This window comes from Adiantum capillus-veneris, chromosome 12, assembly GCF_014529385.1.
Source record: "Adiantum capillus-veneris isolate H3 chromosome 12, ASM1452938v2, whole genome shotgun sequence".
Lineage (NCBI taxonomy): Eukaryota > Viridiplantae > Streptophyta > Polypodiopsida > Polypodiales > Pteridaceae > Adiantum > Adiantum capillus-veneris.
In genome coordinates, this window is record NC_140942.1 from 20,425,614 (window position 1) to 20,497,702 (window position 72,089).

At 42.2% G+C, this 72,089-nt stretch overlaps 1 protein-coding gene and 2 pseudogenes across 1 annotated transcript; 2 read left to right on the forward strand and 1 right to left on the reverse strand.

The window, feature by feature from the left end:
• Window positions 1–15,987: 15,987 nt before the first annotated feature.
• On the reverse strand, window positions 15,988–36,157 carry TCP-1 (T-complex protein 1 alpha subunit). The gene is made up of 17 exons (XM_086524944.1): window positions 36,001–36,157; window positions 35,847–35,911; window positions 25,313–25,402; window positions 25,152–25,238; window positions 24,993–25,052; window positions 18,660–18,710; window positions 18,466–18,561; window positions 18,324–18,389; window positions 17,924–18,141; window positions 17,732–17,828; window positions 17,548–17,634; window positions 17,320–17,454; window positions 17,118–17,222; window positions 16,917–17,045; window positions 16,743–16,846; window positions 16,569–16,659; window positions 15,988–16,480 (listed from the first exon to the last, which is right to left on the reverse strand). The coding sequence occupies exons 1-17, from the start codon at window positions 36,065–36,067 to the stop codon at window positions 16,397–16,399; spliced, it is 1,632 nt and encodes a 543-aa protein (XP_086381070.1). The 5' UTR covers window positions 36,068–36,157; the 3' UTR covers window positions 15,988–16,396.
• Window positions 36,158–42,491: 6,334 nt separating this feature from the next.
• Window positions 42,492–45,640, forward strand: LOC147445426 (uncharacterized; annotated as a pseudogene).
• A 126-nt stretch (window positions 45,641–45,766) lies between these two features.
• LOC147445427 (tubulin beta-2 chain-like) lies at window positions 45,767–46,486 on the forward strand (annotated as a pseudogene).
• Window positions 46,487–72,089: the final 25,603 nt, after the last annotated feature.

The window sequence follows — 72,089 nt, forward strand, 5'->3', positions numbered from 1 at the left end:
GACCTAGCAAGCCTCCACCAAGCCTCTGTCGAGCCTTTGTTTTGACATTGCTCGCCTTTGTACCGTGCCTATTTTGTCATCATCTTTCCTTATGTATGGCGGGGCTGGACCATGCTTCGATGTTGTGATACTCTGTCCTGTGGGGTTGTGTTGTTATGTTTCATCATTTCCTTCGTGGATCTATGGCGTATCTTGGACATCTTTTGCTATTGTGCGTGGCTTGCCTCTGTGTGGTCTTGTAGTGCTCTATTTAAAAAGAGCAACCAGGTAAGTTCTCTCCGCATTTTCATTTTGGGTTTTGGAAAATCTTCTCAGAAACACAAGTAATTGTACACTAATAGCACTCTCTTAGATACTCATAGTGCTACACATATTTCTTAATACCATTCCACAGAGAACAACAACTTCAACACATCTAGCTTACTTATCAGCTTGATTATGATTTATTTCTTGAAAGAAGGCATGGCTCTTTTCATTACCTACATTCTCTAACATTGTGCCAATACTTGTATTAAACGAAATTGCTATTGCGGTCATTTCACATTGAGATATGCACCTACTCACGTGAGTCGCGGTGCTTTTCGGTTAAATACCAATTTGTCAGTACTTTGTTACTCAATTTTACTCCAATATGGTATGAAATAGGTAGTATATTTTTTTTATGTTTTTAGGCCTTGCCTCGTCCATTGGTCACATGCACACAGATCCGCCGATTTAGGCAGTGTGTAAATGCTCATCTTGGTGTAGATTCGCCGATTTAGGCAACACCAATTATCTGTGCCGATCCGCCGATTTACGCAGCACATTAACAATTTGCAGATCTATTCACAATGGTAAATGCAGATCCGCCGATATAGGCAGCATTAGTGCAGATTTGCCGATCTAGACATCATGTCTTATTGGTGTAGACTCGCCGGTTGAGGCAACACCGATCACGAAATCATGCTGCAGTGGCTGGCCACCACTGCAACTGGTATGATTTTGTTACCCTGGTACATAATGACAGTGATTTGGATTTGAACTTATATTGTGAAATTGGAATTGGATTGGGATTTGGTATCTGGTGATTATTATGACAGTGTTTATTTGATGAGACTTGACATAATGAGATTAATGATGAGTGTGACCAATGATATCCTGATTCATCAGGGTATGACATATACTGCTTATTCTAGTGGTATGGGACACTAGAATAGGTAGTATGTGGATGACGGCAGGCATAAGCAATATTGTCTAAATTTATGAATTTTGTTACTATTTGATACAGATTTCTAATCATTGTGTTTTACCAGTATTATTTGCAGATTTCTATCTTCGTAACTGAGGACAGTTGCTTTCCAACGAAGAGGTATGTTATGGAATTGATATTTTATTATTTATTGCAGCTGACAGGTGGAAAATACTGGGACCGAGCTAGGCCTATGCGAATGAAAGTATATACATTGTACATTTTATTATTCAAGTGCTCTTTTATGAGCTTTGGCCATTTATGACCGGCCGGCCAGTTTGTACTCAATTTGACCATTCAAGAAATCTATAAAACAAATACGTGCAAGAGGCAAAAGGTCACACTTGCATGGGGGGAGATTGCACCTAGTGCTCGTGTCTGTTCTTCTCTTCTCTTCTCTTATCTCTCGCCGTGCCGGTGTAGCACTCCACTCTAGGAGGTGCGCCTACACGTGCGCTGTCTTGCTCTTTGTCTCTCCCTGTTTGTGTACAGCTTGGATTATGCGTTGTGTGATTCGAGGTATGCATATTTGTTCGTTTCATGGCTTGTAGTATATTGTTTTTGCTATATTGCAGGGCTCGCGACGCTTCCGTCTGTAGCAGAAAATGAGGAACAAAAACTCTCAAGGACCCAATATATAGGTGTCCAAAGAGGTATGCTTTATATGTAAAAGGGTTTCCATTTGGACAAGTGGTGCCCTTAAGGCTAATATAGTAGTATTTAAACATATAGACTCAAGCTGTAAATCAAGTGTATCAAGTCCAGTATTGAGTAAGACAAGATCTCTTACCGTTTTCCTCCAGGGTAAAGTGATTTGTGTTTGAAAAAATAGATCAAGTCGCTTGTGTATGAGCATTACCCAATATCCTATAGAAGCATAGCATATTAAGTTAATATTGTCAAAAGCTCTTAATGATAAAAACAAAGTTTTCAAAGTCTTTTATCTACTTGACCAGATGAGGAACTCAAGGAGTCCAGATCCATCCCTTTGGTGGAGTTAGCACCATATAATGGAACATACTAACTAGGTAGGCTAAGTCTAGATAGTTAGTATGTTCTATTATATGGTGCTAACTCGACCAAAGGCTAGCTAGAAAGAGGTTTGTGTGTGTTTGAATTGATTATCCAACAATAGTTTGGATAGTACAAACTATTGAACCAAATAATGGACCAGACTTAATAGAGACTTTATATCAACAAAACTAAAATTTTATTATATTAATGAGCAAAAAAATAAGGCATATGTAAATGCCATTGAATTAGGTTTATCATATAACAAAAAATATTTACTTCTCTAATAAAATAGAATAGATGTAGGTCCTTGTATGTCGATCAACTACTAATGTTATAATTCCAAGGAAGAAACCTGTTATCTCCCACCATCCAAAAAATGCATGTCCATCAGTACTGGCATTTATTGGGAAGACGAGTGTCAATGACTCCCTCCCCTTGTTATCGGTGTCAAAAACTACAACAAAAACTAACAACCTAGAATAGATCAAGTACTATGTTTCGAGATTGATTCATTTATACCTTTTAATTGAAGAAAAAATCAAACAGCATGTCCTTTGTAATTTGGATCAATTTTCAAAAGTCCACTCAAGATCCTCACATGAGGATTAAGGCTCTTTAGAAACATTGGAATGATTTCAAAGTAAAATACTAACACTTACTTCAAGAATTTTGCATTTATTGCAAAAAGGATAGCATTAAAAAGGAGTTTATAGTTTTGAATTTACCAATGTATACTTACCTTGACCAAAAATGAGTTCCTACAAAATAGTTCATCGGTTTTGCTTTAAGTACTGATGGTACAAACAACAGAAGTACAATAGCCAAATTTTAGTAATTTTTTTGCTACGTGAGTTACAATGGTACTAACCTGCCAATATAGATATTAGTGTATTGTAAATAGCATAAACAACTCCCTATGAGTTGTATAGGAAACCTTAATCTTGTAAAAGAACAAAGTAAAGGAATCCCAAAATAGGAGCCAGATCTAGAAACCATTCCATAGATTTGATATTTGTGTGTAGGCAAGCAAAGTTTCGCCAGCATTTTGTTTGCATTCATATCATGTCTTCAAAAAAAATGCTACAAAAAAATTTGCCATCTCTCAAGAGATCCTTTTTTTTTAAATTACTCAATGCTAACAAAATCCCAATTAGGTCTCTCAAAACCTTGTTGAGAGACAGATGTCAAATTCCATCTGGTAAGGTCAATCATAAAAATCATTTGTAAGCCATTTCTATTTCATCGAGACACAATCCTGCTACAAGGGCTTTCAAGAGAATCTAAAAGACAAATAAGGTGAAATTGATATTTTTTGTTAAGCTGATGTGTCATAACAATGTGTTGCAATAGATCCCCCCATGCATCATGCTTAATGTTGAGCTTCCTCCAAATATACCATCTAGTTTATCATGAGATTGCAAGCAGACTGATATCCATACAGAATTAGAATCAATTTGCCAATATATAGAGCATAACTAGTATTACTTTACCAACGAGGATGACATTAAGTGTGATGTTTAGCCTATAAAACCCAAATGCACCACCACATATGTGCATCCTCTATATACATTGCTCTGCAACCCGAATTCCAACAGATCAAACATACTTAGTATGAATCAAATCCACAAGAGGAAAACTCTAAACTTAGTAAATTTTGGACTATCCTATTTAAAGAAAACTTACAAGTTGTGACAATGTTGTTCTAACTCTTCTTAATGACTCAAAGTAAAATGCTAGCTTTTACATAGTACATAATTTTCTACTTTTGACATCATTGATGCGTCCGAAACGCCCAAAAACCCCGGAAACGATTGGCTACATGCCCCGTTTGGACACCTGGAGAGGCCGTTAGGCCCAAAAAAGGCCTCTGGAGGCTCTGTCCCGCACCCCCCATTTTCACGCCGAGCAGGACAAGGCCTCCAAAGGCCTTTTTTGGGCCTGACGGCCTCTCTAGGTGTCCCAATGGAGCATGTCGCCAATCGTTCCCGGAATTTTTTGCCATTTTAGACGCATCGGTGATGTCAAAAACATCAAATTTTGGTGTATTTGAAAGTTATAGTTTTATATATTGTGAGATAATCGAGTTTTCATGTTTATGAACTAAACAGTCATGACTTTTGAGGTAAAACTTTTATTTTGCTTGTTAGCAGATAAAAATGCTTCTCACTTATCCTTTTGTTACTACATAAATAAGAAAGTTCTCGGGTTTATATTTCTAGCTTGTCTAATAGCACCTTCCCATATGTCCTATAATGGTTCAATCAGCGGGTCCTCAAATTTAATAAGAGGAACCTCATCTTGATGCCCCTCTCCATCACATGGCCTTGCAAAAGGCTCCTCTCGCGTGGTGCAGGCAATGTAAGCGATGTGGTGAGGGATCCCCAATGAAGCGATATAAGGGTGTTGGAAAATGTAAGATCGCGTGGTACGGGCAATGTAAACGACGTGGTGAGGGAGCCCAAATGAAGTGATATAAGGGAAACTCATCACATGTTCCTCATTCAGGTTTCTCCCCCCTCCCCGTACAACACGATAGCAAGTGTTGGTGGATCCAAGAAACTCCCCCCTTGTGTAGTTCAAGCTATTAAACTCTTCCCGGTGACACGGTCCCTCTATTCCACTCGCCACTAAAATTCAAATTTCAGAAGTGTCACTCTTCTAAGAAAGTAAGGGGGCCAAGCTTGGCTTCCCTTTCAATTTTCCATTCATGTCTACCAAGATGGTTGTCAAGTCTCCAAGCCAACTCCTCAGAAGCCCAACTCACCACCCCCTAGGGAACCCATTGCCAAGTCTCACAATCCAACCCCTCAGGAGCCCAACTCACCACCCCCAAGTCTCCCATGCCAACTCCTCAGGAGCTCAAGTCACCAAAACCCCCTCCTGAATCTCTTTCAACAACATTTGATCACAAAAAAACAAAAAAGGCAAAGGGTCTCTGAAGATCTTGAATCATCCCATGCAAAAGGAAAAGTTGATTTGGTTGGCTGACTACATTATTCCACAAGAGTTGTAAATAGTTTTATTCATTTTGCCCATATGAGCAGACACCCTTTTTTAGATTATATTTTTGTACTTCAGTATTTAATATCAAAAATTCAATTCTTTAAATGTGTATCATGGTGTCAATTACATTTAAATGTACATGAAATACTAGTCACATCAACAAAGTAGAAAAGACATGTATTTTTGCAAAATATAGTGATCACAATATTGGAGAAATACATTGAAGCTTATCAAGTCCTTGCAAGTGGCTCAAATGCAACTCTTTTTGGGGGAAGACATGGGATGCATGAGGTTGCATTGTCCATCCTTGTGCTCATAACAGTGTCAACTTTGAATCTACACTCAAGGGATATTTTTGGATGTTTCATACAAAAACTTGAGAGATTCTTTGACATCTTGTAGTTTCTAGTTTGATGTTACTATAAGGTTTATAGGCTCATTGAATGGATGGACTATGATTTTATAATCAAACTTTGGACAATTCTCCTCAAAGTTTAGAAGGATCCAACTACCTAGCTTGCTTCTCATTTGTAGTCATTGCCCAAAAGTAATGACTGACTGCATAGATCGTATGAGATAGACATAGAGTTTGGGCTTACTCTACAACTGATATTGTTGCCAATATGGAAAGTCTCCTTGGTACCCCAGCTTTCTCCAAGTACAGTGTCCAATTCAGTCATATATACAGTCTTTTATTAAGCCACATCATTCTTGTCCTCTACAAATCCATTGTTTTAAAGCATGCCACAAAGACAGGTATAGGCAAGAACCATTGAATCTTAATCCTTCTTGAAATCATGCTCGGAGACACAGCTTTGAGGATATTTTCTTTGATTTTGGATTTGAAGGTACTTGGATCAGGGGCTTCCCATTCTAGTGATTGTATGGTGGGAGCAGGAAACTCGTGTAGTTCTTCATGTGCATCTTCTCTTTATGGAACCCTATATTAAGCAAAATACATAAACATACCAATTGTTTTTGTAAAAGAAGGTGGCTTGTCAGCATATATAACATCTACAATCCCTTTGTGAATAGCTTTGAATGCCACTTAAGCTCTCAATAGGCTTCCACTCCATAGCTATTGATGGAAAGAGTAAGTGAAATTAAAGAAAATAAATAAATAAAATGAGAGAACAATTAGATAAAGATTGGTTGTGTCAAATATATAAGTGTTTGAGAATGGAATGTTCATCCAAGTTTAGCACCATATATTTGGCCATGGCCACTGTCGGTCACTTTGAAGGCAAGAACACAACCTTGCAATGGTTTTTCACTTCATCTCACTTGGTTCTTTTCATTCTGTGGGCATCTTTGCATGAAGGGGGCATTGTTACCCGGTCATTCACACAAAAAGACATGGGTTTTCAAAGACCATTTCTCTCATGTTATGAAAATCACAAGAAGCTACGTTATGAGAAGGACAAGTTGTAATGGATGCCATGGAAGCTTAGAGACTAGAGAGAAAGAGTGTGCGACTTGAAAATGCAATGGAAAGAGGGAAAACCTTCACAAAATGGTCATCTCACTTGGTTCTTTTCACTCTGTGGGCACCTTTACATAAAGAGGGCATTGTTACCCAGTCATTCACACAAAAAGACATGGGTTTTCAAAGACCATTTCTTTGATGTTATGAAAATCACAAGAAGTTACTTTATGAGAAGGACGAGTTGTAATGGATGCCATGGAAGCTCAGAGACTGGAGAAAAAGAGTGTGCGACTTGAAAATGCAGCAAAAAGAGGAAAAACCCTCACAAAATGGAGGGAAGGTGAAAAAAGTAGACGTTTGAAAAGACTAAGTGATTTGTTATTAATGGCGTTGTTTTCAGAACCTGAAAAGAAAGATTTTGTATCTTCTAGCTTGAAACTATGAAATATAAAATGGAACAAAAGGCCAGTACTTTGGACCCAAACTTTAATGTTAGCCACCGAAAACACCTGGATATAACGGTTTTAGCCAAAAGATCGGAACATTTAGCCGTTTTCCACCAAAATAGAACAATAAAGACCCAATGTAAAGGAGACAGGAGTGCCATACTTTTGTATACATGTCAATTGACAATTGGACTGTTTCCTAATCTTTAGATTAACAAATAGCCCCTTTTTAGGCCCTAATGAATTTCCCAAAAAATGTTCAAAAAGTTAACCATGTTGACCATCCTCGGTAAGAATGAGCTATCTATATTATTCATGGACACAACACAACATGTCCTCATATGTCGACATGATTGAATACATATCAAAATCAAAAATTATACAAAAAACTTAGTTTTACTTATCCATTTTAACGGGGAGTGTTACATTTTAGATGCTTCATTATCTTTCTTTCAATATAGGTGAGCAAGAATTGCATCAGCAAAGCAATGTTTTGTAGCCTAGCTTTTTGCTTGTATTATTAATAGAATCAAACACACATATGCATTGAGTAGGCGTCTAAGCCATGTATGCAGATCCAGACACACAGCAAAGGATTGACTTGGAGAGTAGATGCAATTCTTGTCATCCGAATGTTGAGGATCAAAGAGGGGGCAAGGTGGCCAAGTGAGAAGAACGCCTTCATGTATTGCTTTGAAGCTTTTCAACCGAATGTCGTTGATCTCGTAGGGCAGAGCTACCCTCTTCTGAAGAAACAAATGCTATGACAGATGGGTTCAAGCGACAAGTTGGTGTGTGGGTGTGTGTGTGGGTGTGTGTGTGTGTGTATAGACACATGAAATCACAGAGAAGGAGGGTAAGAAAAGCGAGCATATTACAAGAGCATGAAGTGTGAGATAGAGGAGCTAATGCTCCAAACTGGTCAGCGCAAAAGCTGTGGAATGGAAGACCTAATGCTCCAAACTGCCACAAAGGAAAAGAATGAGGGGATGGCACACGTAGGCAAAGGGGGTCAGCACAGTGCATAGGTTGTGCAAGGTGGGAAGGAGCCTCAGAGAAGGCTTAATCTTTGTGAGCGAACAAGGGTCTGCCTCTGTAATGTGTAGATCCAATAGAAGTATGGATCTGTGGATGTTGAGGTGTGCAAAGGGAAAAGCTAAGCTTCAAGGATCCATTATAGCATTCTGTGGTAACGTGTTGTATGATATACCCGTCAATTGCACCCACTCTCACTCTAAAAATGGCCCCATATCTACTAATGTACCATGTGACATATTTTTGGTGTTGAGCCTACTAAAAAACATGGTGGGCATTAACTATATCCCATCTAGAATTTTAACGCATCATAGAACAATTGAAAGCGCCATAAAGCAGCTAGTAACTACTCCTTGAGTTATGGAGTATGGAGACCTTGAGGGATGGAAACCACTACTCCAAAGGAGTTTTCCTTAAGTAGTCAATTTCTTGTTGGCGGATAGAGCCTCAAGTGATTGGATGTGCAAGAGTGAGTAGAGAGCTATAGTTTTCCAAGGGCTAGCATCTGCATTCTCTTGTTTAAATAAGTGTGTGTGTGTGTGTGTGTGTGTGTGTGTGTGTGTGTTGGGGGGGGGGGGGTTGGTTATTTTAATAAATAAAAACAATGGAATATACAAGTTCAAAAGACAGTTGGCTTTAGACCAGTGACCAGGGGCAGCAAAATACAGCACGACATACGCAAACACCAAGGCTAAGTGAGGGGCATAGAGCCACCCTCACATGGTTCTCACCTGGTTTATATAGTGATACCCCTCGAGTAAAATCTCTGAGTAGCCCCAAGCTTGGAGAATCAACCCCGATTTGCTCATCATTGTGTTAACATCCGAAGGTATATGCTATCCAGCGACAGCCGCCATGGTTAATTATGTGTGTGTGTGTGTGTGTGTGGTGGGGGGGGGGGGGGGGGGGGGGGGGGGGGGGGGGGGGGCACACATAGTCGGTGTGCAGGTTTAAAGAGTCATCACAGCTAATGGTTAAGGGGGTAGACAGTGAGGCACAGAGTGAGAGAGTGGGGCGTGGAGCCAAAGTGAAAACCGCATCCCCGCCATAATGTAGTTAAATAATTGTCACATTGCCAAAGTAAAAGAGCCACGCATCTAACTGGGGGAAGTTCATGCGTGGATCAAACCAAAAGGTGAAGCCTGATGCCTTGCCTAGGAACATTCTAATGAGAGTAAGCATTATAAGCTTAAGTAACGGTATTTTTTTTTTTAATGATTTAATCAATCCAAATTCGTGCTAGTACTTAAGTGTGTGTGTGTGTGTGTGTGTGTGTGTGTGTTTTAACTTAATTTATAAGACATAATTGAAGTTTAACATTCAAAAAACAGTTGGCTTGAGAGAGAGAGTAATGATAAGTACAAAAATAACTCAGTCTTGGAATTATCTTTGTACAAAACCTATAAGAATGAAGCTTCATTCCAATATACAGATATCATAAGTACTTCCCCAGCAGCAGGTGTAAGTGTAATCATGTGTAGACAATTACTTTAAACCAAAAAACTTTCAAGGTAAGATAGAGTCCTTGCCTGCATCCATCCAAACAAGACAACATATATGTTAGCTTTGGATGTGTTTTACAGGTATCAATGGACTATACGAGTAGTTATTTATGTCCATCTTATAACTTTTTTAATTTAAAGCCACTGTCCAAAGTGTTTATGTATTCCAAATTTTATGTAAAAACGTTTTATTATCCCAAAGTTATATTTATAATTATCCTCATTATCATAATAGCATACATATTATTATGATCAGAAGGCCACTACCCTTTCTGATCCAAGTGTCTTAACCCCTATAACAACTCATCAGTCATTGGAGTATTACTTTGCCAGATTTGTCAAGCTCCACTTCCTCTTGGATTTTAAGTATATGAAGCCATAAAGTAACCAAAACAAAAAAAAAATTAGATATCTAGAAAATTCCATTAATAGTTTAAGAGTATCAAACTCGTCTCTCTTATCAAGACAGATTTTGAATAATATATGCCCATTAGGGTTTATTGAATCCAACCTACCTTAGCTTGCTACCTTAGCTTGTATGCCAAATGGGAAGAAAAAATACTCTAATTTCATTCCTCTTAGTTTCAAAAAATTCTTGTGCCTTACTGATTAGCATACAAAGTGGCAACCCCCCTAATATAAACACGGTGTCAGCCAGAACGGCAGTCAAACCATGAAGTATAAGAACAGTCTCCCTATGGGGCCTCATAGACTATACCCTAACTTGTGAATGCCAAAAGGTGTAATGTAACACCCCTCAAAACAACATATACAGGCAGTGTAGAGCTTTATTGGCAAAGTTCTATAAGAAACACAGTAATAACAAGCATCATAATGCGCCTTAGTTGCTGACATAAAGCAGGCTTTATCAGAAAATTGTTAACGCATGGGTCCTTAATATATTAAACCAAGGAGTAATATATTTTTACCACCATGACTTGTTAGCCATAAAAACTTCCTGATATGGTACTCAATTTTGGGAGAGCCAGTTTAACACGCCTCTGTGCGACCTGTATCATGTCAGAGGAAACAACACTATGTAGATAACTAGTACCATAAAAAAATTTCAAAACAGTATGCTTTTGGGGTAGAACCCCCTTTTTAATGAACAGTGTGCGTTTGCGGCAGGACATCTCATCCATTTATGAATCATCAGAGTAATGTTTTAATAGGCCAGGTGGCATCCTTTGTAAAGCAAACCAATCAACAAATATCCCATACCCTCAATACCTAAGGTGCCACCTCATTTAAAAAAAACAGTGAATTGTTTAAGCAAAGCTCTCAGAACCGAAAACACTAGCGGGATCAATAAACCATAGCCTAACCATACCAAGTGTTATACCATTCAACCATTTAATGCCACACACTGTCAAGCTTAGCCACCCACACAGTGGGCCTCACCAGGCTAAGCCACAAGGTATACCTACCTATAAGCACCGGTGCTTATATCACCTTTAGACGAATATGTACAAAGGAGAGAAAACCAAAATACCAAGCCCAGTATACAGTAGATCATGATCACTCATGGCGTGTAGCGAGCAGTATCCACATCATACCAAGCAATGAGTAGGCGAGGTGCCATTCCTACTGGGGAAACAAAACGAGCCGCCTCTGATGAGGTCCGTTTCTGTAGAGCAGAGCACCCCGCACGCCATTAGCATTGTGGGGTAAGTGAGGCATTTAGGTTTACGCAAATAAAACACACACAAGGCTAAGTGAGAGGCGGAATGCACCCTCACCTCTTTAAATAGAATAAGGTAGATCACGATCATTCATGGCGTGTAGCGAGCAGTATCCATATCATACCAAGCAATGAGTAGGCCAGGTGCCATTCCTACTGGGGAAACAAAATGAGCCGCCTCTGATGAGGTCCGGTTCTGTAGAGCAGAGCAGTCAGCACGCCATTAGCATGGTGGGGTAAGTGAGGCATAGTTGTAGAGTAAAAGTTAAGCCAAGTTAATAGCTGCCAACTAAAAAACTGCCCACGTTAGCAAAGATGATAGCACTAAGGGGTAGTATAGTTGTTTTAGGAAATAAACAGAAAGATAAGTACTAGTGTGTGTGTGTGTGTGTGTGTGTGTGTGTGTGTGTGTGTGTGTGTGTGTGTGTGTGTGTGTGTGTGTGTGTGTGTGTGTGTGTGTGTTGTGTGTGTGTGTGTGTGTGTCTGTGTTGTGTGTGTGTGTGTGAGAGAGAGAGAGAGAGAGAGAGAGAGAGAGAGTAGGATTATAAAGTGTGTGTGTGTGTGTGTGTGTGTGTGTGTGTGTGTGTGTGTGTGTGTGTGTGTGTGTGTGTGTGTGAGAGAGAGAGAGAGACAGAGAGAGTAGGATTATAAAGTGAAGAGAGAAGAGAGTGAGAGATAGTGGAGGACAGAGAGAGAGAGAGAGAGAGAGAGAGAGAGAGAGAGAGAAAATCTTTTAGAAATCCAGAATCTATTCGTAGTACTTTAGAGCATTTTTTTGTGACATGCACGCCAAAAACACTCCCCTGAGTGTTGCAAGCTTGTTGGTCAAAGAAGCATTAGAGATGGGGCAGCATTAATACTCTTCTTTTTAGCAACCATAAAAGTTTTTTCAAAGAACCATTTGCGGTGGCAGCAGTATTTTCTTTTGAGCAGTCGTAAAAGATTTTCCAATAGCACGCTGCTTAGCCCTATTTTTTCTAGTTTGAGCCTCTTGCAACAATAGAGAAACAAGACCATCAAACTTCACAGGATTAGGTTTATTCTCTGTCACGAGTCTTACAATGGAGGAAAAAGTTTGATAAGAATTTTGCAATGTATCAAGAACGCTCTGCACATTATGTTTTTTTCTTGCGCCGGGGAGGGGGGAAGGGGGGGGGGGGGGGGGGGGGGGGGGGGGGGGGGGGGGGGGGGGCAATTTCATTTTAGATAGTTTAGCATGGCAAGATGAATTAACAATCAAAGAGGGTTCTTCCCAAGGTGGTTAGGGGAGCAATGCTACAAACACTCCAAGCCACCACAAGGGGGCATTGAAGGCCCAAAAGTAGCTTTCACACCGTTCTAGTCCCTCCTCTTTGGGACAAGGATATCGTGGGGATAAGCTTTATATTCCCCACTCCCCCAACCACCAATAGAAACAAAAGAAAAAGGATGTAGAGGGTGGAGCTCGTGACATGATTTTCTTTGGAACGGTTCGTTTTCTAATGCTAATGGTCCTCTTTGGGATTCATAATTTAGTGTTGTCACAAACTAAAAATATGGATTTATGTTCTTTAAGCAAAACAAGAAGTCCTTGATTTTTTGTAAAAATTCAAAATTCAGATTGGCAATGAAACAAGGATGCACAACACAAGTTTTTCATTAGATGACAAGGCGAACACTTCACTCATGGGTTTAAGAAGCTTTTGGATGCTGCAAGGAAGAACAAAAATCTTGTAGAAGTTTCTTAGGCCTCAATAAGAAAGAAGGATATGAAACAATTATTGGTGAGATGTTGTACTACATAAGTTTTTCTCTATCATGAACAAGCACCACTACTACAATAGCTCATCATCTAAGTCCAAAGGAGAAGTTCACATGCAAAATATTTGATCTTTCACACTTGAAAGTGTTTGAATGTATAGTGTATAGATGCACTACATGATTTAAGGACCAAGTTGGATTAAATATTAAAATGTGTGTTAGTTTGGGTACTTAGATGAGCATCCACATTGCAAGATTTCAAACCTTATCACAAATAAAACCAAAATAAGCAATGATATAGTGTTTGATGTGTAAGCTCTAGTGTAGTGCACAAAAATGCATTGATATGGATGGTGAAAATGAGGATGCAATATGCAAACAGGTGTAGTTAAGATTCCTTTGTAGTGAGTGGACTTGAACGCCACTGCAAATCTCCAATGAGCCCATCGTTAGGCAACTAGAGATCAAACAAATGATTCTCCAAAGTGTTGAATGGGGTGTGTGAAAAGGAATAAGGAACAAAAAAGTGGATCATCCCTTGGCTTGCTAGGAGGTGTATATAGGTATACCTAATGGCTTCAAAATAGTATATTCACTACTTACACAGTGCAAGGACACTCTAAAGAGACGAAAACGCTAAAGGAAAATTAAGCAAAGAAAAACACAAATGTAGGAATGTGCATTCGACCATCTCTCTTTATATCAACACAAAGAGTCTTTTGACTTTCCACTTCCATGGGTCTTTTCATTTTCTAAACTCACCCTTCACTTAGCCCCTTTTGATGTTTTGAAAAGCTTTTTAATTTTCCGAGATTGGGGCGACCTAATAGGTTATTAAAGCTTGATGACAGTTTTAGAATACAAGAAATTGTAGTGTACAAAAGACACACAAAGCTGATCAAGGTATGTGCAAGTGTATTATGACCTACGTGATTAGTAGTACAAAGCTATGTGCAAACACATATCACTAATTTGAGGGAACATTTAGATTGTTGCTAAGATAATAAGCATGAGAGGAGTGACTTCTTAGTATGTAATAAAAGGTTGAAAGTTGCATCAAATGGAGATGAAAATTGGTTTTTGTTTTACTGCATTGCAAGAAGAATTGTACGGGGCAGCTTCATGGTTATGTTCATTTCAAGCTTCCACATTATGTATGTCAATTAAAGGAAACATTGTTTGGAATGAAACCAACATCAAAGGATGCCACACTTAGTACACATACCTATTAAATATTGGATTTGAGGTTAGCAAGACTAATCATCCATCATACATGAAGATTGAGATGGCCAAGACACTACTCAGGGCTAAATTAGTTAACGTACTTATAAGGACGCGTGTACCTTCTTTTGCATTGATGTGACAAGAATGCAAGAAGATACTTTGTAATGGAAGTCTGGGCAAGATATGTTAGAAACCTTCGGGACTAAGACTTGTATATGCTATATGTTTATGAGGTCAGATATGTTGCAGAATGTTCGATAAGTATGTTTATGCGCATACTGTGGAAGTCTCACCTTAACTCTCAGGTTTTCTGGCAAGAAGCAACCAACAATATGTTGTAAAGAGGAGCAGCAATGGGTACATGTGAGCGATTTGGCTTCACAAGCTACTACATGATTGGGATAGGATGTGCTAAAGCTACTACATGACTGGTATGTAAAAAGTATGTCACATTGTTTCTTTTACAACTCAAGCAATATACACCTGATAAATAACACAATGTTTCAAGGACCAGCCCTATTGCCTTGCATTATCACTATATGGAAGAGTGTTCTTGTCCACAAGATTAACTTGTGCATGATACCACATGGACGACCAAGAGGCCAACATTTTCGCAAGCAATATGGGACTTGGGTATGTGGCCACCATTGTCACTACAAATTGTACACACTAGACAAAAAAATAACTTCGTATGTTGTGTCCGAAGAGGGAACAAGAAGATGAAAGCTTTGCCACCTCCATCTTTGCCCATAAGTGAAGAGGCTGGCTGACAAGGCTTCTGGTGTGTGCATGTGAGGCAAAGGCTTTGTATACGACTGTGGCATACCCCCTCCAGACCTTTTTTTAAAATACCTAGACATTCCGAACCATGCTGAAAACCATGTGAGAGAGCTTTACAAAACTCTTTTACTGAGCCCATGTGTTATGCTTGCTACTATTCTGCTTACTAACAAGCACACAGATCTACCTATGCAGGTGCAAGAATATCCTCCTGACCAAGTGAAAGTTATCAAGTTCTCAATGAAATTGCTTCAACCACCTAGTGAATACCAAAGATATGAGGTGATAAAAACTATTATTCCAATGCAATTGCTATCTTTCAATAAATATCCCACCAAATTCAGAAAAATTACTTGAATTCACAAGAAGTGCGTTGGACAGCCTTCCTGCTCCCAACCGTTTATTCCCTCCCGATTTGCTTGTGTCAAACAGAGAGGATGGCCTCGCTGTCACACAGAGGTCGAGACAATGACAATACACAATCCCTAGTCCAAAGGCCCCTTACACATATCCACCCAGACCTGTGCCGCTAAGCGCAAGGTTGTCATAACCCCAGATCTAGGCCAGGTGGACTATGTGAGTCTCTATCTCTTTACAGGTCCATCTCACAAGTGCTCCTTGACATCGTCTGCACCCATCCACGAATAGCATGCGCGCAAACATTTCTTAGTGTCAAACAATGCATATCAAGAAGATTAGCAGCAAACCGCAGGAATTACAGATCAAGATGCAGTTGAAGTGTACTAATACATGGAGCTGCACAAAATATTTAATCTAACGAAGATGCTGTACATGACAGGCAATACCACTCCTAACGCCACCAGCATGCACGATACACACGTGCAGGCAGAAACAGATAAAGCCAAACAGTAAATAGGCATAGCAGTGTCAGCATGTAAAGAGTGTCAAAAATATAAAAAACGTTTACTCATTAGATTCTGACTAACCAACAATATGTCCAGGTCTGCTGATCAACTTGAGATTCTTACTATTAACTTACAAAGCCAAATCTAATGTACCATTCCGTAGTGTGATTATCTCAGCCTTAGCCAATCTCCAAGCATCAAAATCTGAGCTACTTCATGCCCGAAAAGAGCTGGGAGTCCTAACTAAACGCTATGCTCATTTCTTGTGGCAAAAACTTACAAAAAAGACGCCCCCACAACAAATTGGAGGACCCCCACCTATGGCCACAGCGCACATTCTGGTATAGTGCCACAGGCTTGACAACAGACCAAAACCAGACTGAGCTCGAAAGCATTATGTAGCCTTCATTGCCCGAACATGATCAAGCAGGAAAGCTGCCGTTTCTGTATTTCAATCATCCTCATTCTGAGGTTCTTTCTCCAATCTGATCATATCATCAATTCGAAGAATAGTGATGGCCGCCTCAGTGGCAAACTGTGATGGAAAATAAGAAAAGTCTTTAGCATTCATAGGATTAAAACCCAACACCATACACTAACTACAGCTCAATGAACTCATCTACCTGAATAATTTTGACTTTGCTCATAGCAGGCTCCAAAACTCCTGCCTCCACATTGTTCCTGACCGTCCCTTTGACAAGGTCTAACCCAGTTCTGCAACCAGACAAACAGCGAGCATCCCATGTTCTTACTTCAATTCATCTGAAAGAGATCAAGATCTGTGGACAGTATAGTACCCTGAAAGATGCTGTTTATCAGCTTTTGTTTGAGCATTGTGGTGATACGCCCTGAGCTTCGCTACAAGCTCTATCGAGTCTTTGGCAGCATTAACAGCAAGAACCTACCACAAAAAGGTATTGAAGTGGGCATGCAGTTTGTGGTATTTTGATAAAATCAACATTGATGTTTACCCTGGGAATGATAAGAAGAGCTTCAGCAAACTCCGCAATCGCGAGCTGCTCTCGAGATCCCAATGTTGTGGCCAGATTTTCCAAGTAAACAGAAAGAGCAGCCTCCACTGCACCACCACCCGCGACCACCTGGCAAAGCTTCTTCCTTACAATTTGCCCTTTAATGAGAGGCTATTACCAAGTGCTAGAAAAGAGATTTACCGTGTTTGATTCAAGGGTCCTCTTGACTATGCTGAGAGCATCATGTAGTGAGCGTTCCATCTCATCCAGAAAGTAATCATTTGCACCTCTGAGAATAATGGAGACCTAGAAAAAGCCTCTTTGAGCACCTCTGATAACGATATCCTACGCAAACCTGCCCACCTCTCTACATAGAGCCTATAGAGTGAACAAACATTCTTACCGCCCTTGAACTTTTTGCTCCCTTTATCATTATAACTTCATCATCTGCCACACGCTCTTCAACAACCTCGTCAGCTGATCCGAGAAAAGATGGATCAAAAGACTCCCCCCCTTCCATATCAGCAAAGGTCAATACCTGCAAATTGAATCAACTTCAGTGCTAGCATACATCCAAAGTCGTCAACTGTCCTACAAAATTGATAACGAGCTCTATATTCAAGTTTCTTACGGGAGTTGCACCGGTTGCTTTGGCTACATGCCGTAAATCTTCTTTCTTTACGCGTCGGACAGCTATAGCTCCAGCCTCTACAAAATACTGGTAGCAAATTGAGGGCATCAGACTAAAAACGAAATAACCATATGCTGGCAAGTCACCAAAGAAGTTATACAAAAAAACACAACACCGCAATGACCTTCAGAGACATGTCATCTATGCCTTTACTTGTGAGAATCACATTCGCTCCAGCCTTCAGGATTTTCTCAATCCTTTCCTTTGTTATATCTGATTCCCTATTATTAAGCACTGAATTACTTTCAACAGCTTGAAAGACGACCAATAGAATACGTAGCATAAAAGATCTAGCAGTCAACAAACCACTGCATACCTCTCTCGAATCTTGTCCAACTCTTTTGGATCAGAAACGAGTACTTGAACACCCATTTGCATCTTTGACTTTTGCAGGTTGACATCTAAGCATGCTATTCGGGCAGGAGCAATGCGCATTGGCATACCTTGAGCAGCACGGCCCATATTCAACGCATAACCATTCAAAAGGTAGCTATCACGAGCACTTTGCCCATGAGCCTTCAGTATGTTAATTGCCTGGAGAATTCAGAATTAACCACACAGAATACAAGTAGCATTCCAAGTTGACACAACACAGACAGACAATGGGCATTATGTCGATAGATGTTGAAGACATTTCTCCACGCCTGCATTGGCCCCGCAAATATGCACACTCTAATACCGAGATACCACAGAAGCAATGTAGTTGATTGATTTACCTTGACAGGATATTTCACTTCTCCTTTTTCATTCACTGTTTTGACAGCTTGTACTGCATCCACAGCCTGAAAAAAACCGATTACTTCTTAATAAAACCACAGACTAATGTATTCATACAAAAATAAAAGCATTTCCACTCACCATTTTGGAAAAGAAGTCACTGTCCGTGCCAATTATCTTAGATGACATGCTAGTCTTTGCACAATTAATTAATGAGTCTTTTCCAAGCTTATCAACCTGCCAATTTGTATCGGTCCCAGGTTCTTACTTCTTGATCTCCAACTATATATAGTCATACTTCTACACTTTCTCCAAAAGAAGAAGGAAAGAATTACCTTGATTGAAAGTTTCTCCTCAATATATTTGCAGGCTTCTCGCATCGCAAGCTGCAAATTGATCTCTCTCTCTCTCTCTCTCTCTCTCTCTCTCTCTCTCTCTCTCTCTCTCTCTCTCTCTCTCTCTCTCTCTCTCTCTCTCTCTCTCTCTCTCTCTCTCTCTCTCTCTCTCTCTCTCTCTCTCTCTCTCTCTCTCTCTCTCTCTCTCTCTCTCTCTCTCTCTCTCTCTCTCTCTCTCTCTCTCGCGCGCGCGCCAGGTAGTGTTCTATGATACTTCAGAGGAGATGCTAAGAGAGATAGATGTGGCAGATACGGGCCTTTCCAGACTATCACACGATATGGAATATACCGAGTATGGGCGACACCTGATAGACATGGGCACTGCACATGGATTGGCCATTTGAACGGCCTACAGAGATTCCCTGCTGCGGGAGGTTTCACATGCTTCCCACACAGACATGGAGCCAGCACGGTGGACTATGTCATGGCACAACCGAATCTCATCTCTAGTATCCAGGATCTCACAGTTGGGCCCAGACCGGTCGGGGTGGCAGTGGATCATGCTCTGGTGTCAATGACTCTCTTTCCAATTCAGTGTAGCACACAGGCCACGAGTAGCAGCCCCTACTCGCTACACATTCACAAGGGAGACGGACTCTGTATACATGGACGGAATCTACAAACGCCTATGCACTGAGGACCCGGGGCGACCTCTGGAGGAGCTAACTACTATACTGACACAGACATTACATGAGGCAGCAGCAGAAGCATACCCACACCCCCAGCCTGAGCAGAGCCGCCAATCTGGGAGCAGGCCTCAGAACAGCTGGTACGATGAGGAGTGCCGCCAGACTAGAGCCAGACTTCAGAGGGAGGTGCTACTGGGGGACTTCACTCACGGACAGTCACAGATGGACTTTCGACGCCTGGTGCGACGGAAGAAGAGGGCTTTTTTGGCCCGACTCGAGCAGGATCTCTATCAGCTATTCATGAGTCAAGACTCGCGTGAGGCGTGGCGGCTCTTTCATGAGCAGTCCCCCCCCCCGCTATTTCCTCCACAGAGACCTGGGGTCAGTACGCATCATCTCTGTACACAGTACCTGAGCAGCCGCCCCTCCCCAACCCCCCCGACCCATGCCCACATACATGTGTCTTTTTCACCGCTGAGATGGTGAAGAAAGCTATTGACAGGATGAAGACTGGGAGAGCATATGATCATGAGGGCCTAGTAGCTGAGCATTTCATGCATGCCAAAGACCTACTAGCAGAGCTTCTAGCAGTTATGTTTAACCGTGCCATGTGTGAGGGCTTACTGGACACTTGGAGCCTATCTACGATCGTACCTATCTTCAAATCAGGAGACCCCATGGAGCCTGGGAATTATCGCACTATTATGATCGGGCACACACTGGCACGGTTGTATACATCCATTCTTGAGCAACAGCTGAGTAGATGGGCAAAGAGGGAAGGAATGCGTGCAACTGGGCAGGCAGGATTCAGGAGAGGCTTCTCTACTCTTGACCATATCCTAACACTCAGGGCCATCATCGAGGAAGGCAAATCTCATGGGAGACAGATCTATTGTAGCTTTGTGGACTTCCACAAAGCTTTCGACACGGTACCCAGAGCTAGACTGATGCGCAGATTACAGGAAATGGGAGTACCCACAGAGCTCATTTGGGGGATCATGGCATTATACAGATCAGTAGTAGGGCATGTACGCACCCCGGAGGGACTCTCAATACCGGTTCACTCCACTATTGGGGTGAAGCAGGGTTGCCCGCTCTCTCCTACTCTTTTCAGTATGTATGTGGATGAGGTTTCCGACTACATTGACAGGGACGGGGATAAAGGTGCACAGTTGGCAGGGACATGGATTCCACTTTTGTTATATGCAGACGATATTGTGTTGATCTCCGAATCCCCAGAGGGAATGCAACGCCAATTGGATGCTTTGCATACGTTTGCCCACGAAAGTGGTTTGTCTGTCAACCTTGGTAAAACCAAGGTTATGGTGTTTAATACCACCCCACAATGGATCAGGAGATCGGCACCTACATTCACATACGGCCAGGAGATTGTGGAGTACACAGACGCTTACACTTACCTTGGAGTGGATTTTACTGGACCCACATTCTCACTCAGAAGAGCAGCAGAGACCAGACTGACTAGAGCCCACGCAGCATTGGGTAGATTGGAGAGGATGTGTTCACAGGTTCAGTTTCAGGAACCCCGGACAAAGCTCTGGCTCTTTGACACCTTGGTGGCCTCAACATTGCTCTATGGGGCTGAGATATAGGGACCTTCATTGGATCACCACGGGAGGTCGGGTCGCACAGACGGATGGGGGAACATGGAGAAGCCTCTCGTCTCTATGATCTCGCGGCTCATTAGAGCCAAGGCATCAGTACCACGGGCCATTATCCGAGCAGAGCTGGCGGCCCCCCCACTAGTGGTAGAGGCGCTCACCAGATCAGTCTCCTTCATAAACCGCACATGGGAACTTCCTAGAGACAGATACGCTCGCATTGCACTTGAGTCCTCCCGACAGTTAGCCATACAAGGAGATGCAACATGCTGGTATGGGGAGATGACATCATGGTTTCAAGCGCATGGGTTCAGCATAGACAGGCTGCCACCATTCCAGTACTCATTAGACGCACCATCTCTCATTCTTACACAGTCGGGGGTCACCAAGCTCATCCGCCAAGACCTGACCCAGCTAGACACCAGGAGGACATGGATACAACCAGCACAAGAACTGGGCACGAAGATGGCTTTCTACAGAGACCACCTTCTCCAGCTTACGGAAGATGGTTTTGTGATGAGACCCAGATACATGGATACCCACCTGTCTCATGGGATACGGTGTGCTATTGGCCAGTTACGCACATCGTCTCACCAGCTGCGGATTGAAACCGGGAGATATAGCGGAGTACCAGCAGAGGCCAGGACATGCCCCTTGTGTGACATGGAACCTAAGACAGAGCTGCATTATACATGCCGCTGCCCCGTCTACTACGCGATACGAGGCCGCTTCCATTGCTTGTTCAAAGAGGGTTTTGGACCACACTCAAGAGTAGTGAGATACGAAGATCAAAGATGCCTAGGTTTGTTCTTGCCCGAGCTGCGCAGACACAGAGAGAGCCTGATGAATGGCGAGGCTAACCAGTCTCAAAGACGGATTACAGACTTCTTCAGAGCAGACACGGGACAGCCGCAAGAGCCACTCCCACAGCAGAGCTCCCCCCCGTCTCACACCAGAGGCACATTGATTGACCGAGCGATTGAACTGGGGAAATCCAGGCGCCCACGACTGCACAGGACTACACAGCATCGACGGAGGCTACGTCAAAAGATTCAGAGCACGCTGGCCAGGCATGCACGACGCCCGGTCAAACTACTAACCATGGAGGAAATTGATGAGATCTGCCAACGATCGATGCTTAGTTTTTCGGCTTAGCTCACATCGACCTATCTAGAATCCCATAATATATATCTTTGTTTTGTACTGTTGATTAGGTTATTTTGTTACTCTGACTTTGTATCAGATCCACCACCTTGTAACTTTCTGGTCTCATAGGTCACTATGGCTTTTTGAAGACGTTAATATAACATTTCATTTCATTTCTCTCTCTCTCCTCAATATATATTTGCAGGCTTCTCGCATCGCAAGCTGCAAATTGATCTCTCTCTCTCTCTCTCTCTCTCTCTCTCTCTCTCTCTCTCTCTCTCTCTCTCTCTCTCTCTCTCTCTCTCTCTCTCTCTCTCTCTCTCTCTCTCTCTGGAAAATGGATTGAGGTCGCCAAGAAAGAGAAAGGTAAGGAAGCTCCTTGTACACCCACTCTTATTAACATGACCCTCGAAGAGGAACAGAGGAGGATGAGGGCTCTACATGTGAGGGTAACCGGCCTCAAGGACAAACAATGTGGAAAAAGAGGTCACATCCTCACATCCATAATGGGGGTAGACAAGCCTTCACACACAAAGGCATGGCGAGTGGGTAAGAAGAGTGATGGTCCAGGAGAATCTTCAAAAGAGAGAGCTCTCATACTACGCTTCCCCTCCTTGGAAGAGAAGAAGAAATTCATGAAAAAGAGGCCTTATCTCAAGAAAACAAGTATTTTCCTTGGTGATGATCTCACTCTCACAGCTTGCGCATATAAGAGAGGTAATGCCAGAGATTACGGCGACAAGGGAGAAGGGAAAACGGCCTTTTATAGAAATGGTCAGGTGGTGAATGTAGAGCAGCACTCTACACGACGGTGTGAGACCTATGGGACCTTACTGAAGATGGCTACTTGGAATTGTAATGGATCTATTAGGTTGGACGTTGGTGCCTTTGAGGACATTTTCAAAGACAGGGACATTGTTTTCTTCTCAGAGACTCATCAGGCCTCCGGACAACTTATGCCACATGTGGTGGACCGTGGGATACAGCTGGGAGACAGCCCACAGGACAGTCGCGAGGTCTGAGCATGAGAGTAAAGGTTCAGGAGGAATAGCTCTGCTATTTAGGGAGGAGTAACAACCACTACTACATATTGTACAGAGAGATGATCATGCTAATACATGTGGGTGAGGCTGAGAGCTAACACATGCCGATTTCTATACATTGCCATATGTTACTCCCCCCCCCCTACGTCAATATATGCTGCACCTAGAGGACATTCGCCTTTGTCTATACTAGATGATATATTTTCTAGGGATGGTGATATCATCCTCCTAGGGGACTTCAATGCCCGAACGGGCAACTCGGACAATCTTCTACGACACTTCAGATGAGATGCTTAGAGAGCTAGATGTGAGTGAGATGCTCACATGACAAAGAGCAAACGGAGTATGGGAGATACCTCACGAAGATGACGACCACACAATGCACATGGGTTAGCCATACTCAATGGCTTACAGCGATTTCCTGGAGCAGTCGGTTTCACGTGCTTTCCACACAAACACGAGGCCGATACAGTGGACTATGTTATGGGACAGCCGAGCTTTATGCCTTGTATTCAAGATTTCATAGTGGGAGCCAGACAAGTGGGCGTAGCAGTTGATCATGCTCTTTTGACATTGTCCATTTCATTTCAGTATACTACAGCCCAGACATCAGGAGGGAGGACACCATACCCGATATACATTTACACCAAAGACTGACTCGGTTTATACAGAGGAGATCTATAGCCGTCTATGCACCATAGACACCTGGTCCTGGCCTCTCAGTGGAGAGTACACCACTTTACTGCCTGAGGCACTGCATGGTGCAACATCAGAGGCATACCCACACACTCACCCGGGTCGGAGGCGACCTTCTAGGAGCATGCCCCATAATAGTTGGTATGATGAGCAGTGCAGAGAGATGAGAGCCCAACTCCAGAGAGATCTTCTTTTAGGAGTCGTCACTTACAAACAGTCTCGGATTGCTTCCCGGGGCCTTGTGCGACAGAAGAAACGAGCTTACTTGGCCCAGATGGAGCGAGACTTGTATCAGTTGTTCTTGAGTAGAGACTCTGGAGAGGCATGGCGATTCTTTCATGAGCACTCCCCTCCCCCAGTGATTACTTCTCCTGATGTGTGGGGCCAGTATGCGACATTGTTATATACGGTTCTTGGACAGAACCCCCTTCCAGATCCTACAGAGCCATGCCCACCTACCAGCATCTTCTTTACCACAGATGGTAAAGAGAGCCATTGACAGGATGAGAACCAGCAAGGCATATGATCATGACGTTCTAGCCATAGTCACAAGGGACGCCCATTTTTGGGCTTCCCGTCCCCACTTTTCCATCCCCACTTGCCTTCCCACCCTCTTTTTTACACTTAAAATCCATTTGAGCCCCGTCCCCCGTTCCCCGTCCCCAAACGCGTCCCTTGTGACTATGCTCTAGACGCTTCTGCTTCCACAAAGCGCGACTAAAATGACAGCCAAACTGGGCATTCCGATTAAGAATTCTAAATTATGCACCTAATTTCATGACCAAAAAAGCCTTCAACAAAGAAAGTCGCTTCCCAGCATTGAGCTCACATGAGTGCGGTGAAGTCCTGATCCTACCACATTCAGAACTTCAAAGTACCCACAAAAACTTCTAGCTCGGCCATCCCTAGCCTACTCTGCAATCTGTGCTTGAACTCTGCAATCTGTGCTCGAGCTAAAACCTAACAGCATGAACATGAGAAAAGTCCTAACCCTCCATACACAACCTCAACCCACTTTCAGCACATGGACCAACATGACTCCTAAACTAAAAAGCGTGGCAATCAGCAGTACAAAGTGAGACGATTCCAGTCACAATCATAGAATGCACATTTACTTCATTGTAGAGTAGTCACCCTTACTCTGTATCCACCAATAATAGAGGTTGGATGTATCTTGTTCTGGACAAGGACGTTAGCTCGCTGCAATACAACACAGAGACAACTTTAGAATTTGAAGTTGGAAGAAAATACAAAGCAGACAAAGTAGAATCTAATGCAATCACGTTTGATATCTTTCACCTTCAATAGCTCAGCTGCTACAATGACAACAGAGGTCGTCCCATCTCCCACCTCTCGATCTTGAAGTTCTGCTAGCTCTACAAGAACCTGTAAATTAAGAGGAAAATATAGTTCTGGAACAGGATGACAAAACACTTGAGAGTGTTGTAAGAACCAAGAACCTTTGCTGCAGGATGTTCCACTTCCAGCATCTTCAAAATTGTAGCCCCATCATTAGTGACGGTCACATCACCTATGTCGTCCACAAGCATCTGCGGGCATTGGACAAAAATAGATTCCTTGAATTTGAAAAGAAAATGCCTCTTAAGACTCCCTTGCTGCTAACCTTCAAGCATCATACAATTAAATCACTGTTATGATTAAGTTCAATTTGTTGCTATCTTCTTTAACAGGCAGATTGTAGTACGTACATAGAAAACAAAGTCCTAAAAAGTAGCTTATTCAATGCTTGACAGCCCACAGAAAATTAATGCTTACATCCCAAAAGAACCAAGCAGTACATTGCATCTGAAATTTTGGAGGGAATACAACTAGATTATTCCTTGCATAATAGCCCACCCACGAACACCATTGTCATCATAGCAAGCCCATTGCATGGTTTTTCTATGACATCCCTACATCATTGTGTTAGACTTATGCAACTAATGTGAGCGTGTTGTTACAGGCTTGGACACTCCAAGCGAGAAATCAATAGCAACACACGAACAAAAACTGCAAAATCATTGAAATTAAATAGAGAAGGAAGTCGACCCGACACGGCCAAGTTCTGAGCCAAGACGCACTGACCCCAAAGACTCCTTTCAATATTTCTTTGTAATTTCACTTCGCAAAGTACAACTCCCAATAGTTCGACTCTCTCGAGACTCTGCGTCCACACGCTCTCTAAGAAGTGACCCTCTAGGCACTTATAAACTTACAAGGGATGCCCAAAAGAAGCAAAAGCATCAGGTCCAAAAGCATTCACACCCCAAAGCACTTGCACCCTCTCCTAAAATCTGCCAACGCAAAGCGCAAAAATCCGTACAACTTGCCGCGTCATCACTGTCTATATAAATTACGGAATCCGTACAATAGTGCCACATCAATAAAAAAGCACAATTTACAAAATTTTAGTCCAAAGGTCAAGCTTTTGATTAATTGGGTTTAGGCCTTCAACCAGTGCTCTATAAGTTGGGTAGGGTTAGGTTTTTAATCAAAACCCTAACCCCTTCTGTTTAGGCCCCTCAGCCACACTTTCTGGGTTCAGTTCTTTAGGTTTCAGTTCCTCTTGTCCACCGAGCCATTTTTTTCCTAGTTGGGCACGCCACTTCATCACTTTGTGACATTCCTCCCTCTTGAAAGAATTGTAATCGCCCTCGATTACGCCTACAAGACAGCCAAAGGACATTTCAATAGACACTGACTCTATGTACTCATGCACCAAACTCCACCAATCCAACACTTACGCAAAGACATCAGTCACTAATCAAACACATTTTGTTGAGGGTCTCAAATACAAATCATGATCATTATAACCATTTAGCAATCACATCCACACCGCGCTAATCTTTTTCATGGATGTCTTGATCTACTAAATCTTGTTACACTATCACATACATATCCTTTCTTTTCACATTTCAATCAAGCAAACCATGTCCATGACCATCCCCACAAGATAGTACATCCACATAGCATGCAATTAGACACTTGGTTCACATTGAGCACCGTATTTTCAATCATTCAATCTAGCAATCTCATTCCGTCCAAAACTCTTGATGCACTTAGATCACTGTGCAACCATCTCATCCTTCCAAAACTTTTGATGCACTTGCCACTCACACCAATATCCAGTCACCTCATGTAGATAGACATGCACTTGAATCTCATTCAATCCTCATTCACTTAGCCATCACATCCAAATCACGTTGATGTCAGGTGCAACGGAAGTGTTTAAGGATTCAGCTCGGATTTAGTACTCCGCACACAAACACAAGGTTACTTTATTCACTTGAAAGAACTGAACTAATTGAATGAGAGAGTGAGACACGAGAGCGAGAGAGTAAACACGGCATGTTGGGTCCCAACCACCCTCAAGGGCCCCCTTGCTTTGTTGCCAGAGCAAGTACTTGCTTTATTACTTGCACAAATGCTGATACAATGCTGCTAAATGCTGAGATACTGAGATGTTAATGGATACTTGATGCTGATGCTGGGTGCTGCTGAGGTGTTCAAGGGTCTCAAGTACATGGTGCTTGGTACTGCGAGTTCTTGGTACTTGGTACTGCGGGTACTGCTGGGTACTGAAGGTGCTTGAGTGCTAAGGACACATAGGTTCTAAAGATCCCTGCGCTAAGCTAGGCAAGAGCCAAGCCAAAACACAAGGGGTGCTAGATGCTGCGGTACTGCGTCGATGATGACGACAATGAGGGATACGTGTACTGCAATGTTGCTGAGGTGCTAATGGGTACTGCTTGAGATGCTTGGTGCTGCGACGACGATGATGGTGACATTGACGGCAACGACGAGGCTGTGGGTTGATCTCCCATCACCGAGGACAGCGATGGGCTGAAAACTGAAAACGCTGAAGATGAAGATGGCTGAAATCTGAAAACGCTGGTGATAATGCGGCAAGGACAGCAACCGCGAGGAGGCTATGCTGAAAACGCTGAGGGGCTGAAATCTGATGGCGATCACGTGGCTAAAAACGCAGATGGCTACTAGAGAAAACGTTGGTTGATGGCTGCCCAAGCGCTAATTTGCTGAGAGGCTCTTCTATTGCTCCTCCGTCTTCTATTGGTGCCCAAAGGGTTTCTTTTGTAGGTCCTTTAGCCATTTGCCCTACCTACTTTTAATAAATGTCATGTCAAAGTCACTTATTAATAAATAACTTACGTGACTGTTCATATGCGTATATGCTTAAGTGACTTAACTATGCAAGTGAGGGTATGCAACTACGATCGGCCTGATCATGCACGTCCTGCTAGAGGCTCACAAAATGCCAGGCTAGATACTAAGCTATAACTAAGACTGACGCTAGATTGTAGCAGTAGCTTGTCGACGTAGCACAAGTGAAGTGCCCACGTGACAGTTGATCTCTAACAGATGTCCACATGCACTAAGTTCAAATCATTCACCAGACAAAATGCGAAAGACATTTCATCTTTCTCTACATGTCTCTAAAAATATACACATGAAAGAGCACACGTCTTCAGTTCAATCAAGGAAATTTCCAATTCAATGTACCCGTCAATATCCCTAAAATCTCAAAGAGAATTTAGTGACTTTATTCAATCTAGGCAATTTGTGAGGAGTGGAGTGGCTCCCCTCTTGTGCAGTCCGCGCACCGAACCAAATTCAACCTGTTGATTCATCAGAAACTTTTCTCATGACACTACTAATACCAAAAGCTTCAAGGTCCAACTCTCTCTAAAGATCCTCCTCCATCCACTTTGCATGCAAGGCCAAAAAGTACCCTTGACAAAATTATCCAGTGGACCTAGCTTACCACTTTGTTCGTTTCTGGTGCCATGTGACCTTTTGGTAGCCCTGTTGGCCTCCCCTGTCCACTGGCACCTCAATTTTTTACTTTTTACTTTTTTGGGCTAGAGCCAGCAAGCCAGCAAGGAACTGCCTTTGCTTCGCGTGCACGCAAACGAGTCAAAGACAAATTACCTTGCGGACTTGCCGACAAAGGGAAAAGCGCTTCCATGCCGTATCGTGGCATGTCAACGGGGAATGGAAGCAAGTTTCCCCCTCGGGGGAGTAAAAAGTCTTTTCATACCATGTTAGTCAGTCCATGTTCCCTTGTTAGTCACGCCACCCAAGGGTAACGTCGGGAAATCACCAAACGAATTCAGTGATGCATTTAAGGACCAAGGCTGAGAGAGAGGGACAAACCCTTGTAACTCACAGACCGTACTAAATCTTGCCCAGGTACTCCAGGATTTTCGCCTGGTAGAAAAAGGCCCCCGTCCAACGGATGTCCGGTAGGACTGCCATACCCAAGGTGGGCGTCGGCTCAAAGGAGGCATCCCGATCCAGCCAACCATGGTCACCAAGGCCCGCTCGGAAAGCCCCAGGACCATGTTAGGCGGGACCGCACCGTACGCAATAACTACAAGCCCTACGAGCTTTCAACACCCTCACGGGCCAGAGCATTGTAGTATCGCGGTACGGCCCCGCAGAGGAATGCTGCAACGTTATCCGCATAGGCACTCCTCAGCTGTGGTCCACGACGACCATTATGGGCCCCACGGGGGACAACCCATCCTGGCAATCGCTTTCCGCTAATCTCCCCTCCCAGGAGTAACACTTCGGTATCTTCACCGCTCGGATTGTTTAACAGCCGTCTAGCATGTTCCAAACAGGGTCGTATTGAGCTTCTGAGATTGTCCAGTTCAGGGCACTGTACCAATAAGTGCGTAAGTGACCTTGAACCTTCTTCCATTCCGCATAACGAGCAAGTCCTCGACTGTGCCCGTTCAATCTTATCCTTAAGCCTTAAGCCATCCACTCTTGCTAGTAACAAGACTTTCTCCTCCATCCCACCGGGGTTCTTCCCAATGCTCTGCCTATAGAGGTATCCACGCGTGTCCTCATACTTCCTCTCGATATAAGGATCAAGGGAGACACATTGATGTGAGTGTTCCCAGAGCTTCCAGCTCTCCTGCCTTGCGGTTTCAACAGAAGCGCCGTTGATATACCTCTGCCCCCAAAACTTTGTCCTTTTACACCAGGTCCACTTCTTGAATTGGTTCCATTCTGGTATATTATTAACCAAATCTGCAATCCAAGTCTTTAGACCTGCGTACTTGGTAAAAGCTCGTACCCTCTGTCCTGCACAGTAAGCTGGTACGGGGGGGAGCCCTAACTCCCGGTGAAGAGTTGCTGCTGCCACAGAACTCGACTTCGCGGCCTTACCGACTACCCACCTCATTCCAGTTGCTATAAGCGTCTCTAATGGGTTCAACTTCCTCATGTCATGTGAGCCCATAATCTCCGCTCCATAAGTCGCCACTGGGAAGACGCACGCCTTGAGAAAGGCCAACCTTGACCACATCGGAATTTTCTTAGAGCATAGAAGGTGTTTATGGCACCTCAATTCAAATCGTCAAAATTCTTTAATGAATTATCAGTTGATGCACTATCATCTGATTCCCTTTGTTCTTCAGAATCCTCTAATGAGCTTCCATCTGGTTTCCTTGGTTCGTCGGAACCCTCGGAGGCACTTGCACCCAAAAGCCTCTGCTAAAATCTGCCGACGCAAAATGCGAAAATCTGTACAGCTTGCCATATCACCACTCTTAGTGCAAATCATGGAAGTCCGTACAATAGTGTCAATCAACAATCAATGCGATACAGAATTTCAATCCAAAGGTCAAGCTTTTGTTTAATTGGGTTTAGGCCGCTCGACTGGTGCTCCATAAGTTCGATAGGATTAGGACTTTAATAAAACCCTAACCTCTGTAACAAACTGTTGACCTATCAAGCCTTGAAGAATGGAGTCAACTTGCAGATGCCGGCCAAGGGGCCTAAACCCTAAGAAGAACAAGTAACAAAAGAAGAAGACCTACCAACTTATGGGGACCATGTCCGATGGGGCCCCAAGTGACGAGCATTAAAAATAAAGCAGAACACACTCAAAGGACTTTGCACATCAAAATATGATGACGTGGCACCTGTACAGACGTTCCGCAATTCGCGACGGATTTTTAGGGAACTCCCGAAATTTTAGGAAAGTGTTTTTTTGGGGTCAACTTTTCATATTTGATGCTTTTAGGCTTTGGGACTTTAAATATGAGCCTTGGGGGTCCTCTCTGGCACTCTTCAACGTACAGATTGCAGAGGAGGTGCTCCCCGGCTGTTGTACTTTGCGAATCAGCAGTAATATAAAGAAATACCGAAAGGGACGCCAAGGTTTGGGGCCAATACTCTCTGGGGTGGAATTCCGCCACTCCGTGTCGCGTGTCGTTTCTCTCTCTCAGCTCAGTTGTTATTGAAGTGCTAAAACTTAAAAGTCTGTTTAGTTTGTTCTTTTCTATTGACGCGTGGTGTCCGTCTTGTGACAATGGTATCAGAGCATCAAATGTGTGCTTTTCTCAAAGCATACCGGTCCTACAAAAGAGCAGACAAAGCTATTGGATTTTTATTTGAGGTATCTTCGCCCTCAAACCCGGGCTTATTAGTCACTCCCACCCTTACTTCATCGCGCATCGGACGCGCTCCCGTCTTCACCGCTCATGTCGTACAGGGCATAAGCCATTAAGATCACTTGCAAGAGAAGGATCCAAGATTTGTTTCGAGCTACTGTTTTTTTTAGAGACAATACCATGCAAATGTCTATAGCTACCAAGCCGCACATTTCCAAGTACTTGGCAGCTTTCAAGGAAGGAAAAAATTGCCCCAAGTTATATGGGTTCTGACATCTTCCCTTCGGAGTGCAACTTCTGGCAGAGTGGGGTATCCTGAAATGCTTGCCATGGAAACCCTAGCAGATTATAACTTGAAATTTCTCGACATCTCTCAGTAGATGTCTCTTCACGAGCAGATGACCTTGGAGGTCCAGTGCGATTGCTATCTTGGGACTACCACCGCCGCCAAAGAAACACTATCTGTCCAAGAGCTGATGGACCATGCTGTGCTCGGCTACGACCTTATGGAATGAACCTAACCCTAATTTTTGGTGCAGGTCAAGGATGGAAAGCCAGGTTAAGGATGGAAATCCAGTCGATTTTTTAAGCTTCACTAATGTCGAGATTGCTTTTAAAGTTTGAAATCTGTTTGAGAACTTGTTTGGTGATCCTGTTGGAATTTGTTTGAAATGGATGGTATCTGTTTGAAATGGATGGTATCTGTTTGAAATGGATGGTATCTGTTTTGAACCTGTTTTGGTGCCGATTTGAAATGTTTGACTCTGGTTTTAATACTGGTTTCATTGATTGGTGATTTTACTCCCGAATCGAGTAGAGAGAAATGATGTTTGAGAATGCTTGTTCATACTCATGGCCCAGACCCTTGTGGTTATTTGCAGGGGGAGTATTGAATGATTGAAAGTGTTGGTTTTTTTAACTCATGGCCCGGACCCTTGTGGTTATTTACGGGGGGGGGGGTATTGTTGTTGTGACTCCCGGCCTTGACCTGGATGGTTATGCAAGAGGAGTATTAAGAAGTCTGAGCAATGGTTACTCTCAGCACCTCCAAACGATGCAAGCTGCGGTTTGGGGGGCGTTTGGTTGTAAAAGGTCTCTATATCTCATGGCCCGGACCTTTTTAGGTTATTTGTGGGAGAAGTGATGAGGGAGTCGTTGAACAGCTCATGGCCCGGACCTGGATGGTTATTTGCGGGGGGAGTGTTCATCGGCGGCTTTATGTTTCTATGTCTTGTAACATGCATATGTGAGCATTTGTGTTGCATTGTAATGTGCCAACCACTGAATATTCCTAATTGGATGAGATTGCATGGTATGTAATTTTAGTGCATCAAGACACCCGTGGAAGATCAGTACGGTCTGGGTGTGATGGCTAATTTTACTACGTCGGAATATCGAGAGTTCCGATCTGGACGAAAGGAGAAGCTAACTTCTTGATCAAAAGAGCCGAAAGGAGAAGCTAACTCCTTAACAAAAAGAGCAAACTGATTGTCCCTTGAAATGACTCTCGGAAATTTTTGAGCTAACTTGAGTTGTTTTGCAGACATGCTGTAATCGCGGACGATTATTCTCTTTCAAGAAGGGGAGATGTAACAAACTGTTGACGTGTCAAAGCCCTGAAGAATGGAGTCAACTTGCAAATGCCGGCCGAGGGGCCTAAACCCTAAGAAGAACAAGTAACAAAAGAAGAAGTCCTACCAACTTATGGGGACCTTGTTCGATGGGGCCCCAAGTGACATAAAGGCATTAAAAATAAAGCAGAACACACTCAAAGGACTTTGCACATCAAAATATGATGACGTGACACCTGTACGGACGTTCCACAATTTGCGGTGAATTTTTAGGAAAATCCCGAAATTTTAGGAAAGTGTTTTTTTGGGATCAGCTTTTCATATTTGATGCTTTTAGGCTTTGGGACTTTAAATATGAGCCTTGGGGACCCTCTCTGGCACTCTTCAACCTGCAGATTGCAAAGGAGGTGCTCCCTGGCTGTTGTACTTTGCGAATCAGCAGTAATATAAAGAAATACCGAAAGGGACGCCAAGGTTTGGGGCCAATACTCTCTTGGGTGGAATTCCGTCACTTTGTGTCGCGGGTCTTTTCTCTCAGTTCAGTTGTTATTGAAGTGCTAAAAGTCTGTTCAATCTGCTCTTTTCTATTGGCACGTGGTGCATGTCTTGTGACAACCTCTTCTGTTTAGGCCCCTCAGCCACACTTTCTAGGTTTAGTTCTTCGGGTTTCAGTTCCTCTTATCCACTCGACCATTTCTCTTGAAGTTGGCACGCCACATCATCACTATATGACATGTGCCCAGTTTAAAGCCTATTTAAGAAGTAAAAAAACTATTGCATAATTTATTGGATTGGGTCGGTCAGTTTTATTTGAAATCAATTTCTTTGGTCTCTCCCTCTCACTCTCGAGCATGTCTGCTACCCATACAGTGTGTCGCATTGACACTCCCTACATTGTGCTAATCTGACATGGTAGCAAACGTCTTTGGCTCATGAACCTGGGCAACGACGAAGAGGAGGATATTGCGTGAAGCGAGAGAAGACATAACAAAGGTTTGCAAGATGTGCCTTCTTGCTCATGACACAAGATCATCGAGCCTTTGGCTCGTAAACTTGGACGCAGATGAAGAGCAGGAGATCACATGGAGCTCAAGAAGATGCAACACTGGCGAAGAAGGCCATGCAGGCTGAGATTGATTCCATCAAGAAGAATGATGCTCGAGAGTTGTCACCAAGATTAGACAAGCGGAAGGTCGTAGGTATTAAGTGGGTCTACAAGAACAAGCACAAGATGGTTCACTAGACAAGCACAAAGCTTGTTTGGTAGCTAAAGGCTTTTCTAAATAACCCAAGCTGATTATGACGAGACCTTTGCATCGACTAAACATATCTCCGCTATTCGGATAGTGCATCCCACCGTAGAAGGCCCATGTATCATATGGATAACCAATCAACCTTTCGCAATGGTGAATGGTGATTTGGATAAGGAGGTGTATGTGGAGTTGATGCTTATGCATTCCCTTCCCTACTTTTTCGAATTTCCAAATGACACCTTTTTGTCATCATGCTTTTCTTTGGTACATTATGCTACTAGAATGTTGGCTTTGAAAGCTTTGTTACATTTTGAACAAATCAAAGAGGGCTTCTTAAAAGCCAAATTCCACACCATATCCAAGAAAAATCACAAGGCACAAATGCAAGCTTTCCAAAAACAACATTCTAGTCCACACCATATCCAAGAAAAATCACAAGGCACAAATGCCTATAGCATTCCTCCATGTCTGATAAATGTTTACTTTTAAAAACTGTGCATTGAGCAAAACATCTCTAAATCTCCAAGAACTATGTTAAAACTAAGAGCTATGGCAACTGAGAGTTGATCGACACTCCCTTAACTACTTCAATTGGCCTTCTAGATGTACTCTAAAACTAGAAGGTCACTCTGCACCTCTAAGATCGAGGCTAAGGGAGAATTGTATTGAGCTTCTTCACACTCTTCAAGACCAGTTTGACCAACTTCAAGGCATCTCTATTCTTCGGTGGGCACACATAATCTCTACACTCAAAGATACTTTCCATTGCTTCACTATTCCTTGATAAATTTTCAACTTGTTATTAGTGAGACACACTTGGTTTTGTGAATGCATGATCTTTACATGGACTTTAACAATCTAGATGTACAATTTATACGACATGCATGAAAGTTTAATAATTGAAATTTGATCACAAAAGCTACATTCTCTCTCTGTCAAGGTGTTCATCTTCCTCTCAAATTACTTATTTCTAGCATTGCAAGGTTGAGCCTCAAACTTTCAAAGCTACTTGTTCACTAGTGCTAACAATTAAGGAAAATTACTTGCAAGTTAACTCCTCGAGCAAGGAAAAATAGATCAAGGAAGAAAATTCCTAATAGCAAGCACATAGCTCATTCAATCACCTACTAGTCAGGTTTTACTCAAATCCAGATATATACATCAAGCACACGTCTTAAGGTGACTACACTTCAACTGCTTAGTGGTACAAAAGACTTTAATTTGAAACCATTTTACACCATTAACATACATGCACTAGACTAGACATAAAGTGACTTATTGATGACTCTTGACATAAGAGTAAGTAAACACCATACAGACCATCCCTGTTTTACAAGAGGCCATGTGCATAACTCTAAAGTGCCATGAATAATTATTTCACAATACGCCCCCTGAGAGTTCATTAATGTGAATTCAGAACCAGTTTGAGAGGATCATGATGAGTTTGTCTGGACTCTTTTCCACATTTCAATCAACCATCCTCACTCAAGAAAAGTATCTTTCATTCTCCTTCAGTGTTCCCAACCTGTCACCCATTACGCTACTACTTGGAAGGAAGGCAGGGTATCCCTAGGGGAAAATGAACAATATTTTCCCAATTCCATTTATGGTCAGAGGGAACGCTCCACACCTACCAATGCTTGGTATTTCAGGCTATAGCTGGTCTCTGACATGGAAGACCTACCGTCAATTTTTCTGACATGAAAGAAGCGCACGTATGAGCTGATACAACAACTGGATTACCTTGTCGAGACCAACCGGACCGAGCGACGTCTTGACAATGTTAGACAGGGCTTGGCAAGCCATAACTGCAAGTAACGAAGCGGATTATGAGCAGCTCAACAGCTGTAAATGAGCAGCCGGCACAGCCACCAGCGACGGATACAAAGTGGCTTACCATTCTGAGTACGCACATCTTGACCTGTCTGGCGCTCGCCTCGAATGTCGAGAGCTTGGATCGCCATAGCTGGTTACGCAAAGAAGTTGTTGAGATCTCTAGACTAGGGCGCCAAAGTGAAATTCAGAAAACAAGGTCGTCTACAGTAGACGAGGGCACTGCCTTAAAGTAAAAATTAAAATTGTTGGTTCAAAGTGTTATTAAATTATGCTTGGCGGTTCATAGTAAATGATATAAATTGTTATGGAAGATATGTGGTTTACAGTAGTAACTTATTGAAAAGTGTGGCCTAAGAGAGAAAGTATTCAAAGATCTGAACCAATATGACCCACTCCCAAGGTGTTGTATCTTACTCTTGCTGAGAAAATTTCTTGAGAACAGCATTGCAAAATGACTATTTATTGCATTGTGTCCTAACGTTTGCAACCTTCCTAGCAAGAAGAAAAATACACATTACGAGGGTTACAATCGAAAACCTTTTTCTATCATTTTATGTGTTCACTAAGGTCAACTTTGCATTGGCTCAAGCATGATTCGACCTATGAGCAGAAATTCGCACTGTCACACTGAGTTAACTTTCGTTGAGTAGTTTAAGGCAAGTCTCATAAGGCGCGAGGTATTGAACTCTTTGAGGGGCCAATTTTTCTAGGAAGGTTTGTTAGAAAGCACAATCAACCTGGATAGAATAGAGAAAATAAGCTAAACTTCTTTACTCTACATCAACAAACCAGACTTCTTTGACAGATCCATAGACAGTTGCCATCATTCTAAAATCAAGAAAAAAAACTGAAGTTGACAATCATGGCAAAGAACTCGATACACACATGATGGCACTCGCCTTCCTCACAGAATTTTTGTTGATTTCCTTACCATTTTTCTCTTTTAGACACAATCAAAACTTGTAAGGTGCCGCTGGGAATCGAACTTGACACACATCCACCTTAACCACTAGGTTAAGATCCCATTGGCTCTTTCAACATTATTGCTCAAGCATGTCATAGAATTTAGCACATGTATTATTAAATGATACTCGGAAGTAGGAAGGATAAAGCAGAAGCCATGCCTCCTTTTGAGCCACTATTCACTCTTTGACGGGTGTCTTGCTTCCCTTTCCAAGAACTATGTACTCATAACCACGTAGTAATGTACAAATCAAGAGGCAATTCAAAGCTACACAACCAAGGAGACACCTTTGAAGAGATGAAGTTGAAAATATACCCATCAGCATCATTACAAGTTCCTTGGTAGGGCAGAAGAGGGGTCATGGGGAAAACTTAATGGCGACCCAAAATGCTAGTCTTAAGTTTTCAGGTGGCTCGGTAAGTTTGAAAAAACCCATAATGTTAGTCTTCAGATGAGCTCAATGAACATCTGGTTTACAAATTAGAGATACCTGCAAAGAAGAAGAGCTTTGTCGGAATTGGCTATGCATGACTTTAGTATTCTTGAATAAAAGAAGAGAGATTTGAATGCAAATTGTTCAAACTAAACGACCATCGACACAAAAGTACTATGGACGGAACAGACTGTCCATGGTAATGAATTATCATATCAAATGGGCTGGAACTTTTTTCTTATTCACATGGCTAGGACTGAGCTTTCTTTCTTTCCTTTTTGAACCGGCCTCTTTTGCGAGTTCATCTCGGGAGAAAAATTGGGATTGATGTACGTTAATTATTTCATGGATGATCTACTGGAGATTCAACAGCATCGAGCAAGGTTACTGAGAGAGAGAGAGAGAGAGAGGCTTACAGACCAGGAGACACACCCAGAGACAGATCTCAGTGTTCTTTCATCCATAGAGTGAGCAAAGATGAGAGCAGTCAGAGAGGACTAGGAGAGATATTCTAAGTGATCGAGTAGGCAAGCTGGGGAGATCTAGGAGGCCCAACCGGAGGAGGTTGCAGCATAGGATCAGATTCATATTGGCACGACATAAGAGACTCCCTATGTGGATTCTCACCATGGAGGACGTCGGCACAATCATTCACCGACTGATGCGAGCCATCAATGGATTTGATACATACATATCCACCATATGTATTTTGAGACACCTACCCATTTTTTGATAAATACATATCCACCATATGTATTTTGAGACACCTACCCATTTTTTGTATATGTACCCCTCGGCTCATGCTACCTGCCTCTTGCATCTCTATTGGTGTTCTTGTTTAGTATAATTTCTTTCCTTTATCCAAACTTGTATCAGATTCATGGTCATTTTGGCCCATTAATATAATATTTCATTTCATTACTCTCGTTTGGATCAGCCAAAGAGCAGTGTCTCTCTTCATCTCTAATACCTGCGCACACTTTTCTCTCTCTCTCCCATCCTCCTACCCTCTCACTCTCTCCCTTGCCTTCTCTATCCCGCCAGAGGTGAATTCCCTCTCCCCTTTTGACAGGTAAAGGTTCTCCCTCTCTCTTTTGTTCTCACACCCTTAATACACACATACACTCTTGTTCACACAACATTAACCTCTTGTTTTCTCTTGCTCTCATAAGCTGCTAAGCAAAAAAACATTTCTCTCTTGTATTCATAGCCATACACACACACACTTACTATGCACACACTCTCGCCATCTTACACACACTTAATATAAAAACACCTAAAACACACAGACACAATGCATACATACACATTCACAATACGCTTTTACCTACAACACACACATGAACACCATGCACTACACGCCCTTACATGTATAAACAAAAAACAACAAACAAGTTTTAACGAACATAATTGACGACAAAGGCGATGGCTAAAACATGCCACAAATAAAGCAATTGCACCAAAGGTGTGCATCGAGCACACAGACAACCAACCGGACAATCCCCGGTCACTTCTCCTCAAGCGGCCTTTTGGCTAGTGAGTTGCCAAACAGTTTGTAATTTGTGTAAAGGAAGTGTGTGTGTGTGTGTGTGTGTGTGTGTGTGTGTGTGTGTGTGTGTGTGTGTGAGAGAGAGAGAGAGAGAGAGAGAGAGAGCACCTGGTCTCTCAGAGGACAATCGAAGCGCCTGCAAATCGTTCTCATGCACAGCTGCAGCTCATTGTTCTGTCGAAAAGCGACAACTGCATCCAAAAGTAGCACGTAGCACTCACAAAACCCTCCTGACGTCAATTTTTAATTAAGAAACACCTCTATGGTAACAAGCATTCACAACAAAATTAGCAATCCAATGCATGCCGTCCACCTAAAAAACATACCCTTGCTCAGCAACTCCCCATAGGCCTGAGGCCCTATGGCCATGGCGACAAAAATTCCTCCCCACAAATCCTGCCTAACGGCAGTGCCAATAAAGAAGCCTTGTATTCTCGCTTTGCTCTAGGACTATATGACACCCAAACGAAAAAGTTTTAAAAAAAGCCTTGTATTCTCGCTATGCTCCAGGACTATATGACACTATCAATGGCCCAAAAAGAACCAGCTTTTTGAGTGTGTGTGCGTGTGTGTTGGGGGGGTGGGGGGGAGGGAGGACAACCAATTGTAGTTGTGTTTGTGTAGGGGGGAGAGAGAGAGAGAGGAATGAGAGAGATTGTTCTTTTTAAGTTCAGAGGCACACAAATCAATGAAAATAACAGTAGACAATAATGAGCCCATCCCTTGGATCGGTGTGTGTGTGTGTGTGTGTGTGTGTGTGTGAGAGAGAGAGAGAGAGAGAGAGAGAGAGAGACATGGAACGAAGTCTTGCTACAGCTCGTCTGCATCCTACCTATAACTTCTTGCTATTGCTACTCTAAGTATGTTGCTCCTACATGATAGAGCAATGTTACTTTCTCTATTTTACAAGCATCGCAATCCAGCCATGAGAATGTTGGTTGATTTCTTTATTATAAGCAGCATTAATTGTTGCTTGGTAGTAGCTATGTGTTGATAGCAACTGAGGAATGAGCTCGCATGCTACTGAGTGCAAGCAATTTGGTGTTGTTTCTCCATGCATTTATTTTGAGGGTGCTAGCTAAAAATGTGTCTTATGCTTTCCATGTAAGAAATGAAGATGGCTTCTTTCAACATCATTAAAAGCATTGCAAACTTCTACTGGCTAATATAGCTAGCATGTCATCTCTATATGTAGCATCTCCTCTCTCTCTCTCTCTCTCTCTCTCTCTCTCTCTCTCTCTCTCTCTCTCTCTCTCTCTCTCTCTCTCTCTCTCTCTCTCTCTCTCTCTCTCTCTCTCTCTCTCTCTCTCTCTCTCTCTCTCTCTCTCTCTCTCTCTCCCCTTTTGTGCACTAGTGTTGAAAGTGTTGATAACTCCATGCAGTTGATAACAACAATGGCTATAGATAAGGGTTAACAAGTATTAGATGAGTTTCTTGCTAGGAGATGTGTCTTGTGCTTTCCATGTAAGAAATGAAGATGGCTTCTTTCAACATCATTGAAAGCATTGTAGACTTCTACTAGCTAATATAGTTAGTAGGCCATCTCTATATATAGCATCTCTCTCTCTTTCTTTCTCTCTCTCTCTCTCTCTCTCTCTCTCTCTCTCTCTCTCTCTCTCTCTCTCTCTCTCTCTCTCTCTCTCTCTCTCTCTCTCTCTCTCTCTCTCTCTCTCTCTCTCTCCAATGGATCTATGCGTCTTGATGTGGGTGCTTTTGAGGATAGCTTTACTGGAAGAGACATCATCTTCTACTCTAAGACACACCAGGCCCCTGGGCAACCCATGCCTCACATCAGTGGATATAGGTGGGAGACAGCCTACAGGCAGGAGACACGCTCAGAGCACAGAGGGCGGGGCTCGGGAGGAGTGGCAGTGTTATTTAGAGAGGATCTGCAGCCACTGATACATATAGCCCGCAGGGACGAGTAGGCTAGGTACATGTGGGTGAGACTGAAAGCAGAGACAGGCAGATACCTCTACCTAGCTATTTGTTACTTTCCCCCGAGTACATCAGTTTATGCACCACCCAGAGGACAGTCCCCTTTCTCTATTTTGGATGATGACATATGGGAGTTCTCTAGGGATGGTGACATTATCATCCTCGGGGACTTCAATGCTAGGACTGCCCATCACTAGGCAGTGTTTTATGATACTTCAGAGGAGATGCTAAGAGAGATAGATGTGGCAGAGACGGGCCTTTCCAGACTATCACACGATATGGAATATACTGAGTATGGGCGACACCTGATAGACATGGGCACTGCACATGGATTGGCCATCTTGAACAGCCTACAGAGATTTCCTGTTGCGGGAGGTTTTACATGCTTCCCACACAGACATGGAGCCAGCACAGTGGACTATGTCATGGCACAACCGAATCTCATCTCTAGTATCGAGGATCTCACAGTTGGGCCCAGACCGGTCAGGGTGGCGGTGGATCATGCTCTGGTGTCAATGACCATCTCCTTCCATTTCAGTGCAGCACACAGGCCACGAGTAGTAGCCCCTACTCGCTACACATTCACAAGGGAGACGGACTCTGTATACATGGACGGAATCTACAGACGCCTATGCACTGAGGACCCGGGGCGACCTCTGGAGGAGCTAACTACTATACTGACACAGACATTACATGAGGCAGTAGCTGAAGCATACCCACACACCCAGCCTGAGCAGAGCCGCCAATTTGGGAGCATGCCTCAGAACAACTGGTACGATGAGGACCCGGGGGATTCACTGTGTTTTTCCGTATGGTACCACGTGAGTGTACAAGAGGGGGGTTTTTGGATTTTGTACATAAGGGTATACAATAGGGGTAGCCCCTCATTATTTCATACTCATATCGTATACATAAGAGAGGGGGTATCGGGGGGGGGGGTATCACATACTATGTGTGTGTGTGTGTGTGTGTAATATATATATACATACATACACATGTACATATACACACCTTGTGTGTGTGTGTGTGTGTGTGTGTGTGTGTAACACATATGTATGTCTTTCACACATACATACACATCGTACAAATAAAGTATTACACACGAACACAAACATATATCTACATACATATATATACATTCACATTCACATTCACCATGGCTAAGTTGCATCACTCATCTATACTAGTATAAAAGGGGGAGGCATTCCGGTTTCCCCCCCCCCCCCCCGACACGCATCAACAGGAGCTTGCCTCGGCAGTGCACTATGTAGTCATCAGTCGCATAGGCGTGCACACAGCTAGAGAGAGAGAGAGAGAGAGAAAGATACAAAAATTGTGATGTATTTTGATCCATGCATCAGCAATGAGCTAGATGCAAAAGCATTTTTAATCCTCCAGTGTTACGGGTCCCCTTTTTGGAGAGCATTTCGGGACCCTCCACCTCTCCTCGGCCTCTCGATACTAGCTCATTTTCATGTTCCGAGGCCTCAAGGGCTCCAAGCCGACGAGAGGCCTCCGGTGTGGGAAGGCCCGTTAGTGGAGAGGGGCATTGAGTATTCGATTGGAGCTGCTGCGTGAGAACGCCCTCTTGTGGCTTTAAGATGGGTAGGTCGTGAGGCCGGATGTGAAAGCGTCCTACAGACGCCTAGGGGATTAAGGCCCAAAGGCATGCATAAGCAATCATTAACGAACCTTTGGGTTCGCTGCCGTTACACAGAGACAGGGGAAACTCCATCGCCTCGGCCGCGAGCTCGCGCGCCGGGTCATCAGTCTTCATGCCTGCACAGTGGCGGGCAGTGCTTGCGCCCTGCGGGGTCGCCATTAGCCGTGGGCCTACCCAAGTGCGGGGGCCACGAGCTGTTTCATCACTGCACAGGAGCAGGTCGCGGGGTAGCAGACAACGCCCTCAGCTTAGCAGGTTTGGGGCTGCAGGCCATAGAGCTGCACCCTCATTACTACAGGCTTTTCTGGTGTGCATCTAGCAGGCCTGCCACTCAGTGGGGGCTTCTTTTTGATTCCATTGGTCGCGCCCTGGATTGGGCTGCATTCATCATACAGGTGCAGGTCGGGGCAGCCTACAGTAAGGTTGTGCCCGGGTTATCACAGGCGGCTCCACCTCAAGCTCATGCATTAAGGCAGTCCCACAGAGGGGGCTATGCGCAGTTGAATTTCCAAGCCCTGAGCAGCATGTTGGAGACACAGGTTAGTCTAGCCGGGAGCTATGTGGATTCTACCAGCTTACAGGGGTTGAAGCAGGAGTAGAGCCCACTGGGGCTGCCTCTATTGTTATTCAGCATGTCATTCCCTGCACCGTGCGGGGTACTCTGTTTTGCGTAGACAGTCAAGCCAGAGAGGGCTGCGTTGTGTATTTGGAGCAGTTTGGACAGCTTCAGACTTAGGCTAGCGGGTGCAAGGCCCCTCCTTTACATTGTGCTTTAAGGTCTATGCCCGTAGTGGGCTGTGGTTGCGCGATTACCCGCTGTGGGTTGTGGTTTTTTGGATCTCCACCTGGTCTCTGTTGAGACAAACTGTCGAGATGGTTTTGAGGCTTTTCAACTAGTCTCTCGAGTGAGACTCGAGCCCCTTTTGTTGTATGCCCGTAAGGGTGAGCCTTGGTGCTCCGAACCCTATTGTACTCATTTTCGTCTTAGTCGACTTGGCTCCCCGAGTTTGAGGTGAGTTACCCCTCACTCGTGGGATATGTATTGAGTCGGATTTACTGGTGACATCGGCCACTATAGACCCGGCCTTGGTTTGCTCTTGGGCTTGTGTTGAGTCCGTGTTCAGTGTATTGTGCCTCCTTATGCTATGTATGCACCTGGGGGCTAACATCCAGGAGGCAATCTCATTGATTATCAAGATGAAGTTCCGCACGCATTGCTAGCATTCAGATTTGGCCAAAGCATCTTTGCCATATATGGCTAGAAGAACTATGTACTATTTTGAAGCTGCTTTTTCACAATGAATTTGTCAGTGCCGTTGCTTTCCATGTTGTCAAGAGGCTCCGATTGCTCGCCAAGTCTGGAAGAACATTACTTATCTCAATTCATCAGCCAGGTAGTGAGGTTTTTGAGCTCTTTCATCACTTGTGCCTGCTCTCTTCTGGCCAAACAGTCTACTTTGGTGAACGATTGAAAGCACAAGAGGTAAAGCCCTAAACATGAAAGAAATGAAAGTGTGTGGTCGCCAACAGAGTTATTCAAAATGGTATGTTTGCATTTTTTTTTATGATGCTGGATTTTCTTGCCCTCCTTTTTGGAATCCCTCGGACCATTTCTTATGGGTTATCAATTTTGACTTTGAAGAGGTATTATTCCTGTTTGCCATGTGACTAAGTTTTTCTTGACATATTGCTGATGAAGACCAAGCCATGCGCTTTTCATGTGTGCTAGACAAAAGATGAGGAACTGGGTAGTGAAACACTCACAAATTCACATAGAGCTCAGACTCTTATCGAAGCCTATGCGAACTCAGATATGAAGAAGGCGGTGGCTATAAAAACACAACAAGTACAGTGAAAGGTGGTGGCTATAACAACACAGCAAGTACAACAAAAGGTTTGCTTACGTCGAATGTAGAATTGTAGCATTTGCTGACATGATGAATCTTAGCATTTGCTATCTTCTACATTATAGTATTGCATGATTTATGACATCTTGATGTTAAATTGCTGCCAGGGAGGAGAGCCAATAGGGAAAAGTGATCTTGGCAAAGTGAGCACCTTGAAACAGACCTCTACCTTACATCAAGATCCTTCACAAACATGAGAAGAGACATTGCATACTACTGGTTCCGTTTGTTTATGTATACAATGCTGTCAATCTGTGTAGGCACAATCTACTTCAAACTGGGCCAATCTTTCGATGACATTCAGGTAAGAGGTTAAAATTTGTGGTGCATATCCACGCTTGTATTTGTGCAAATGCTTACATCATTCGTATGCATCACATCCGGACACTCATTTGCGCACTAGATGCACATAGTTTACTTGCACATAAATACCTTGGATGCATCTTAATGCAATTATTTTACACTCATGAGTTAATCTTTCTGAAGTGTAGGCAAGGGCTGGCCTATTTATTTTCGTGATTGCATTCTTGAATTTTATGGGGGTTGCAAGCTTTCCATCGTGCATTGAGGATATGAAGGTACCATTTCTAATTAGTGCCTTTGCACTTGCTTCTTTTGTGTTGAACAAGGGTTAACTTAATTTTCCTGTAATACAAGATATTCATTTGGGAGCGTTTGAATGGGCATTATGGTGTGGCAGTCTTTGTGATGGCAAATTTTCTATCCACCTTTCCATTTGTACTCTTGCTGGCTGTCATCCCAGGAACCATCCTATACACAATGACCTCCTTGCATCCAGGTTTTGACCACTTCATATGCTTTAGTGTCACTCTCATAGACACCCTTTCTGTTGAGGAGGGGCTACTTATGGCGGTTGCAAGCGTAGCACCTATTAGTAGTGGCTGGCAGCATTGTCAAGATAAAGTTTTCTAGGTGTGGGTATCATGGAGTCCTCTGAATATCAACTTGCCCAAGACAATTTTGTAAAGCTTACATAGGTCTAAGTCCCATGTCTGCATTCTTAACACTTTGGTCTAGTAAAGTGTAGGATGCTCGTTCTCTAGTAGCTTACGAGCCGGCACCATAACTGTGTATGCTCTAGACTATGATGCAGGATAAGTGGCCTACTGAGGTAGCAACTACAAAGGAAGAGATGGATCAGTAGGGGGTGGTTTGAATGTAGGCTATAGATGGCTGTTGGATTCCCCCTCGACGAGGCGGATTACAAGAGGATGCGAGGCGGGTAAAGTCGGCTAATTACAAGAGGATGCGAGATATGTCGGCATGAGTGGAACAGCATGTTGGGGCAGTCTATGGATGGCCGATGGGTTCCCCCTTGACAAAGCGGGCTGTCCACCGTGTGGGAGCGCAACATGAGTGCGCATGAGGATAGCCAGGGTAGTAGAGACCAAATCACTACGACAGGGCGATGCAATGAAAAGGGTGGCAGAATTTTTGGTGGTTTTTGCAAACCATGTGTGGTGGCACTCAAGAAGGCATGGAAGGAAGAGATGGCGAATGTGATATACGCACCACATTGCGAGAGGGCGGAACTCGGTGAGCACCAATCCACGTTTCATTCGAGTTGCTGCTTGCTTGGCGAGTGATTATGCACATGTTCCTACTCATTAGCCGGTGCTGGCTAAGATGGAATTACTAGACACTAAGCAGCGGGGCAGCAAATGAACGATATTCGTATATCGACCAACAAGGCAGTGAGGCAAAGAGTCACTCTACAATGTGGGGATTGCAATCGAGCAACTTCAGTTGGTTGATTGCTTGGACTGAGTTTATGAGGTGGATACCTCCTTGTCACAGAAGTTGTGAATCCACAAACAGGTGCAAAAGGCAGCCAAGTCGATGCCAAGTTTTGGGACATGGTATGCATAGAGCACACCATTGATCTCACGGGGTTATACAGTGGTGACACTGATGTGTAGTTGGAGAGAGTGAATGTGTACTACAACGAGGCAAGTTGTGGGTGCTATGTGCCTCACGCCGTGCCCATGGATCTGGAGCCAGGTACTATGAATAGTGTTCAAACGGGCCCCTATGGGCAGATCTTCCGCCCTGATAACTTCGTCTTTGGCTAGTCCGGAGCTAGCGTTCGAGTCCCGACTGTGGAGCTGGCGTCCGAGTCCCGACTTCTTCCACTGTAGCCGCCGACGTTGTTGACTCCCTGAGCCTCTTGTTGCCTGTCCGATGCACTAAATCGGCTTTTAGATCATAGTTTGAAGCATCTATCGGTAGTTACACTAAATCTTGTCACATTTTGTCAATTTTTTTCAAGGCAAGCTCGGAACCTAGCCTAGATTTTGCAAGTTAGTAATACCAACAATTTTGGGTGGTAGTGTTGTATTAACTCAATAAAGAATGTACTTAATCTCAAACTGGATGCGTGACATCATAGCGTTAAAGATTTTAAGATCGTTAGTTTCTTTTACATGTTGTTACAAATTCTATAGTCTCAATTTCCCACATGGTCATATGGCTTGACTGGGTGTGTCTAACATACCTTGGGTCTATGTGACACATACACAATGTTTTTATTTTGTATATAATTACAAATATAGATACGTTTAGCATACCTTTGGTCTATGTGTCACACATACACAATGTCTTTATTTTGTATATAATTACAAATATAGTCTCAATTTGTCACATGGTCATGTGGCTTGATCGGGTGTGCCATCTTGAGCTATCGATTTTTACCTTCAGTTCTTCTAGCTATCCATATGGCTTGATCGGGTCTCTTGAGCTATCCATTCTTACCAAATGTGTAGTTGTGCCTCTTTTTACGATAAAAAGCGTCAGATTTTAAGATCATTAGTTTCTTTTACATGTAGTTACAAATTCTATAGTCTCAATTTCCAACATGGTCATATGGCTTGAACGGGTGTGTTATCTTGAGCTATAGTTTCTTGCCAAGACACGTCTAGCATACCTTGGGTCTATGTGTCATACCACCACTTTGAAGCTAGATTACTTTGACTCTATTGAAAATGTGTTTGATTTAACGTGTAAGATAATCCTTTAAATCCCAAGTGGGAGCCCAAGATGAGGTGGACAATTTTTTTGGAAAAAGAAATTATGTGATGAAAATCCCATGTGGGAGCCCAAGAAAAGGGTATACTGATTTTTTTAAAGAAAAAAGTCTCCGTACAAAGGAGACTTTGGCAAAAATTTTAAGATTTATATTTTATGTACAAATTCAAAATTAGATACAGATGGTGTTGTTTTAAAAGTTGCATTTTGCTTAAGCATAGATGTGCATTCATATCACATATAATTGTTTTTGTTCAAAAAGATTAATCTTTTAATCGGTTGTTTTGTAATGTGTTTTGATTTGATGAGTGAAGATTTTCATGGTTGTTTAAGAGTATGCATTATTTGTTATTTAGAGAACAATCCATTTCATATGTGTGCCTTAAATCCTATGTGGGAAGCCTACTAAGTAGCTGGCTAGTATCATATGTTTTGAGATTGAGATTTGTCTCAGTTTACAAGGCAAATGCTATTTGTTTTTTGACAAATTACATTGAAACGATTGGTTTATTTTAATTTAGTATTCATTATTTTTGTTGCTTTTCATGGTTTGTTCTCTTAACATCTATTGCAAATGAAAACACACTACAATGTACACTTCTGTTCATTTGCAGTTCAACATATATTTTTGCAAAAGCATGTGCTTCTAAAATTGTTATGTTACTAGTATACATAAAATATTGGGTCATTACATTCCGTATGAAATCCGTATGAGGGGGGATGGCTCATTGCGAGAACGTCCGTATCTTGTCCGTATATAGGGGGGTAGGTTAGCAAGTAACATACCGTACATAGGGGGGTTTCTCAAATTTTGATGCACGCAGGTGACATCCCCCCATTACTAATAGTGAATCCCCCGGGGATGAGGAGTGCCGCCAGACTAGAGTCAGACTTCAGAGGGAAGTGCTATTGGGGGACGTCACTCACAGATAGTCACAGATGGACTTCCGACGCTTGGTGCGATGAAAGAAGAGGGCTTTTTTGGCTAGACTCGAGCAGGATCTATATCAGCTATTCTTGAGTCAAGGCTCACGTGAGGCGTGGCAGCTCTTTCATGAGCCCCCCCCCCCCCCCCCCCCCCCCCCCCCCCCTCCCTGCTATTTCCTCCACAGAGACCTGGGGTCAATACACATCATCTTTGTACACGGTACCTGGACAGTCGCCCCTCCCCAACCCCCCCGACCCATGCCCACATACATGTGTCTTTTTCACTGCTGAGATGGTGAAGAAAGCCATTGACAGGATGAAGAATGGGAGAGCATATGATCACGAGGGCCTAGTAGCTGAGCATTTCATGCATGCCAAAGACCTACTAGCAGAGCTTCTAGCAGTTATGTTTAACCGTGCCATGTGTGAGGGCCTACCGGACACTTGGAGCCTATCTACAATCGTACCTATCTTCAAATCAGGAGACCCCATGGAGCCTGGAAATTATCGCACTATTATGATTGGGCACACACTGGCACGGTTGTATGCATCCATTCTTGAGCAACAGCTGAGTAGATGGGCAGAGAGGGAAGGAATACGTGCAACTGGGCAGGCAGGATTCAGGAGAGGCTTCTCTACTCTTGACCATATCCTACCACTCAGGGCCATCATCGAGGAAGGCAGATCTCATAGGAGACGGATCTATTGTAGCTTTGTGGACTTCCGCAAAGCTTTCGACATGGTACCCAGAGCTAGATTGATGCGTTACAGGAAATGGGAGTACCCACATAACTCATTTGGGGGATCATGGCATTGTACAGATCAGTAGTAGGGCATGTACGCACCCCTGAGGGACTTTCTACACCGGTTCACTCCACTATTGGGGTGAATCAGGGCTGCCCGCTCTCTCCCACTCTTTTCGGTATGTATGTGGATGAGATTTCTGACTACATTGACAGCGATGGGGATAAAGGTGCTCAGTTAGCAGGGACATGGATTCCACTTTTGTTATATGCTGATGACATAGTGTTGATCTCCGAATCCCCAGAGGGAATGCAACGTCAATTGGATGCTCTGCATACGTTTGCCCACGAAAGTGGTTTGTCTGTCAACCTGGGTAAAACCAAGGTTATGGTGTTTAATACCACCCCACAGTGGATCAGGAGGTCACCACCTACACTCACATACGGCCAAGAGACTCTGGAGTACACAGATGCTTACACTTACCTTGGAGTGGTTTTTAGCGGACCTACATTCTCACTCAGAAGAGCAACAGAATCCAGACTTACTAGAGCCCACGCAGCATTGGGTAGATTGGAGAGGATGTGTTCGCAGGTTCAGTTTCAAAAGCCCCGGACGAAGCTCTGGCTCTTTGACACCTTGGTGGCTTCAGGATTGCTCTATGGAACCGAGATATGGGGACCTTCACTCGATCACCACGGGAGGACGGGTCGCTCAGAAGGATGGGGAAAAATGGAGAAACCTCTCGTCTCTATGATCTCGCGGCTCATTAGAGCCAAGGCATCAGTACCACGGGCCATTATCCGAGCAGAGCTAGCGGCCCCCCCACTTGTGGTGGAGGCGCTCACCAGATCCGTCTCCTTCATAAACCGCACATGGGAACTTCCTAGAGACAGATATGCTCGCATAGCACTTGAATCCTCTCGACAATTAGCCATACAAGGAGATACAACATGCTGGTATGGGGAGATGACATCATGGTTTCAGGCACATGGGTTCAGCATAGACTGGCTGCCACCATTCCATTACTCATTGGATGCACCATCTCTCACCCTTACACAGTCAGAGATCACCAAGCTCATACGCCAAGACCTGACCCAGCTAGACACAAGAAGGGCATGGATACAACCAACACAGGAATTGGGCACGAAGATGGCTTTTTACAAAGACCACCTTCTCCAGCTTACGGAAGATGGTTTTTTGGCGAGACCCAGATACATGGATACCCACTTGTCTCATGGGATACGATGTGCTATTGGCCAATTACGCACATCTTCTCACTAGTTGCGGATTGAGATTGGGAGATATAGCGGAGTACCAGCAGAGGAGAGGACATGTCCCTTGTGTAACATGGAACCTGAGACAGAGCTACACTATACATGCCGCTGCCCCGTCTACTACGAGATACGAGGCCGTTTCCATTGCTTGTTCAGAGAAGGTTTTGGACCACTCTCAAGAGTCATGGGATACGAAGATCAAAGATGTCTGGGTTTGTTCTTGCTCGAGCTGCGCAGACACAGAGATAGCATGATGAATGGCGAGGCTAGCCAGTCTCAAAGACGGATCACAGACTTCTTCAGAGCAGACACAGGACAGCCGCAAGAGCCACTCCCACAGCAGAGCTCCCCCTCGTCTCACACCAGAGGCACACTGATTGACCAAGCGATTGAACTGGGGAAATCCAGGCGCCCACGACTGCGAAGAACTACACAGCATCGATGGAGGCTACGACAGAAAATTCAGAGCACGCTGGCCAGGCATGCACGACGCCCGATCAGACTACTAACCATGGAGGAAATTGATGAGATTCGCCAACAACCGATGCTAGATCTCTTGTGATTCAACTATCCCAACAAGCCGCCCATTTTTTGCTTAGTCTTTTGCTTGGTTCACATCGATCAACTTAGGACCCCATAGTATATATCTTTGTTTTGTACTGTTGTTAGGTTATTTTGTTACTCTGACTTTGTATCAGATCCACCAATTTGTAACTTTTGGGTCTCATAGGTCATTATGGCCTTTTGAAGACGTTAATATAACATTTCATTTCATTTCATTTCTCTCTGTGTGTGCGTGTGTGTGTGTGTGCTTTAGTGTTGAAAAGTGTTGATAACTCCATGTAGCTAGTTACAACAATCTGTATAGCTAAGGGTTAACGAGTATTAGATGAGTTTCTTGCTATTATTGCCCAATTGTGCAATATGTTAAACCAGTTCCACTATAGAATTATATATTTGAACACATGTAGGCATTATGGGCCAAGCAAAGTAGCTCTTTGTTGCCTTCGTCAACTATAAATTATCAAGGGCGTATGGCCACATTAACTCTCTTCTTTCCAAAACACAATTGTAAATGGCATCCCTTATGTTGCATTGATTCCAAGCCCACAATGACTTTGGTACATTTTAACATATACAACTCTTGGCTATACACGGGAGTGGAGAAGGAGGGACATCTCACTCTCCAACAAGCAACATATGTGTTTCTTTGGCCATGAAAGAAACTAAAATGTGCTAATCATTATGGTGAAATGAAGGAACTAGTGCTTGCAACCATTTAGCTGCTAACAACACATCAACATAGATCACGTTCATTACCTAGAAGTTTCAACTCCATCTTCTACCCTTGCATCTAAAAGGGAACTTTTTTTACTTCTGTGTCGCATGTGTCATTGCTATCTTCACTCGTTAGAGAGCTAACAACATAGCTATGTCAGCTAGATGTATGTCCTAAGTGCAATTTATTCACCAACTTGTAGTTCAAAAAATTATAAGATCATTGTTGATGATTATTCTATCTTGATGATCCAATATGGAAACATGCATCTGCACTAACTCATAAAGACTCATGAAGCCTAAATTGACTCCAAATCCTTGTCTCCAAAATCTATCTACTGCTTAATGCTAAAATCCCTTGTATGCAGTTGGGTCCAATTCTTTGACCATCACAAGTGCCTCCTTGATCGCCTCTGACTATACACATGTGTGTATCGGGTAGTGTGAGGCCAAGGTGTGTGTGTGTGTGTGTGTGTGTGTGTGCACTCCGCTCTTTGATGTCAAAGAGATGTTCTCCTCTATGTGTGCTCGAGGCCAAAGTGTGATGAAGAATAGGTGGGGGACCAGTTGTGTAGTTCTAGTGCTACTATCTTTGCTGCCTATATTGCAAGACTTCAATGCTTTTAACTATCTTGCTTCTTGTAGTATCTATAAGATGGCACTACTTGCTCCCTTGCGCACTGTGAGTATTTTTAATGTGCCTTTTTGGCTTTTTGTGCTAGTTTTCTTTATTGTGCTTACCTTGCGCCATTTCCACAATGCTATCTATACTTGATGCTTTAGGGCTACTCCTCTTTGCCTATGGTGAACTTGAATGCTTCAAGGTTAGAGTGAGTTTACATTGATTTTGCAATGCTCACAGAGCTTCCAAAAATTCACAGAACAAAATTTTCCTTGTTCCCAAGGTTGAAGACCTTCACCTGCCTGGAATTTTGTGCACACGCACTAGCCAAATAAGACTGTTTCTCCCCCTCGAGCTCTGATACCAATTGAAAGGAGTGGTTGAGTGTGGATGCATGTGTGTGTGCTTGTGTGGTGAGGGAGAAGGAGAGTTCGCAATATGTGAGTGGAGTTTGTAGTGAGATTACGCTCGCTAACTCCTTATTCATATTATCTGTAAAAATAAGGATAGTTGTGTTAGTATGGGTGTCCATATTGGCCATTACCCTGACACCCTACTCTGCAGAAAAGTCATCTACATCTTAGAACCTTTATTCTTGTGTTGGTAATGTTCACCACACGCCCCCTCTTAGAAGCAAGGAGAAGAATCCAAGGGAATTGTACCATATGCATAGCCTTGTCCTTGCCTTTTTCCTTTTTCCTATGGTTTTTGCTTTGCTCTAGGATAGCCTTTTTTCTTGTGCTCATCTAAGAGAGAAAAATGTAAAAAAGCTTCTCTTTCCTAGCTCTCACAAAATCTTTAAAGGAGAGAGAGCCATTATCCTCTTTGGTCTTATTATTGGCTTGTTGCACCACAAGACAGGGAGGTAATTTTTGCTTGTTGCTTCATGCGAAAGAGGAAACATCTTGGGAATCCAATGTTGACAAAAAAGTGTTCTTCTTATATCTATTGACTTGTCATACATCAATGCACTTTGATAACGTCTTTCAAAATATATTTTAGGGTTTATCTAGGTTGCTTAGCCCATGCACTTTCTGGAAATAATCTAGATTCTCCAACTTGTGAATGATACACCCTCTATTCACATTTGGATGAATAAACATAGTTCTCAAATTGGATAGATCATGTTTTGCTCGCATTCAAATACATCATGCAAGTGTAGAGGGTAATTTAAGTTTGTAGGGATTCATCATACATCCTTTGCGTAATGTGATTCTCATTTATCATGTTGTAGTTGTCATGTTGGTGATGATGCTAGTCATTGACATTGCTTGTATCATCCTCCCCTTGATGATCATCTTCTTCTTTTTACGCACATACATAGCAATGTATCACTTCTAAAAAAAAGAGGTCAAAATCATGTGTACGTGCTCCACATGTGAATGTTTCATAGCATACATTTCGACTCTATTTTATGTGCACAATATGTGAGTATACCAAAATGATGTTGGCTAATGAAGGTCAAAAGATTCACTTTTTTGCCTTCTACAAGAAGAAATTCTTCGATAGAAATAAGGATTGATGATGCAATATATCATTCAATTCTTACGATTGGATTGATTGAAGTCTGATAAATTGACATGAAACATGTTCTAACTAATTGATCGTAAGTCCTTAGCTACGCTCTAAATTTTCTTTACGACTTGCTACCTTTAACACTCATAAACTAGAGTACAACAAACATTTGTTTCAAGATAACTAGGTTAACCCAACGGTCTTATGATGTCTTACGACCATACTATAGTCCTACTAAGATGCTTTAATATTAATCATCTTGTGACCATTCTATAAGTTCTACTCCTCCTCAACCACTTTAGATTGTGTATAGAGCTACTACAAATACCCAACAAGGGTTTTTGTTTTGCATTGCAAATTGATTTCTAGCTTTTATTAAAGTGAAAAATAATGAAGAACTTCAAAGAGCTTTACACCAAAAATATGTGCTATGAAAGAAAAAAATCATTGAAGTATACAGAGTCTCATTTGGATGGGTACATTTGAAGTTACAACAACTTTTTTATCGTAAAGATAATAGAAAGGAAGAAGTAGGGTGTGGCTTATCATAAAGTTTCTAAAATAGTGACTGTAAAGAATTCCATATGATTGATAAATTCTCCATGTCAATAACAATACAATATTCTACCAAAATAATATTGCTAATGTGTACGACATGTAAATCACACAAAGCATATCCTTTTGTGTGATCAATGATTTACTAATAAAGCTCCTCCTTCACATGAGACACTGTCATAAAATCTAATATCTAACTAACCCAAATGATTTTCTCATAGATGAGCTGATAATTTAATGTGGGAAAATAAACGGGAACAAGAGTTAGAAAATAGGCATGTGCTTTTAGATATATCTCAACATGGGTCCAAAAGAGAGATGGTCTATAAAAGAGCAATGACCAAATAATGGAGCTTTAAAGACCTTAGGGTTAGGTTCATTAAAGACCTCCAAAGGTTAGTGTTAAAAGTCCTTAGACCTAGGATCTTAAGCAAGATGGGGTTGACCTTGAGGTGGAAACCTGGCCCAAGCTTGAGGTGCTTGTTGACTAAAGTGCTTGAGGTGCTCATCGTGCTCGCTAACTAAGGTGCTTGAGGTGCTTGTCATGCTTGATGATTAAGGTGCTTGAGGTGCTTGTCACAAGGCAAGCCATGACTTAAGAAGCAACAAGGACACATGTCAAGCACCTAGACATGCTTCCCTCATCTAGTGCATAAAGCCTATTGGATAGCCCTTAAAGAGGTCTAATGAGAATTTAGTCCAATTAAAAATTATATAAGCATTAATCAAGCCCTCTCTCTCAAAGGGGAAAGGAGGACACTTTTCCAAATGCTATCGTTGTTGCTTGATATCACAATGCATGTGATTGGCTAGTCTAGGGGAGGTCCAATCAATTCATTCCTTGAGCTAGAAGAGGGAGTCGACCCGAGCAGGGAGGGGGGTAGCTTGCCCATATACTCCCTCTCACACACCGATTTTTAGCTTCGATGACTCCGGCATATTTGAATAGGCAAGACACTTTTGTTCGACGGTGGAAGTTGGCATCAACACTTAGTTTTCTCCGCATCAACAACCTGTTTTTCCAGCTTGTGGCATCAACTTCTCCATCGACGTGCATGGGTGAGGTGCCTCTTCCGTAGAAGAGTGACACCAAGTATTGGTTTGGCGACATCGACTTTAGATTTTCACACGTATTTTGACATTGTAGAGAACGAGACAAATAGACAGTTTGTTGATAGTGGGAGGTAGGTTACAGATTGCCCTTAGCAGCAATCTCATGCGATTCTAAAAGCATTTTTGTTGGATTGGCATATGCCATTGGCCATGATGTGTGTTCTCTATGGTAATGCCTATGCATAACATCGACGGCTTCTCAAAGATAGCTCTCAAATATAGATTTACACGCACATGGATAGTCATAGGTTCTCTTGACACAACAGATCTGCGACCATCTTTGGCAGTGACAACGAGGAGTCCCCACTTTGAGCGAGGAAATCTGAGCGAGCTGTAAACCGAGCAAACAAATACAAAAAACAAACACATAGACTCATTGTTGTTGATGACCAATAGTTTCCAAGGTAACAAATTTAATCAAAGCCAAAAAAAAAAATCAAAACTGCAAATTCCTAGGAAGAAAGTTGCTCATAAATCCAAATGCCCACTCTTTCATTCTCATAGTGTGTGAAGCAAGAACTCCATCTCCTTCTCCAAGCTAAAGAAGATGAGAGCCTACACTTGGCTATGGAATGCAAATTCAACCAAGAGCCATGCTCCAAAGTGTAAGCTTGCCATCTTCTTCATCTCCATTACTATGTTACTATGCTATGGTAAGCTACAAGAGTAATAGCAATAGAGGAGACTATTTATTTCTCGTATGTTACTTCTCCTTTCTCTTCCCTTCCATCACTCCCTGCTAGCTCTCTCCACATTTCAAGGTGTTTGAGGTCTTGGGATTGAGGTCGGGAAATTTTTGGCTTTTGCAACTTAATTAAGGGAGTAATTTTAGTGTATGAAGTCTACCATTTTCATTGCACCAACGAGGTCTCAAGGAACACGAGCTTGTATTGTACCAAGTCTCTCTTTATGGGGGAATCTATAATACAAAAGCCTTTTGGAGGGGGGACCAGCTCCACATAAATCCGGTCCTCAAATGTTGTCAATTTTTGTAATTTTCTCTCTCTCTCTTTTACAAGTATTGTTCATGCCAAGCTACTTAGGTGTAATGTTCATTTTGCTACCTTTAATCAATTACTCTTCTTATGCTCTTTAAGAATTCTCTTAAAGGAAAGCTCACTATTGTTATTTCATTTATGCTATAGTCAATGTTATAGCCATATTCCATCACAGACACACTATGACTCAAACATATAATCACAGAGAGAACTTCCATGGATTTTTTTTATTTGTAGATGACGTATAAGATCTAAATTAACTATCACAAACTTTAAATCAAATGCTACATTCCATCATTGTATAAATGTTTCATATTAGAAATTGTAAACAAGCATGCACGCATATTGAAAAATCAAAATAGAAACCATGGCATGCAATCATATTCATTGAAATTTTTCCAAAAGCTAGCCTCCTTGGAGTAGGATACACTCTATTTAAGTTGATTGATGGAGATGAAAACAATGACCATTAAATAGAAAGCAAGTTACAGTAGGAGTCTTCTCACGAATGATGGTTATAAAAGTTCACACCATACAATAGCGGTTTCTCTCCAGGAGATCTTTTCTGCACTCCCTCTTTTTTGACAAAGATTGACTGTAAACAACAACTACTTGGCATTACACTCGGCCTAACAAAAGATCTATTGTCTGCCCCACTCTTTTATACTTCATACATCCTCAAGAAATTTTCATGAAACAAAAAGTTATCAATAAAACTTAGAGCACCAAGAGTTCTATAAATAAACTATCAATAATAGAAATACCTCCATTTTACTTGGTTAAAGAAGAAGACCATGGTAATTAAGAAATTTGTTCTTGAATGCTCTTGTAAATTGGGATTTTAAATTAACTCCTTTGCAACCTAAGCTTGCTGCAAGAGAAAATCAATAGTGCAGGCTTCATGATTGGTACAAAATGTGCTTCCATCATCAAGACATCTTAAAATGATATTTTTCCTTCTCTATAATTATAAAATAGATTCGTCTTTCTCTTTGCACATTTTGCTGCTCGTTTATCTAAAATTGTTGTTATGATGTCTTGTACTTGTTTTGGGTGGAAGCCTACCTGCACCAAAAAGCAATTGTGACCATTTTACATTTTTTTCTTGCCAATAATTGGCAGCACCTAACATTGTTAAATAATGGATGACCATCAATCATAAGAATTTGATCATAGTGATCAGACCCAATAATTACACGAGCATCATCCACATCATTGACAATGAGCTCAGTTATAACACTTATTACAAAGAATTGCTAGCTGTTGTGTGTGCTTTGAAATTATGGAAACATTATTTGATGGGGTTTGCAACTTTGATTAAACTAATCAATAAAGCATTCATCATTTGCTTTCACAACCAACTATCTACAATCCTTATATGACGTAGGCATCATTTATTCAAAGCTTTCATCCACTCATTCAATATCAACCAAGGCATGAAAATAAGACTGCAGATGCACTAAGTCTCATGCCATCGATTTAATAACATTTTTGATGTATTTGCTAAAACTTTTTCAAAAAATAGATGATACTTATTCTTCTGACTCTGACTTTGTTAACGTTTATGGTTACTCTTGTAACCTTATTTTTTATTCCCACAAATTATAAAGCAAAGCAACTTCCCAAAGAACTAAATCAAATTGTGTGTATATAGTAAAAGATTTGTAGTTTGCGGCTCCTCTTCTGCAGTTTGCTTGATTGAAGGTTGTAGAGATTTTTTTGAAGGCTTACTTATTTGTTTGATGCTTCTTTGGAATCAAAATTTGTCGAACTTTTGGGCTCTGACTTGTTGCTATTTGCTTTTGACCTTCCTTGGTTGTTACTGAAGCTGCTAGTGATCATGATGATTTGAGTTTTTGGTAGGGGATGCCATACGAATCATCACTGTCACTACTATCCTGAGCAAGGTTGGTATCTGGATCTTTCCCTTTGTGGTTTGGCTTGTTATGGAAAGTTATTGTTTTTTTGCTCTTGGATTGATGTTTCTCGGAGGGCTTTTCTAGAAAATTGACTAGAGCATTGTTAGCCCGTTGACATGGTTGTGTTCTTCTCGACTACTAAGTCTTTTCTACATGTATAGGAGTCACGGATGCAGATGCTTATTGCAGTTGTGTTTCCCTCGAGGATTTTGGAATCCAATTTTGATGCACTTTATTTTTGTAGCGATGACATTGTTTCCTAGGTCTTTGATCTGGACAATCATAAAACCATGCATTTGTTAAAGTGTTGTTCATGTCACCTGCTGGGTTGTTTGGATTTCGGTTGTTAACATCTTCTTGAAGCTCCAAGTGTTCTATGGAGTCATAGAACTCGTCTTCTTCTTTGTCTTTGTTTTCATGGATTACACTCACTGCAAAGTAAGGAACAACATCACAACCATTTTCATCACAAAACTTTGTTGTTGGATAGTCTTGAATGGCGCACACATTCAAAGTAGCCAAGATGTGTTTCCATTCAAGTGGGTATATGTTAGCAGCGGCTAACACAGGCTACACCGAATATGCATCAAGCGGGAGATCTGCTATGGATGTCACAATATTTCTCACTCACTTTGTATAAGTCTTGGGCTCACTTGGAGTTCCAAAGTTGTATATGCTAGTTTGAGGGCTCAAGCTTAAACCCATTGTAGAAGGGATTGTGGTGAAAGCCCTTAAAAGGAAGCCTTATGCAAGGAGGCTTCATTCTTGAGTATCCACGCTTGAGGATCCACTTTTGAGTGCTCCCTCTCTCTAGAGTGTTCACTCTTTGGCTTAGCCTTGAGCTTAATGTCTATGCTTGAGAGGCTAGTGCTAACCATTGTAATTAGAGTAAGCTCTTCTTGATTAATCTAATCCTTATTTTCTCATTACTCTCTTCTTCTCTACATTTCATCTTGTCATGAAGTAGTATTACACTTTCATTATTTTAGATTTGAGAGATGTATGTACTTCTTGCTAGTAGCCACTCTTATCTCTCTACGAGCAATTGATTTGCGATATTTAGCATCACAAATTAGGTTGATTAAGTTGGGTCTTAATCTTGTACTTTGTGTGTGTACCCTATTCTTTGCTTGCGTGTAGATAGGTTTTATGAAGCTCTAGCACCATTCACTTCGTGTGAGTAGCTATTGATGAAGTGCCGTGATTGACATGTGGTAATTAGTGTGCGCTTATCATTAGTGTGCTTGGGGTTTCTAGTCTATGGCAAGTCGGTCGGACTTCGGTGGACTTGATGTGTGTAGGAGTTGTTAGATTAGTGATTAGAGTAGGTTTAGAGTTAGTCTTGCCATGGCTAATCTCTACTTGCAATGGAGAGGTGATCTCTTGAATCCTCTATTCCATTCATCCGATGCTTGTGCTTCCATGCCCTAGCCGGGTTGCCGATCCAAGGATTTGATAATTTTGTGTGGCTTGCGATTAGGTCGTGCTAAAACGCCTCCCTAAATTTGGCGCCGTTGCTGAGGATCGATAACCTAAGCTAGTGAGTTTAGGATGTGTAGAATAGAGTAATTTCATTACTAATTTCTCGGTTTTTGAGTGTGTGTAACTCAATTTTTGGTTTGATTTGATGATGTTGTGCACGAAATTGATGCTAATGTTGAGTTATGAATACCTCAAACCCCCAATTCCATCCCCAATTTCACTAATTTCATACTAACCCTTACTAATTTTGCTTCATTTCCATGCTAATTTTTACTAATTTTGACTAACCTTGCTAACCTAACCACTAACATTTGAAGTGTAAAGTATGTTAAATCCCATTGCTAGAGGTGGAATCATCACTCTGATAAAGTTAATTGTGCTAATTTATGCTTAATTTGATGATTTGGGTGTTTGACTTTGGCCTACAAATGGTCACTGTTGAAGCCGATTTGATGGTGCACACACTTGTGTGTGCAATGATGCGACTTCGCGTGGAGCAAAGGAATATCTTAGAGTGTAATTACGATGTAAATGCACTCACTTGCTCATGTCAATTCTTGATTTATTAATGTGATTCAATGTGCTAATTACTTGCTAAAATTAGGTGTGTAACACAAATTGACCTACACTTTGCACCTAATTTGATACACTTGGAATGAAATTGATAGTCAAATTGTGACTAATGAACTTTGTGTGCATCCAAATAATACTTAATTCTCATCAAAAATTCATGTGTGTGCATAAAAATCATTGTGTGTGTGCATGTACCAAAGAGGGGAAAAAACGTCAAAAATTTCAAGTGTGTGTGCACCTAATCTTGAATGTGTGCATACATAAAAATTGATGGAATTGATGATACAAGAGTATGCAATCATGTAAATGATGTGTATGTTAGGCTAATTCAATCATTGGATAAGCTTAAATGCCAAAAAATTGGGTGTGTGTGCCTATCCAAGACCACTTGATTTTCTATGATTGATGGTCAATTAGGACACCTAAATGGTTTTTGATTATGAAATTTGCATGAAATGTGTGTGCAATCATTAGGTGTAAACCTAAATGCATTGCTAATTGAGCCAAACATGATCACTTGTGCTTAATTTTTGAGTGTGTGCATTGCTTGATTGGGTCAAAATAGTGTGAATTTTTTAGAAATTGAGTATGCATGCATTCAATTATGCTTGATCGAGTTTGCAATTTGAGCATTGCAATGTGCAATTGATGTAATTTTTACATAAAATTTTGGTCTAAATTTGGATGTGTGTGTCTACTCAATGGCATGTGCAATCCGGTGCTTGAATGAATAATTGGTATTTTTTACTAATTATGATGATTAATTTGGCCAAATAATTGATGTGTGTGTCACAATTGGCTTTGAGAATTGAGATAGATCACTCAATTGGTACTCAATTGTGTAGATTTTTCGTGTATTTCCATGCTAATGATGAATCAATTTGATGAACATGCACTAATGTGTGCCTAGCCAATGGCATGATCAATCCAATGAGAAAATGAATAATTGGTAGCAATTACCAATTATGATGATTATTAGACCTAAAAGTTGGTGTGCATGATTGTTGATGACTCAATTGGTACACGATTGAGAATGATTATGTGAAAATTTATGCTAATTTGATTGAAGATCGTAAAGCAAGTATTAATTTGTGCAATCATGAATTGCCATAATCAAGTGTGCATAGCCTTACACACACCAAAATGGAAAATTCAATTGCGGTTTGAATTGCTTTAATAAAGGATATGAGCAATCAAGATTGCTATGATTATGCATATGGTTGTGAAAAGGGAAAATAATTTTACCTTGCATCTTGTGTATACGATGCTTGATCCGAAGTTATTCTCAATTGGAAAAGAAAACGTGTTCGGACTTGCAAAGGAGTATTGGTGCATGAGTGACATTAAAAGACATTCCCAACTCAATTAAGGAACGTATTGCTACATGGATAACTGGCTTGAATTTGGTTGAGGTATACTCAATAATGCCTAATGGAAGGAGGTTTGTGCATGACCATTAAATGAATTGCCATATATGTGTACATTTGTGCAAAAGCAATGGATACTTGAAAGGCTATCATGCATAAACTTAGAAATCAATAATGATTAAGTGATTTCATTTGTGGTGGGTGCATCATCATGAGAAATGTGCACGCACTTGATGTGCTCAATTGCACCCATTACAATGCCAAGAACATGCTCTTAGTGGATTTTTTTTTTAAAAAAAAAGGACATTAAAAAAATTGAATCAAATACACACACATGGAGTCCGAAATTGGCTGCAACCTTTTCGGGCTCCAAGACGTTGCCTTCCAAAGCCTACACTACACTACTCGCAAGTCGCCAGGCTGTAACACCCATCTTGGGTTGCTCTCTCCTTGAATGCTTGGTGGCAATTTGTATTTTTGCTACGCAATCATCTCCCAGGACTAAAAGTCACGACTTTTACAATTGCATGGGATGCTGGTTGGAGACTGTAGCCCAACGACCTCCTTCAAAACCGAACACAGACACACACACACACACACACATGGGCCTTAAGGCCCTCAGCTCATGCCGCTGCATTAAAAGAATCTTCAACTGAAACAATACACGCCAACACACTCTCTGTGGTGCGCCCTACTCGTCGCTGCAGCTGGCCCACCCGCCTTGCTCATTGTCCCTATCCACACGCACACACACTCACTGTCTCTCTTTCGATTGCAGACTCACACACCATGGCCCCGTTTTGGTGCTGCCCGTGCCCAGCCACTGTGCTTTGGAGTCTGCAGATTTTGGCGCGTCCTGGTTTCCTACTGGTCCCGTGGCTCCCGCCCTTGTTGTCGGACCCTACGCGCACACACATGCTACCAATCTTCTCTCTCTCTCTCTCTCTCTCTCTCTCTCTCTCTCTCTCTCTCTCGCACTCTCTCTCTCTCGCACCGGCTCCACAACCCCGCCAAACTTGGCTACGTCAACTTGACTACGCACACACACACACCCCAATTTAGCTCACCTCGATGGTCAACCTACCATCAACATCCCCTCAATTTTCGACTTTAATCCTTGCCTTTAGCACCAACCAAATTGCTGGCCGCAATGATCTCCCAGCTCTCTTAGACAGTCACAAGGCCGCCAAGTCCTCTCTCTACCTCAGCTTGCTACCGTCTGAGCTGTTGCAGCCCTACCTTGTTGACCCACCATCGATCTCTCTATTTTAAGAAAAACCCTCTCTCATGCTTCAGATGACGGCCCTATTACCTTCGTGCTCGGGCAATCACGTGCAACGCGCTCACCAAGAGTAGCGAACCTTAGCACACAAGAATTCCCACAATCCCTATCCCTGCGAAACATCAGAAAATAAAAAATAAAAATAAAAAGATAGTCTATTGGATCATTTTGAATAAAAAAAATTAAGCATGGATTCCCACACTCTCTCACCTCCCCTCCATTCTAATAAAAAACATCTTGCATGTTATTGATTGTTCAACAACAAGGGAATTTTGTACGTTAAACCTGCTTTGATGAGCATAAATTTTATGTGATACTTCAGGAATAAGCAAAATGCTTTTGTGCACTAGCATATTTTTGAAGAGACGGTGGCTTATGGACAGGTTTCGATGCTTTGAAGGAGCTTGATACACTCTCTTATATATACCATGTGGGAGCTAGAATGAGGACGTCCAAATGTGTGCTATGCTTCTGTAGGCACATTTTTGGCTTATGCATAGTTTGATGCTCGATTTCATTGGCATTTTTTCTTGCACTACAAATTCTTTATGCACGTGAGCTTTAGTCGAGAGATTCATTGATGGACTCATGTTTGATGGAGAGTGCCCCTAAAAAATCGAACTTGGCTTGTTGCATTTTAATGCTCGAGTTGAATGCAAAATCCTTGCATAGCACTAAAATTGAGAGTTTTTGAATGTCCATGAAGCATTAAAATTTCGGGCTTGTGGATGAACATGCTTTTAGTTTAATGGAAATGGCCTATGAATTTTGAGAGTAGCGGAATTAGGAAATTAGATGAAGCACTTTTGTGAGATTACTTTGTGAGTATAGTGGGTGAACTTAATCGATGGTAGCAACATAAACATGGTACTTAGTTAACTTGGCATGAACAATACTTTTGCAAAAGAGAGAGTTTAGAGAACATGACAATAGTTGAGGACCAGATTCATATGGAGCCGGTCCCCCCTCCAATAGGCATTTGTATTATAGTTTCTCCCATCAAGAGAGACTTGGTACAATACAATCTTTGTGTTCCTTGTGAGATATTATATTTTATGACATTACCTCTCTCTTGAAATCATAGTCATCCTCGACTATGAGGTAGAGAAGATAAAAGCCTAGTCATTAGTCCATGTTACTTAGCGGGTAGAGGATCCCTTTTTACCCTTTGACATTATTCCAAGATGGATGACTAATCCATTTGGTGCTTGGGAGATGTAGCTCCCGCAAGCATGTGTGCTCTTTAGTCCATATCATACTTCCAAAGTAGAGTGACAAGTTCTACTTGGTGTTTGGGAGACGTCGTCACCACAAACATGCATACTTTTTAAATTTGTGCACAATAAAAAGAGAACTAGTCTTATAAGACAAAAACATTTTTCATTTAAAATGTATTTTCATATGCGTACTCTAGTGCAACAATGTAAGCATTGACAAGGTTCATATTATCTTTAAGCTAGGTTCTTTGCATCCATCTAGCATCTTTAAAAGAATAATTCTTAAACTTAATAAGATATCATTAGATAATCTTACCGTTTCTTAATACCTTGTCTTCATGTCATAGGATGGACTCAGGTTTGATGATACTTCTTCTTGATCTTTAATTTTTGGAGGATCTGCAACAACTATTGCTTCTTTTGATGGCGCTCCTTTGTGAGGCTTGCGTAGGCTCTCATGGAAAACATGGTGCATGAGCCAATGGTTGGGCAACTTTAATTGATAAGCCCACTCATTGATTAACTTAAGAATTTAAAAAGGACCATAATATCTTTTTGCTAGTTTAGCATCATATTCTTGGTGGTCCATAGGACTCTTGCCCGTAGTATGCCTCAGATGAGCCTTGAGAAACTTTAGCAAGACCCAATCATTTTCCTTAAAGGCTAAGGCTCTTCTGTGCTTATTAGCAGCAACCCTTTTTGCCTTTCCTGTGAGATGGATATAACCCCTTTAATCTTTGGAAAAGATTCTTGTAGGTCTCAGCTATATTCGTCAGCAGCAAATATCTTCCCATGTACTTTAAGCAGTAAGGGACTTTTGGATCTTCCCTCTTTAACCTCAAAAGGTACTTTCCCCATGGAAGTATGTACAATATCATTGTATGCATACTCTATAAGAGGTAGGTACTTCTATCATTGAGAACATTGATCTACTTCCATGACATAGGCTTTTAGTATATCAAGAATCATTAGATTAGTTATTTCACTTTGGTCATCCGTTTGTGGATGATAGGCCGAAAGAGAAATTTAATCTACTTCCAAGATTCTCAAAGAGACCCTTCTAGAAATTAATGGTCATTCTAGGATCTTTGTCCAACACTATGGGTTTTGGAAATCCATGATGCTTGAAAATTTGAGATCTAAAGAGGGTTGCCATTTGATGTGCCTTAATAGTATTTTTGAGAAGCATAGAGTGTGTTTTCTTGTTAAGCCTGTCGATTGAAACAATCGAAGTTGCTTTCCTCGATCAAATTTCAACTTTTGGTATACCACACATTTTGAAACATACTCTTGTATGTTTACTTTTCATGGTAGACCAACAGAAATACATTTCTACTCCTCGAAGAGTAGACTATGGAATCCCTCTTTACCCCGCATAAGGAGAAGTATGGGATTCATACATGACTTTTTTATTGTATGGGTGAGTAACACATAGCCTATTTCCATTTGGAAGATAACCATACTTCAAGGTGAATGGTTCTTTTTTCTTCCCTAATGCAACGACTGTAATTACATACTTAAAGTCTCGGTCAGTAGCATACTCATCTATCATAAAAGATAGATCATTGTGAGTTGCTATAGACACCTCATTTACCCTTGGTTGTTGTGAAAGTGCATCCACCACTTGATTGTGCTTGCCAACAATGTGAGCAATATGAAATTTAAATTGCAAAAGAAAATTTTCCCACCTCATTTGTTTGTCGGAGAGCTTGCTTTGCGTCATGAAGTTCTTGAGGCTTTGTGATCCATTCATAGGATGAATGAAGTCCCCAAGAGATAGTGTTTCCTTTCCATGTGTTTAGGACATATAGGATAGCTAGTAGCTCTTTTTTGTATTTGACCAATACTCACTTATCGAAGTTGAGTCTTTGACTCTCATATGCTATGGCATGCCCTTCTTGAAGCAAAATAGCTCCACGGCAATTACCACAAGCATTACATTGGACCTCAAATGGCTTTGAGAGATCTAGTAGTGTGAGCACACATTGAGAGATAAGCTTCTCCTTAAGCTTCTTGCACTTTTGCAGTCCATGAATACTTAATGTTCTTTTTTGTTAAGTCATGTAATGGGCACACATACTTATAAAGCTTCATACCTCTTGTAGATTCCTTGGATTAGGCCATCTTTTTATTACCTCTAACTTTGTTGCATCCATACGGGTGCCATCTTTAGAGATATTGTGATCTAAGTATTGAATCTCTTGTAGAAAAAATTCACTTTTCTTTTGATTAATGAAAAGCTTATTCACTCTCACAACTTGAAAGATTACCTGGAGGTGTTGCTTGTACTCCTCAAGAGAATTTGAATGGCCTGAGGATTTTTTTAAAACATGAGTTTGAATGCGTCTGGAGCATTTGTCAGGCCAAACCTTGTAAATTATCAAATAGATCTTCTACGCGCAGCACGAGAAATCTATTTTTGATAGTAATCTTATTTAGTGCTCTATAGTTGATACACATGTGATATGCGTCGTCTTTCTTTTGCACTAAAAGCAATGGTGAACAAAATGGAGAGGAGCTAGACCTCACCATCCCTTTTTCCACCAATTCATGCACTTGCCTCATGATCTCCTCTTGTTGAGCTTGTGAAACTCGATAAGGAGGCTTGTTAGGTAGTGATCTTCCTGGTAGGAGCTCAATTGCATGGTCATCATCCCTCATTTTAGAGGTATCTCACTAGGGATGCCATCAATGAAAACATCTTGGGATCCACTTAGGAAATTAGACAACTCTAATTCCTCTTGATTCCCTTTATTGCAAGGATATGGTGTTTCCCGAGTCATTAGCATCTATGTACATGCTCTTTTCCCTGTAGGTGAAGTAGATTCTCCTTTCAAGGAAATTCATGTTGGAAGCCATGCGGTTAAACCATGGTGCCCCAACGATAACATTCTCATGTTTGAGAGGGGAGATGAAGAAATCCTTTTTGTCCACATAGCTTTGGACATGAAGCCTTAATTTTCCAATTAAGGGAGTAACTGAGATGTCTTGTCCATTGATAGATCCATCGGCATCTCCCATCTTGTGGGCTTGTATGCCTAGCTTGGTGGTCCACTCCGTGGATATGAAGTTGTGAGTTGAACCAGGGTCAACCAAAATAAAGGCATCATGCTCTTGCATCTTTCCCCAAGGATAGGAAAGGAGAAATCCTTGGGAATGAGCGTCCTCTTTTGGAGCTTCAAACAAAGAGGCTCTAGGAGTCTCATTGCGGGCAATTCTCTTAGGGCAAGGACGATAACCATGGCCTTGCTCCCCACACTTAAAACATTTGTGGTCCTTACTAAAAGCTTCTAGCTCTTTAGGAGAGAGTTTATATTTACCTTTGTAAACTCTCTTCTCCTTGGATCGATTGTTGTTGTTGTTGGAATAGCCTTGGTAAGAATTTTGGGCATTGTTTTTCCTCTTGGCATCACTTTTGTCTTTATTTTCCACAGGCTTGACATTCCATCTAGCCCCTTGCTGGAAATTGATGCGCGAAGCAACCATGGTGTGGCGGATTACTTCAGTGATAGAACCAGGCCGTTGAGAGTTGACATACTCAGCCATCTCTTTGGGTAATACCACACAGAATTGTTGCTTTTGCTCGGCAAAGTCTATCTTTTGAAAGATAGTAGCCTTGAGATGTAAATCCCAAAACTTGTCCAAATATTTGAGGATAGACTCATGAGAGATAAGCCTCAAACCCCACCATTCGGTGAGCACTTTGTCCTTTGTATCGCTTGCAAGGAATTGCCTCATGATGGAAACTCGTAGAGTTTTCCATGTCTTTGGGGCTTCGCCATTGCCACAAAGGCTAACCCACCATTGACGAGCTGATTTTTGGAAGTGCATAGCTACATGGCATAGCTTGGAGGACTATGTGAAGCTCTCGTCTCCAAAGGCCCATCAAATTTTTGGATGAAGGCCAATACTTTGTTAGTATCACCAAAGGTGCCATCATAGGTGAGAAAAGAGATACTCGTTCCTCCCTTTTTGAGCTTCTTGAGCTTTTGTGACCTTCACCATGCAAGGTAAGATTTGCGATGTCCTCCCCTCTTGTATTCTCTAGGAGAATAGCCATAGCTTTCATTGGTAGAGGAGGAAGGTGAAGAAGAAGGAGAAGAGGGTGACTTCTTTCTTGCCCTTTTCTTCCTTTGTTTCCTCTCTTCCTTTTTGAAGTGATGAGGAGAAGGACTATGGGTTAACCGTTTCCTCTTGGGAGGGGTTGGCGATCATTTAGTCCACCTTCTTCATGGAGTCACATCTTCGGAGGAATTTAGGGATTCATTACTTTCTTGATCTTTGGATTCCTCCTCTCGTATGGGAGAGAGTCTTCTTTTGGGGGTCTCATCAAGACGCCTCCTAATCTCTTTCTCCTCTTGGAGAGGAAAGGAAATCCCATTAGAACAAAGTTGTTGAGTAACTTCGGCTTGCAAAGTAGGGTTGCCCATAGCTTGTTGCAACCTAGTGACAAGATAATTAACAAACATGGAAGCATCATCATTAGCACCTTCATGTGCAAAATCAAAGTTATCAATGTTCATTCTACTCTCTTGGTTATTGTCAGCCATGTTAATTAAACTTATGTGTTTACTTAGTGTATGATTTGGCAATTCAAAACCTTAGTTGCTACTCCTCTAAGCCTTTGAAAATAGGCACTTAAGTACCTACACCCACGGCTCGAATTGGTTAATTATAGAGAGTAGTGGAGTGAGTTTAACATAGCGAAGTTGCTGAGGGATAGCTCCTTTCAGACTTCTTATGGCTCAATAATGGTAAAGCCGTAGGCAAGTCTAAAAAGACTTCATTATTAAGACCAAATCTCCCGAGGTGTGCACCATATCCCACATAGTGGACTCAACAAAACCGATAATAGATCCCAGTCCCACTTACCCTAATATAATTAACAAAAACGACCATCAATAGGCTACTTAATGACCTCTCTTCTTAAGCAATAAAAGAGAAACCAAATGATTTGATACCAATGTAATGGAAATGGCCTATGAATTTTGAGAGTAGCGGAATTAGGAAATTAGATGAAGCACTTTTCTGAGATTACTTTGTGAGCATAGCGGGTGAACTTAATCGATGGTAGCAACATAAACACGGTACTTAGTTAACTTGGCATGAACAATACTTTTGCAAAAGAGAGAGTTTAGAAAACATGACAATAGTTGAGGACCGGATTCATATGGAGTCGGTCCCCCCTCCAATAGGCATTTGTATTATAGTTTCTCCCATCAAGAGAGACTTGGTACAATACAATCTTTGTGTTCCTTGTGACCTAGGTGATGCAATGAAGATGGAAAGCTTCATGCATCACAAGCATATCATAAACTTTGTAGAAAGCATTAACTATCCCAAGCCTCAGTCCCAAGGCCTCAAACACCTTCAAAGGTGGAGAGAGCTAGCGGGGAATGAGGATAGGGAAGAGGAAGAAGAAACATTCCATAGGAGAAAGAAATAGTTCCTCACTTATCATCACTCTTCTTGCTAGCATACATAATAGCATAGCAATGAAGATGGAGAAGATGGCCAGCTTAAGCATTGAAGCATGGCTCTTGGTTGGATTTGCATTCCATAGCCAAGAGTGTTGGTGTAGGCTCTCACTTCTCACAAGCTTGGAAAAGGAGGTGGAGTTCCTCAGCTTTCACCAAGTGAGAATTGATCCCCAAAATGAGTGTGTGGGTGTGTGTGTTGTATATCCCCCTAGCACCCCCCTTGCTTGCTTGGGGCGAGTTGTGACTTTTCCACATGTTGCAAGCTCATTGGACCCCTCTCCCCCTAGCCAATCACATGTAGCATGCAATCAAGTACATGGGTAGTCTATTGACAAGTGTCCTCCTTACCCCTTAGAGAGGCAGAGAGCTTGAAAATATCTAGATATTTGTTGGATGGAACTAGAAGCTCATTGGACCCCTCTTTAGCTCAACCAATAGCATTCAAGCACACCATGTGGTTAAGCTTAGGGAGACTCTATGACATGTGTCACATGTGCCCTTTGAGAAAAGGGGTGCCCTTTGGGTGAGTGGAAGGTTAGGTCAAAGATTCCCCTAACTTTGGGACTTTCATGCATATGAAGCTTCTCAAGCAACTTCCTCATTAAGTTTGTAGGGTCTCTTTTTGACTCAAGCACCTTACCCCCCATGCATAGGAAGCTTCTCAAGCAACTTCCTCATTAAGTTTGTAGGGTCTCTTTTTGACTCAAGCACTTTACTCCCCATGCATAGGAAGCTTCTCAAGCACCTCCCTCATTAAGTATGACAAGTACCTTAGTCATCAAGCATGACAAGCACCTTAGGTGGAGTTCCCACCTCAAGCTCAACCCTAGTTTGCCTAAGGTCTGTAACATTTAATGGCCTAATAACTTGTGTGTAGCGGAAATGAGCATGAACATAGTGGGCATTTCATTAGAATAGATTCCTAATGAGAACTACAAGAGTGCTTGGGTGGAGAGAGCAACAAAAAGCATAACACCTAGTTAGATAGCATCAACAATACTTTCAAAAGAGAGAGAAATTAAGCTATTAACAACAGTTGAGGACCGGATTTGCATGGAGCCGGTCCCCCCTCCAAAAGGCTTTGTATTATGGTTTCTCCCATCAAGAGAGACATTGTACAATACAATTCTTTGTGTTCCTTCAAGACTAGCTAGTGCAATGAAGATGGAAACTTCATGCACTAAGCAAAACACTGAACAAACACAACTTGAATTATCCCCGTTCTCAGACCCAAGACCTCACACACCTTCGAAGATGGTGAGAGCTAGCAGGGTATGAGAGTAGATTGAGAGGAAGAAGGAGTATCTTACGAGAAAGATGTACATCTCCTCACATAATCACTCATATTAGCATAGCTTAGCTTAGTAATTAGCTTGGTAGAGGAGATGAGCATGCATTGAAGCTTGGCTCTTGGTTGGATTTGCATCCACATGCCAAGAGAGTGTTGATGTAGGCTTCTATCTCACAAGCTTGGAGTAGGTGATGAGTTCTCCATTAAAGCTTGGGAAGAGATAGTCTTCTCTTTCTCACACATGAGCTTGTGTGAGTGTGTGTGTGATAATGTCTTGCAAAAATCATCCCCCTCTCTCTCTTGGGCGAGCCCTCTTGCTAAATGCTCTTGCTGAAGCCTCATTGGCCCTCCCCAAGTCAAGCCAATTACAATTAAGCAGCATAAGTGATAGCCTTCTGACATGTGTCCCCATTTCCCCTTTTGTGAGAGCTTTAGGTAATTAAATAATTAAACTAAACTCTTATTGGACCCCTTTGCCTCCTGGTCAATAGGAATCAGGCAAGCCATGGGGCTCTTGAATGCTCATTGGACCCCTTGGGAGACTGCCCAATAGTCTTCTAGGAGACTTAATTCTCATTGGTTTCTTTTATTAAATGTTTTTAAATTAATTAAACTAGATTTACTCTAGCTTAATTCTCATTGGTCCACTTCAAGGGTCATCCAATAGAAATTGGGCACACCTTGTGGGCATCTGGCTTAGGGAGCTGACATGTGTCCCTCATTCCCTTTGTGTAAATGGAGCCTGTGTGTGTGTGTGTGGATTTCTCTCTCATTCCCTACCTTTAGGGCTCGCCCCCTCCCATGTAGGGATGTGCAAAGACTTTTAGGGCACACAAAGCATCCAATTTTCCCTAGGGTTGACCTTTGGACACAACCTTTGAATTTTGGAACCTTAGCATTTTGGAAGTCTTAATGGGCTGAACCTTAGGGTCTTTTTAGCCCATTGTTGCACATGGCTCTTTTGCAGATGGCCCCCCCTTTGGATCCCTATTTTCCCTCCTTTGGATCCGTACT

Bases quoted from the DNA above. Each gene is read 5' to 3' on its own strand.
- TCP-1 (XM_086524944.1), bottom strand. From the start codon at position 36,067: ATGGCGATCCAAGCTCTCGACATTCGAGGCGAGCGCCAGACAGGTCAA. The intron at 18,711-24,992 runs GTAAGGGTGACT...ATCAATTTGCAG, and splicing joins CTATTATTGGTGGATACAGA to CTTGCGATGCGAGAAGCCTG. The intron at 18,562-18,659 runs GTAATTCTTTCC...ACAAATTGGCAG, and splicing joins AGGAGAAACTTTCAATCAAG to GTTGATAAGCTTGGAAAAGA.